Source organism: Setaria italica, chromosome VI (assembly GCF_000263155.2).
Source record: "Setaria italica strain Yugu1 chromosome VI, Setaria_italica_v2.0, whole genome shotgun sequence".
Taxonomy (NCBI): domain Eukaryota; kingdom Viridiplantae; phylum Streptophyta; class Magnoliopsida; order Poales; family Poaceae; genus Setaria; species Setaria italica.
Genome location: NC_028455.1, coordinates 12,742,510 through 12,800,830, shown reverse-complemented (window position 1 = coordinate 12,800,830; position 58,321 = coordinate 12,742,510). Strand labels below are relative to the sequence as shown.

General features: G+C 46.9%; 4 protein-coding genes, 1 long non-coding RNA gene and 1 pseudogene across 5 annotated transcripts in view; 3 read left to right on the top strand and 3 right to left on the bottom strand.

Moving 5' to 3' along the window:
• The first annotated feature begins 10,247 nt into the window (after positions 1-10,247).
• LOC101773973 (transmembrane 9 superfamily member 9) lies at positions 10,248-14,770 on the top strand. Its single transcript, XM_004973084.4, has 7 exons — positions 10,248-10,499; positions 12,115-12,279; positions 12,375-12,484; positions 12,568-12,676; positions 12,761-12,873; positions 12,954-13,107; positions 13,230-14,770. Exons 1-7 carry the CDS (start codon positions 10,389-10,391, stop codon positions 14,385-14,387), a joined length of 1,920 nt encoding a protein of 639 aa, XP_004973141.1. The 5' UTR covers positions 10,248-10,388; the 3' UTR covers positions 14,388-14,770.
• Positions 14,771-17,359: 2,589 nt separating this feature from the next.
• On the bottom strand, positions 17,360-19,676 carry LOC101775048 (annotated as a pseudogene).
• Positions 19,677-46,324: 26,648 nt separating this feature from the next.
• LOC101773841 (putative F-box/LRR-repeat protein 22) lies at positions 46,325-47,023 on the top strand. The gene has a single exon (XM_004974510.1). It carries the CDS (start codon positions 46,325-46,327, stop codon positions 47,021-47,023), a length of 699 nt encoding a protein of 232 aa, XP_004974567.1.
• A 6,431-nt stretch (positions 47,024-53,454) lies between these two features.
• On the top strand, positions 53,455-54,361 carry LOC101773562. The gene is made up of 3 exons (XM_022827337.1): positions 53,455-53,522; positions 53,622-53,732; positions 53,814-54,361. The coding sequence occupies exons 1-3, from the start codon at positions 53,502-53,504 to the stop codon at positions 54,123-54,125; spliced, it is 444 nt and encodes a 147-aa protein (XP_022683072.1). The 5' UTR covers positions 53,455-53,501; the 3' UTR covers positions 54,126-54,361.
• A 2,152-nt stretch (positions 54,362-56,513) lies between these two features.
• Positions 56,514-57,550, bottom strand: LOC105914652. Its single transcript, XR_001164330.2, has 4 exons — positions 57,512-57,550; positions 57,295-57,414; positions 56,758-57,095; positions 56,514-56,682 (listed from the first exon to the last, which is right to left on the bottom strand). It is a non-coding gene; the product is annotated as an uncharacterized LOC105914652 (long non-coding RNA).
• A 637-nt stretch (positions 57,551-58,187) lies between these two features.
• The window catches only part of LOC101773422, a 1,367-nt gene continuing 1,233 nt past the window's right edge, over positions 58,188-58,321 (bottom strand). Inside the window, exon 5 of the mRNA XM_004974509.2 lies at positions 58,188-58,243. Coding sequence (XP_004974566.1) covers positions 58,188-58,243 — 56 coding nt within the window. The remainder of the gene's footprint in view (positions 58,244-58,321) is intronic.

Here is a 58,321-nt window from a genome sequence, read left to right as displayed (position 1 = left end):
ATGGCAGTGCTACCCTATCCTTGACCCATCCTGAGTCTTTGACTCCCTGTGCCTATCCTCTCTTGGGATCCCGTTTAGAAGACCTCCCTGTTATCTGTGAGTACCCAGATGTGTTTCCAGAAGACTTGCCAGGCATGCCACCTGACAGAGAAGTGGAGTTTTCTATAGAGTTGGTTCCCGGCACAGCCCCGATATCTAAGAGACCCTATCGGATGCCACCCGCTAAGTTAGCAGAGTTGAAGACCCAGTTGCATGATCTGTTGGAAAATGGCTTCATTCGACCCAGTACATCATCTTGGGGTTGCCCCGCCCTGTTTGTGAAGAAGAAAGACGGCAGTTTACGGATGTGTGTGGATTACCGACCCCTCAATGCGGTAACAGTTAAGAATAAGTACCCACTGCCCCGCATTGATGTCTTGTTCGACCAGTTAGCCGGAGCAAAGGTGTTCTCCAAGATCGATCTTCGTTCTGGTTATCACCAAATCAAGATTCGAACTTGCGACGTACCCAAGACAGCTTTCTCTACCAGATATGGACTGTATGAGTACCTGGTCATGTCCTTTGGACTCACCAATGCACCCGCTTACTTCATGTACCTTATGAACTCGGTGTTTATGCCCGAGCTGGACAAGTTTGTAGTGGTGTTCATTGATGATATTCTAGTGTACTCAAGGGACAAGGAAGAGCATGCCAACCATCTTCATATAGTTCTTCAGCGACTGAGAGATCACCAGCTTTATGCAAAGTTCTCCAAGTGTGAGTTTTGGTTGGATAGTGTCAAGTTTTTGGGACACACTATCTCCAAGGACGGTATTGCCGTGGATCCCAGCAAGGTGCAAGAGGTCATGGAATGGAAGTCTCCTGTCTCGGTACACCAGATCCGGAGTTTCCTCGGACTGGCAGGTTACTATCGGCGTTTTATACCGGATTTCTCCAAGATAGCTAAGCCGATGACCGAGTTGTTGAAGAAAGAAGTCAAGTTTGTGTGGGACACCAAGTGCGAAGAAGCCTTCAAAACCCTGAAGCACTTGTTAACCACCGCCCCAGTTTTGGCTCAACCCGACCCCTCCAGGCCGTATGACGTGTACTGTGACGCCTCTGGCACTGGCCTCGGATGTGTTCTTATGCAAAACAGCCGAGTCATTGCCTATGCCTCACGTGCGTTGCGACCTCATGAGCTGAACTACCCGACACATGACCTTGAGTTGGCAGCAGTGATACACGCCTTGAAGATATGGAGGCACTACTTAATGGGAGCTCACTGCAACATCTATACCGACCACAAGAGCCTCAAGTACATCTTCACGCAAGCCGACCTCAACATGCGTCAGAGAAGATGGCTGGAGTTGATAAAAGATTATGACTTGGAAGTGCACTATCATCCTAGCAAGGCCAATGTGGTGGCCGACGCCCTCAGTCGCAAACCCCGTTGTAACTGCTTGTTGTCAACAGCCTTCACCAACACTTTGTGTCACGAGATGGGAAAACTAAGTCTAGAGCTTGTTCCCCATGGAACCCTTGATCACATCATCCTTGACTCAGTTTTAGAGGACCGGATTCGGTCAGCACAAGCTAAGGATGAAGAAGTAAAATGGATCATCAGTAAGGTCTTGGTAAAAGACGAGGGATATAAGCTTTTCCGGCAGGACCAAACGGGAGGTGTGTACTATGGAAACCGACTAGTAGTGCCCGCCGACCCCGAGTTGAGAAGGCAGATCCTAGATGCAGCTCATCTTTCCAAGTTCTCCATCCACCCTGGCAGCAACAAGATGTACCATGATCTCCGTCAGACCTTTTGGTGGAGTGGGATGAAACCAGAGATAGCTCGTTATGTTTCAGAATGTGACACTTGTCAACGTGTCAAGGCCAGTCACTTGAAAGTAGCAGGGACCTTGCAGCCGCTACCTATTCCCTCTTGGAAATGGGAAGACATCAACATGGACTTTATAGTTGGGTTACCCCTTACGACTCAACGGTATGATTCTATCTGGGTTATAGTGGACCGTCTGACCAAGACGGCACATTTCCTTCCTGTTCGTACCACCTATACCGTCAGGCAGTATGCAGAGTTGTATCTCAACCGCATAGTTTCCCTACATGGTATACCCAAGACTATAGTCTCAGACAGAGGAGTTCAGTTTGTGGCCCGTTTCTGGGAGCAATTACAAACATCCATGGGCACAAAGCTCATCCGAGGCTCAACATATCATCCCCAAACCGATGGACAAACCGAGAGAGTCAATCAGATCCTCGAAGACATGTTAAGAGCTTGTGTCATCCACTATGACAAAAACTGGGACAAGTGCCTGCCCTTAGCAGAGTTCTCCTACAATAACAGCTACCAGGCAAGTTTGAAGATGGCGCCGTTTGAGGCCCTGTATGGCCGAAGATGCCGAACACCCTTGAACTGGTCCCAACCAGGAGAGAGACAGGTTTATGGCCCTGACTTAGTGGCAGAAGCCGAGGAGCAAGTGAAGGTAATTCAGGCAAATCTCAAGGCTGCCCAATCTCGACAGAAGAGTTACTCCGACCAGCGGAGAAGACCCCTACAGTTCAACCTTGGTGATCATGTGTACCTTCGAGTCTCCCCAACCAAAGGAGTGCAACGGTTTGGAATAAAGGGCAAGTTAGCTCCCCGCTATGTTGGCCCTTACGAGATTGTGGAGAAATGTGGACCTGTTGCTTACCGGATCCAACTCCCAGAACAGCTATCAGCCATACATGATGTTTTCCATGTGTCTCAGCTGAAGAAGTGTGTCCGAGTTCCAGCAGAGATCCTAGAACAAGAACAGCTTCAAGTATAACCTGATCTGACCTACGCCGAGTACCCAGATCGAGTTCTTGACCAGAAGGAAAGGCACACCCGACGCCAAGTGGTAAAGATGTACAAGATCCTCTGGAGAAACCACACCGAAGATGAAGCAACATGGGAAACGGAAGAATATCTGAACAAGCATTTTCCAAGTTTTCTATCTCATCCAGGAGGTAAAAACAGCACACCCTCAATCTTGAATCTCGGGACGAGATTCTTTTTAAGAGGGGTAGGCTGTAACGACCGACCCCTAATCTTTTCCGGTTAGGTTTGATCTCAGCCCTTAACCTCAGTCAGTTGCTCTGTTGACCGCACCTAAGTGCTCAGTCTTCCGCCAGTTCCGACCCCTGAGATCCGACCTCTACCGCTTCGTTCCTTTTTCCCGACCCTGGCGAGTTCAGCCCTCCGTCGGATCCTGCAGATCTTCCTCACCCGTCCGATCTTTTCCTCCGGTGAACCCGTGAGATCCTTTTCCAGATCCCCCGCGTCAGCCGCACTCGAGTTGCATGGCCGCCTCAGAGCTTTCCTGCCGCGTGGCTCGTCTTCTCCGACGCCATCGCCCAGTTTTGTCTCTGGCGAGGAACAGAGTTGGTTCCCGCGCCCTTTTCCCCAATGGCAGCGGAAGCCCTCTGCACCCCTTTCTGCAGACCCTCGTCTCCCGCGCCCATCATCACGATACCAGATCCCGGCCCCGGAGACCGATGTCGCCCGTCTTTTCCGTCCCTTCCAGCAACAGTTGCGCCGCTCGGTCGTCGCTACACGACGATTCCCCAACCGCCAACCCCGACCGCGGCCGCGACAGTCCCTTTCCCCGCTCTGTCAGAGCCGCCCGACAATCTGTTGTTCCGCGCTCTCCCCCGCGCCGCGTCCGCTTGTTCTCCCACCTGTGCGCCCTCGATCCTAGCGTCGTTTAACCGGTCGCTTCTATCACCTCTTCCGCACGACGACGCCCGCTCTCCGCCAAATCCCAACCACCGGTCTACCCGCGCCTACGCCGCCCTGACGGAGTAGCGCAATGATCGCTGGCGTCACCCCCGGAGTTCTGCAGCACCGCCCGGTTTGCTCAATCGCCGCCACGGCAGAGCACTCCATTGCTTCTCCCCGGCCTTCGCACCGCTCCCCTTCTCTCTCTCCGCGACGTTTCCGTTCCCCTGCGCCCGCAGCTATAAAAGGAATGCCCCCCGTCGCCGGAGTTCCCTCCGCCTTTGTTGCCTCTAGCCTCCTCTAGCTCCCTGCTCAAGCTTCTAGCGCCACCCACCCAGTTCTTGAAAGGTTCATCTCCCAGTTCCTTCTCAGTTCATCCAAGTCACCATCAGCGTGCTCCCTTGTGCTGCGTAGAGCTCTCTTGTGATCCGCAAGAAGCAGCGCCGCCGCCGGAGTATCGCCAATCTTAGTCCCTGCTCGAAGCTCTAGTTCCGCGCCCAAGTCTGCCTCTTCCCGACCCCAAGCTTTCCTTTTAGGAAGAAGGTGAGTGCCGACCCCAAGTCCACCTCGCCCGACCCCTCCTATCCGCCCGACCCCAGTTCCGTCTCGTCCGACCCTGTCTGTTTGCCGACCCTTGTCCGCCTCATCCGAGGGCTTGGCTGTGATCTTTTTCTTCAACTCGAGGGTGTAAGTGTAAAATGTGGGAACCCTTCAGCGCCTACGTCTGAGGATCCCAGTTATCACATCCTCTAGTTCAAGGATCAGACCACTAGTTTCCTTCCTGCCCTTACCTCATGGTCATCATCAGCTCTCTCAAACAGCCTCAACTCCTGCTCTTTGTCGCAAGTTTCTGGGCTCAGGAGAGCCAGTGTTGCTGTTGAACTAACTGTTTAAGTTGACCCCTGCATTGCATTCGTGTAGAGCTGCATCTCGCTGACGGCTTCTACGAGCTGCACCCGGCGCCCGAAGAAGAAGTTGTAGCCGAGATCCTGCCCGCGGAAGTCGAAGCTGCCCCCGAAGTCGAGCAGTTCCAGCCCTCTTTGTTTGCAGGCAAGCCCCGGATGCATGAACGTCCTATGAGTCTTACCAGACTTGCGCATGCCTTCTGTAACTTGCTTGTGCATTTACGTATAGGAGTTGTTTGGAACCTTAGATGCATGCCTTAGTTATCCCTGTGATCTGAACACTAGCTGTTGGACCGAGTAGCTGCATCGCTTAAATAGGAAACGGTAAAAGTCGAGTGATTGCCTGTCACTCGCGAGTTATAGGAGTTGCATGTTTACTCTCCTGTTACAACTATAAGGACGGTGGACGGGGCAGGGTTGGTAACACTTTGGTGGTCGGATGGTTGCCCCGTCTGTTTATGAAAACTTGCTAAGGCCCGACAGTGGTGGTGTTCGTGATCAAGTGTTTGAAAGTACTAGCCTCATACTTAGTATGGGATGAGGAAGCCTAGTACCTGATTGAACCTAGACATGAGCGGTCGCCCCATTATTCTTGGAACGGAGTTTCCCCTGCTGGTTGTCGCACGTGGTGGCAAAGCGTGGTCACAGAACGGCAGAGACCGGGTCTGTGGAACCTTGCACCAAAGGAAATGGGTCCGACACGGGTTAGAGGATTGATGGGGAAGGCCGACACAGGAAGCGACCTCCGGGTGCGCGGATGTCGTGGGGCTAGGTTCACCATGCATGGTTAAAGAACTCGAATCGATTCGTCTGCCTCTCACAGTTTGAGATTACTTGATCGCTATGTCACCCTGAGTAAATGAGGAATCTGATGATGGCAATGTTGTTGTTTTTATCCATATACTTGATTGACTCGATGGTTGCTTAGAATAGGTTGCACAACCTAGAATGGTAAGTAAATCTAGAACCGGAGCTAAAACTTGAAAAAATAGGTTACTCAGTGCTTTTGGCAAAACAAACCCCTCAGCCAAGAAGCCTTGCATGTCTAGTTGGGAGAGTAGTTGGCTCCTCCCCGGTTAAGTCTTGTTGAGCTTAGTAGCTCAGCCTTGTTGTGGCTCCTGTCGCAGTTCCCGACCCCTCCCTTGTTGGCGCTTGGCCGCCCCAGCTCCCGCCAGGCTGGATGGTCGAGTGGGACCCCTCCTCGGACGGCGAGGAGAGGACTCAGTGATGTTCTGGCTGGCCTCGCCCGGACGTCCGACCCCGACGAAGTCTTCCGCTAGTGTTCTCTGTCGTTTTCTTTGAACTTGTAAAACTCTGATGCAAATTTTTATGGCCGAACTAATCAAGTAAGACTTGCTTAACTCAGTGGACTTGTTGTATTCTCTGTAACCGCTCACCTTCGTGTGGGTTTGCTGAACTCGATCCTGTTTAAGTGGTTAAATCGGATGTAATCCGACGGCGCTTCGTGTTGGCTTAAGTTAACCAGGGGTGTCGCATGTTAGGCGGCTAAACTCTGATTAATCGAGCTAATCCGGAGTGGTTCCGCCACAGTAGGGTATCACGCGATCTAGCGGCCCAAACCTGTCTAAATCGTGTTCCTTGCGTCACCATTGATTCCTTGATTCTCGACGACCCTTACCGCATAAAAGACCACCTAGGGTACCCCTAGGCGGGTTGCCGGTCTAAAACACCGACAGCTGGCGCGCCAGGTAGGGGACCTCGTCGAGTTTCTCAGCGAGAACTCAATGGCGAAAGTCATCATCAGGCCCGTCTTCTTCATTGAAGCCGGCGTCACCTTCGTTTTCGGATCCTGGATCTGCGTTGCCGAAGGCTCAGGATCGTTCCGACGCCAGATCGTCGACTCTCAGGAGAAGAAACCAGAAGATTTGACCAGAAAAAATCAAGATTTCAAAGTCAACGAGTTTGAGTTCGACTACGCGTTGGATCCGACTTCCCCTCGGACTACTCCGATTCCCCACTCAGGGGTCGAGCGTAGCCGACCCCAGGACTCGGGGTCGGGCGAGGCGGAGTCTCGCTCAGGGGTCAGGCTCTCCCGACCCCAGGACTCAGGGTCGGGCGAGGCGGAACTACTCCTCCAAAGGGTCAGGCACTCCCGACCCCAAGACTCGGGGTCGGGCGAGGCAGAGTTCCACCCTCAAAGGGTCGGGCGCATCCGACCCTGGGACCAAGGGTCGGGCGAGGCGAAGTTCCACCCTCAAAGGGTCGGGCGCATCCAACTCCGGAATGAACTACTCCTCACCCACGTCAAGACAACCACGATCAGCTTGTCGACCACTCCGTCAGCTATGGGAAGCTCGTCGACGACTTCAACTCATCTCGATTAAAAATTAGTCGGGGCAAACTTTGCATCATCGACTAACTAGTCAGAATCGCCTCCGACTAGTCGACTTCGTCAACAACTGTTACGGCTTCATCAACGACCGTCACGGCTTCATCAACAATCATCCACGAATCAAGCTAAGTCACTTTTCTAAATTATTTTCCGGCTTATTCTCTGTTTGCGTGCAACACGCGCTCTACTCGCCGGAAACTCTTGCGCGCAACGCGTGCTCTATTCGCCGGAGGGCAGCAAACTCTTTCGTGCTACTACACTCTCTTTTTATCGCAACAGCGAAGTTTCCTTCTTCTCTTGAGGTCACTACTCTTCTCGAGTAGTACACGCCTTAACTCGTGAAAGCCTCAGGCGCATCTGTCACGCCTAAGCCCATACGCGTATACGAGGCCGATCTCACACACGCAGCGGCAACGGCTACCCAGAGACTGAGAGCCTAAGCGTAACAGGCTAACTACTCGGGAAGAGTATGACTGAAACAAGAGCTTGACTCGCAATCGTGCAGTCTCCTTCTTGTCGCAGCAGCGACTTCTCTCACTTTTGTCTTCTCTTAAGGTCACTACTCTTCTCGAGTAGTACACGCCTTAACTCGTGAAAGCCTCAGGCGCATCTGTCACGCCTAAGCCCATACGCGTATACGAGGCCGATCTCACACACGCAGCGGCAATGGCTACCCAGAGACTAAGAGCCTAAGCGTAACAGGCTAACTACTCGGGAAGAGTATGACCGAAATAAGAGCATGACACAACTTTCATACTGATCATTGATTAAATTTCAGCAGTTTCAAAATCCTACAAATATGCTACATAATGTACGCATTTTTTCTTTCAGGTCAAGCTTTGGCGACGATGCTCGTCGCGACGCCCACTAAGCATGCCTCCAACGGCATAGGCTAGTTCCCGAACTCAGGGGCAAAGCACCAATCAGTACTCCTAATATCTCCAGTGGCTCAGCTAGCTCCCAGGCTCGGGGGCTGGACGCCGCAAAACCACTCGACGTGGCTCCAACGACTTACCTGGCGCATAAGCACGGGGGCTGGATGCCGCAAGACTACTCGAATCATGACCTAAGTGAAGATTCAAGACCCTCGGGTTGATTACTCAATCAATCCAAGGCTCGGGGGATGATAAGCTACACCCAACAATCGATTTTTTCAAGTCGAAAGAAGAAGATTCAAGATTTTGACCCTCAGCCTGATTCTACGATTCAACCTAAGGCTCGGGGGCTACTCCATATGGAGTGCGACTTTCTCCGCCCTCCATACATGAAGACTACAATACCATGTTGATCAAAACTTTGAGCACACCATAGCCTCATGGCAGCTTTGAGAAGCATTGAAAGATTCAGCCTGACAAAGTACTCGAAGAGCACCAAGACTACTCGGCGAATATCTCAAGACTACTCGAAGACTGCTGCATTCGACTATGAAGCGCTCGGGGGCTTGTCGGGGATACATCCCCAGTACCCGCAAGGAAGGAAGAACTCGGACTCCTACTAGGATTCCCTTGTAATCCGACTAGTACTAGTCCCGAGTACTCCTACTAGAACTCCTCCTTGTAATCCGACTAGTACTCTGCCCCCTGGACTATATAAAGGAGGGCAGGGGTACCTAGCTCGGCAGGTCAGACCTCAAGGTCAGATCCCCAAAATCAATACAAACCAACACATAGGACGTAGGGTATTACGCGATCTAGCGGCCCGAACCTGCCTAAATCGTGTTCCTTACGTCACCATTGATTCCTTGATTCTCGACGACCCTTACCGCATAAAAGACCACCTAGGGTACCCCCTAGGCGGGTTGCTGGTCTAAAACACCGACAGGTGCCGCTGCTCGTCGGCGTGCGCCGCGAGGGCGGCGGCGCTCCTAGCCGCGCCGGCCGGGTCTGCTCCGGTCGGACCCCGGATCCTCGGCGTCCGCCAGGATGATGAGATTTTGCTTGTGCGCACGCTGCATCTTCTATTCTTCTCCGCATGGAGGCAGGGTTGCGTCTCGGAAGAAGTGAGGAACGCGGGGTGGGAGCGCACGCACAGCGGCATCGGGTCCCTAGCGTACCGCCGCTTGAGGTCCCTGGCTAGTTGATGGAGAGAGAGGGGAGAGGAGAGAGAGGAGGGAAAGGAGGAGGAAGGAGTCATTAATAAGGGCAAATCAGTTATTGTTTGATGAGGACTAAAATTTAGCCCATGGATCCAAACACCTCAGTAAAACTAAATTTTAGAGGTTAAATTTTAGGAATTAAAGTTTAGCTCATAAACTAGTGATCCAAACACCACTTAAATCTTCGACCTTACTCCAGAACCGAAGTCAATGCATCGGGAAATGGTTGAACTGCAGCATTTTGCACTTTTAGCAGCCTGCCCTGACAGGCAGGCCTGAAACGTCCACTTACCACCTCGGTAGACGCTGCCCCCACCTGTCAGAGACGTCGTAGTAAGTTTCAATGGTTCCAGTCTTCCATAGCCCCATTCCCCACGGAGTGGGTCGTCGCCGATCGCCACCGACAGAGACCGGATCCGTGCTTACCGTGTGCTAAAAGAGAACCCTTCACACAGTACCACCGACACGCGGGCCCAGGGTGCCTGGCCCCACGTCTCAGTTGGTGGTGCTAGGTTACAGCAGTCGTTCGCGTCGGCCGGCTGCTGCTCTCGGTCGTGCCCGTACGTGCGAGTCCCCCACGGCCCACCACGGCAACACCGCAACTCCGCAAGTCCGCAACAGCGCGCACGCACCAAACTCCCCTTTTCTTTCCGTGGCGCGCACCTAACGTGCCCGCTGACGCGTGGTCCCCACAGACCCCCTCGGGGGCGTGCGCGGGCCCCACCTGCCCGAATCGTTTGGCACCAACGCAAGCAAAGCTCGTGTTGTCACGTAGGTGAGACGTTCCAGTCCCTCTCGGCGCTGTTCGCTACTACCAACCCGCAGCCGCGCAGCACGACCGCTGAGACGTGGGACCGACGTGCTGCCTCACGTCCGGGCCCACCTGTTAGCGTGAGCTTGTCCTTCGAGATTCGCTACGCGCTGAATCTCGTGCCTCACAGACAGGTGGGACCGTACCGAGTTTACCGTTACCCCAGGCGTCGAAACTCACCGAGCCGGTAAAAAGGCTTATCACGACGCGTAACTCCGAACTTGTCACTGAGCAGTGGGGTCACGAGGCTCGCGGGCCCACTTGTCGGTGGGAGGTTAGGCGGTTTAGGTCCGGCTCCAGCCGGCCCGTGCGGGTGGCCCTGCGCCCACCTCCATTAAACCATCACCACCACCTCGTCGCGCAACGCAGCGGAAAAGCGCCATCTCGTCCCTCCGTCGTCGTCCCCGTCCCCGCCTGTCTGTTGCTCCTTCTCTCTCCCCGCGCCCCGGGGGAAGCCGCGACCGCCGCGCCGATCCACTCCGGCCGCCATGGCGATGCCGGCGTGGGCCGTCGCCCTCGCCGCGCTCTGCCTCGTCGCGCTCGCGCCGCCCGCCGCGGGGTTCTACCTCCCCGGCGTCGCGCCCAACGACTTCGAGAAGGTACGGCTCGCTTCACCCGCGACCCCGGCCCTTGACTTGTCTCGCCTCCCGTTCTCTCTCTCTCTCTCTCTCTCTCTCTCTCTCTCTCTCTCTCCGGGTGCTGTGCCGTTGGCGATCGTCTGTGGTTCGGATCTGGCGTCGGCGGCGCCAGATCTGCGAGCGCGAGGGGTGGCCGCCGCGAGATCTGGCTGCGCGGGCTTGCGACGGCTCGCGCTCTCCGCGCAATGTGGCTGGCGTTGCGAATGTTTCGACCCTATCAGCCGCGCAAAACGCTATATCTTTTTATTTTCCTCCTCACGTTCATCACGTGAGATTCTGATTACGGATGAGTGCGCGTGTGAGGGTGACGGGATTACATGATGGAGATGTCTGCGGTGGGGAGAAGGAGAACTGCAAAATTATTTTACATTCGCGATTGCCTAGTGCTTGGGTGACAGCATCAGTGCATCACCAAAGGAGCATATTGGATTTAGATGTTTATTAGTGCTGGTCACTGTCGGTGGCAATTTGTTTGTTACGGCTGTTCTTTTCAGGAATGTAATTTTTATTGATTTTCTAGCATTAAACCTCAGTAGCTGTGAATGACCTAGTTTTTCACACTGGGATCACGACAGTAGTTGCAGTCCTTTTTTACCCTTTACTAAGACTATTTAAACATATTCTATGTTTTGGTATATGTTTTATTTGTTTATTTGTCAGTATGTGACCCAAGGTTCTAAATCTCCGGATAGTTTGATTTTAGCATTATGAGTTCGCTGCCGCTAATAGCTGCTATTAGCCGGAGATAGCCGCTAAATGTTCCCTCAATTAGCTGCCGCTAAAGGACTTGACGGGCCAAATTGAAGCACAGGCTCACTAAACCAACAGCCCATACAGCCCCTCCACCAGAATACCCTCTTCTGCTCATCCATTCCACACCTGCCGCTCGACTTTGGAGTTCCCGTTGAGAGCTCCTTGATTGACAGCAAGAGAGACGCAACAATGAGGCCGGCGGCCTCCCCGAGCGCCTCTGGTGGCCGTGAATCTTGCAAATCCTACCCCTTCACAACCACAAATGGAGCAGTGCTGTCACTTGCTTCAAGTTCACCCGTCACCCCAGTTTGGTAGAGGAGCAGACGTGCACCTGCACCGGTGTGGACGGGGAAGGCAGAGGGAGAGTTGCTGCTGCTTGATGTTCCTGGTTCCATTCCTACTCACCCTTTCTACACAGTATCGCTCCTTCCCTCTCTCTTTCCCTCTTAATTATTACTAAACCGCTAAATGTCTTAGCTGAAGCTATAGCCGGCTATAGCTGTTCTTAGCTTTGGCAGAACCCAACAGCTAAGAGGCTTAGCCGGAGATTTTAAACACTGATGTGGCCTAGTGTTTTCCTACTTGTTAGTATTGTTAATATATTCATGTTAGTGCCGTTTGAATTATTTAAATGGTATATTTGGCACCATTTTGCATTGCCTTGTGCTGTCTTATTCCTTTAAAGTGTTGGAGACAAGTTCCATACTTATTGAAAGGTATTCTTGCATTTCTGCTAACTGTGATTGCTTGCTTTATAGTTACAGAATGTAATTTGCTTGCTGTTCTGTTCTAATAATTATTTTTACCTGATCTATCTTTACAGAAAGATCCGCTTCCTGTGAAAGTCAACAAGCTGACTTCAATCAAGACACAACTGCCCTACTCCTACTATTCTCTCCCATTCTGCAAGCCTGACACAATTGTTGACAGTGCTGAAAACCTTGGTGAAGTTCTTCGCGGTGACCGCATTGAGAACTCTCCATATACGGTTTGTTCTGTTCTGTCACTGTGCATTGATTTCTTTAATCAGTGTTTGACACCTTAGGCTTACTGTTACTTTTTTTCCTCATGTATATTTTCCAGTTTGAGATGAGGGAGCCTCAGATGTGCCAAATAGTCTGCAAGATTTCTGTTGGAGAGAAAGAAGCAAAGCTTCTCAAGGAAAAGATTGAAGACGAGTACCGCGTCAATATGTATGTCAATAATTTAGCTTCTTGATTCTTGACTTAGTCATGTCTCTCTGGTGTTGTAATCATGATTTTCTCTAAATCAACAGGATTCTTGACAACCTACCCCTAGTTGTTCCTATTCAAAGAGTGGATCAAGAAGGTGCTTATTTCTATCAACATGGATTCCATGTTGGAGCCAAGGGAAAATACTCAGGGGTAAGTGGCTATGGTGCATTGACCAAATGCTGTATGAATTTGAAGTTTACAACATGAACTTAAACATTCCTATTTATCTGGCAGAGCAAGGATGAAAAGTACTTCATCCACAACCATTTGTCCTTTACGGTGAAATATCACAGGGACGAACAAAGGGATGTTTCTAGGATTGTGGCCTTTGAAGTGAAACCGTACAGGTAGATTCAGTTGTTGATGTTTTAAACTAACATGTTCTGAAGTATTCAGTGTTTAATGTCAAAACTTACATGTGCTGCAGTGTTAAGCATGAATATGAAGGGCAGTGGAATGATAAGAAGACCCGCCTGACAACATGTGATCCTCATGCTCAACGTGTAATTACATCATCCGATTCTCCTCAGGAGGTTGAAGTTGGCAAGGAAATCATATTTACTTACGATGTGGATTTCAAGGTCAGAATATATGTAAAAATTTCTTTTACATCTATAGTAGCTGTAGTACTACTCAGTAAACCATAAGTGAAAGATGAATATTGTGTGTTTGCTCATTTCTGAACTGCTCCGTCAATTTTCAGGAGAGTGATATCAAGTGGGCATCTCGGTGGGACAGCTATCTGCTGATGACAGATGATCAGATCCACTGGTTCTCCATTGTGAATTCTCTCATGATCGTTCTCTTCCTTTCGGGAATGGTTGCAATGATCATGCTCCGTACTCTTTATCGGGATATCTCCAAGTATAACCAGCTTGAGACTCAGGAAGAGGCCCAAGAAGAGACTGGATGGAAGCTTGTCCATGGTGATGTTTTCAGGCCTCCATCGAACTCCGACTGGCTCTGTGTCTATGTTGGCACTGGTGTCCAGTTCTTTGGCATGCTGCTTGTCACCATGGTATTTGCGGTTCTTGGCTTCCTTTCCCCATCAAACAGGGGTGGATTGATGACAGCTATGCTCCTGCTCTGGGTATTCATGGGGCTGCTTGCTGGCTACTCTTCCTCACGCCTCTACAAGTTGTTCAAGGGCTCAGAATGGAAGAACATTGCCTTGAGGACAGCATTCACTTTCCCTGGCAGTGTGTTTGCTATTTTCTTCTTCTTGAATGCTCTTATCTGGGGGCAGAAGTCCTCAGGTGCTGTTCCATTCACCACCATGTTTGCCCTTGTCCTCCTTTGGTTCGGTATCTCTGTGCCTTTGGTTTTTGTTGGAAGCTTCCTTGGCTTCAAGAAACCTACCATTGAAGATCCTGTAAAGACAAATAAGATACCAAGGCAGATCCCTGAGCAGGCCTGGTACATGAACCCAATCTTTTCTATTCTGATCGGAGGGATACTTCCATTTGGAGCTGTGTTCATTGAGCTCTTCTTCATCCTTACTTCCATCTGGCTGCACCAGTTCTACTACATCTTTGGGTTCCTCTTCCTTGTCTTCCTGATCCTTATCGTCACATGTGCTGAGATCTCGATTGTGCTCTGCTACTTCCAGCTCTGCAGTGAGGATTACTTGTGGTGGTGGAGGTCATACTTGACATCTGGTTCCTCTGCTCTCTACCTCTTCTTGTATGCGACCTTCTACTTCTTCACAAAGCTAGAGATCACCAAGTTCGTCTCTGCCGTTCTTTACTTTGGCTACATGCTCATTGCTTCATATGCCTTCTTTGCCTTGACTGGCACAATCGGATTCTATGCTTGCTTCCTGTTCACAAGGTTGATCTACTCTTCCGTCAAGATTGAGTAAGGTGAAGTGCTTTCTTGCCTAATTCTTTGTTGCCACGAAGGAAGATGGATTCTGCAGATAATGAAATCTACAGAACCCCAGAAATTAGCTGAGTGGCCCTCGGTTTTGAGTTCTCAAAGCTGGTAGTTATGATGAAGTGGCAATTTGTTATCATATAATTCAGGTATTATAGTTAGCCCAGTGATTTTTCTGTTTTCTCTTTGTTTTATATTTTTGGGCTGTGCCTTTGGACCACGAGGATATGCTTATCAAGCGCTCCTTGCAGAGCGAAGTGTATACGGATGCTGAGTAATCTATTTCTTGTTCATGTCAGAATTTATGTACTTGTTGACTTCCCGAAGATATATTACAGTTAAAATGTTGGAATAGCTATTTTTTCCGTACATGAAGGGTTTAAGGCTTGTGCGTATGGTCCGGACGTATCTTTTGGAGGCACAAATCAATCAAACATTCTCTTTTAATCTTTGTTTTTTGAGCACTCGATTATGTACAAATTATTGGGTATACAAACATACGTGCCGGCGTGTATAAATGGTGGACGTTAAAAAAATAATCTAAGGGCTTGTTTGGCAGAGCTCCACGTAGCTCCAGATCCTCAAAAACAACTCTGCTCCCAATTTTTTCAGCCAAACAGTTTTAGCTCCAGCAACTCCACCGCAGAGCTGCTCCACGAAAACGGTGGATCTACCCCCAGATCTATGGATTTGGTGGAGCACCTCAGGGGGTGCTCACGAAATCAAATTTGGTGAAGTTGGAGAAAATTACCCACCACTGCCACTCATTAGTGGAAAATGACCGGTTCGTTCTATTTTCTTTTCTTCTTCTCCGTGCGACACGCTGCTGTCCTTATCTTCTGTCATTGTCCACCCCTGCCTGCGGGAGCGCCGCCCGCCCCTACCCGCCAGAGCGTCGCCTGCCCCTGCTCGCCCCGCCCGCCATGCTTGCTCCGCCCGCCAGAGCCCCGCTCGCCTCTGCTCGCCCCGCCCGCCAAAGCCCCGCCTGCCCCTGCTCGCGCCTGCCCGCCCCTGCCACTGGAGCCCTTCTCGCTGGAGCCCTGCCCGCCCCTGCCGCCGGAGCCCGCCCCTGCCGCCGGAGCCCGCCCTGCCGTAGCCCCGCCCGCCCCTGCCGCTGGAGCCCCGCCCACCCCTGCTCACCCTTGCCGCCAGAGCGTAGGAGGGCGGCGGGTCCGTAGGCGCGGTAGGGAAGGCAGCGGAGGCGTGGGGAGGTCACACTCGCCGCGAAAAAGACGTTTTTTCTTCTTCTTTTTTTTAATTCGATGCAGGGGTCCAAATTGCCAGTGAGACAAAGATAAGAGTGGAGCTGTACCAAACGCTTTTTGAGATTTCAGATCCACGATGGAGCAGCTCTATGGTGGAGCTAACTGGATCTATGGATCTGAAGCTGTTTTTTCAGAGCTGGAGTTCTGCCACACAGGCCCTAAACATTGCAACAAACGTATGTGCCAATCAATCGCTGCTATATTTATGTCCTCTGTCTCTCGAGTGCCGCCGTCGTTGTTGCAGTATTCAGTCTGAGGCTTCAAACTGAGGATAAAGCCAGCATTTTCTACTCAACCAAGTACTGAAGTGCAAGACCTGGAGCATACATAAATCAAGAGTAGATCAGTACGTAGGGGAAAAAAAACGTAACTTACTTGCATGCACCTCAGTTTTGAATAGATCTGAGCAAAATGCGCGCCATGCGCTCGAGCTGGGCTGAGGAAAAGCCAAGTTTGTTTTGGGCCGAAAAATCCGGAAATCCTATTTAGCTTCCGGAAGTTTTTTTTTCCTTCCACAACTACCCGTGTTTGAGACTCGTGCGTGTAGCTCTTTACTGTTAGATGCGGCCTCCTTCCTCAACCCTAACTACCACGCGCCATCGCCCATGCCTGCTCCGCCCACGCTCCCGCGGCCGAGCTGACGCTACGCCTCCCGCACGTCTACACCGGGCCGCGCCAACAGGGCTAGCGCTCGCCACCGCCGGTGCTCCCACTACCACGAGGAAAGAAGAAAGCAGTTAAAATGATGGTTTGAAATGTTGAATTAGGTTTAGAAACATGTTGAATTGAATTTTTCAAAATATTAAACTAGGTCGCAAGAAATATTGAACGTGATATTTTTCTACAAAATGTTGAATCTACTCTTTGTAGGTGTTGATTTAAGTTTAAAAAATGTTAAATCTAATCTGTTAAAATGTTAAGTTAATTACCTATTATGGGTTTAATGGGCCTAAAAGTTACTATTCTTATCTGGCTTATGGAAGCCAGATACGAGCCCTGAAAAATCACACCCAGCACGCCCACAAGAGACATCAGGCCGGGCTCAAGCATCAAAATAATTGAAATAAATAATCGGAACTGTGTGCGCCCATTTTTATTTTGGGCGGGCAAAATCAGTACCATGCCTGTCACCATTAGAGCCACGGGCTGGGCTGGGCCTAGCTTCATTTGCTCATGTTAATTTTGAAGTACCACACTCCTTTTCCTTTACATGAAAAAAGAAATGATATTCAATTAAGATCTACTTGCGATAGGCTGTGCATCTTTGTTAGCTGCCGGGTGCCAACCCTTAAAAAGAACATGAAGGTTTTGATACCCATAAGAAATTTAGCAAAAGATTGCTCCTAACATATCAGGGGCGGACCTAGGGCCGAGCCGGAAAAAATCGAGGTCCTATACCAAACTTTAAAATGAGATCTACCTTCAAAAAAAATAGAATTTTAAATAAGATATATGATATATATCACAATAAGATATATCAAAAACCGTACCTATTCGACTTTTGCTTTCATAATCTTTAATTGAAGTACTTCATTCTTTTAGTATTCCTTGAAATGAAATCTTCAATGATATGCTCATAATCAATCTTCTCCAGTAATCCACTTTCAAGTGCTATTGTAGCCAAATCATTAAGTCTTTGTTGTGTCATTGTCGAACGTAAATATGACTTCAATAGTTTCAATTTTGAAAAGCTTCACTCTGCTGATGCAACGGTCACAGGAATGGTCAACAGAATTCTATATGCAATACTTGCATTGGGAAAACAGTCATGCCGCTTTAGGAGCTTTAGAATTTCAACAGGACCCATATTTTCTTTAGGAATGAAATCTTGAAGAAACTTTAACTCCACATACAAATCATTGGCATCAACATCAGATTTTCCGTCTTTTGTAAGGACAGTCCCAAGATTATCACAGAAGATTTCAAACTCGTGTCATCCAATGACTGTAATGTTTCAGAGGTAAATAGGAAACCAAAATTTTGTTGGTAACTCTGGTACTGTTCAAATCTTGTTGTGAGTGAAGAAATTGCTTGATCAACAACAGGTAAAAAATAGCTTATTCTAAATAGCTCCTCGGCAGACTGTGTAGCAGCATTTGTGTCATCTAGGTTCTCATCAAATTGTTTCTTTCTTCTAATTTCTCTTCTTTTACGAAACGTTGTACCAATATCCATCTCAAGTGCAATCCCTTTGGCAATCTCTAATGCTTCTGAGAAACCAGTTTCCCTATAACCCTTGAACAAAGAAATCAACCCTTCCACTTTCTCAATGGCAACATCAATAAGCATATCTTTTGCTTGCAAGTGTTTGCTTACTAAATTAACGGCATATAATACCTCATACCAAATGATGATTGACACTATAAATTCATATTCTCCAAGTTTATTGTTTGCCAAGCCCTTAGCCTCACTGCTTGTTTTTGGATCATTATCAACATCAGATACCTGAAATTGAAAGGAAGAAAATATGTGTTATAGTTGGAGATTGCCAAAATAAGTACATCATTATCAAATATCAGTACAACAATATTGGGTACCTGAAGTAGAGCCTCTTGAATGTCCGTGCACTGAAATCTTATAGCTTTAACACTTTCAACACGACTCTCCCAACATGTAGCTGATACTGACTTAAGAGTCAATCCTGATATGTTATCTTTCAGAATCTGCCATTTCTTGGTAGAATTAGCAAAAGTTGTATAGATGCGCTGGATGATTCCAAAGAAATCCTTAGCTTTACCACAAGTCTTAGCCATATCACAAAGTGTTAAATTAAGGCTATGGCAACCACAAGCAGAATAGAAAGCACGAGGATTTACATCCAAAAGTTTCTTTTTTACCCCTTTATGTTTCCCTTTCATATTTGACCCATTATCATAACCTTGTCCTCTCACATCATCTATATCAAGACCAAGGAGCTTTAGTTCATTCTCTAGCACATCAAAAAGTCCTTGCCCAGTTGTATCATTGACATCCAAAAATCCTATAAAGGATTCTTCTACGCGAACATCACTTGAAGATGAGTCAACATATCTTATAATTAAAGACATTTGTTCTTGGTGGCTTGTATCAAGAGTACAATCAAGTATGACAGAGAAGTACTTTGCACTCTTTATTTTCTTAATAATTTCAGACTTAATAGCAGAAGCAAGCAAATGTATCAACTCATTCTGAATCTTAAAATCAAGATAATGAGCTTGAGTTTCCTCACTTGTAATATGACGAACATGTTCTTGAATAATTGGGTCAAATTCAGCCAACATCTCTACCAATCCCAAGAAATTCCCATTGCTATCTTCATACATTTTGCTATTAGTCCCACGAAAAGCTAGATTATGCTTGGCAAGAAATTTAACAATGCAAACAATTCTGAACAAAACTTTTCTCCAATGGTCCTTTTCTTTCTCGAGTTGTCGTTGAGCACCTTTATCAATAGTTTGATCCTATTGCAATCTACTACGCAACTCATACCAAGTTGTCATACTCAAAACATGATTTGGACTTGTCTCATGCTCTTTAAGTCTAATACCAAGATGTATCCAATCATTAAACCCCTCATTTGCCAACTGACCTTTTCGATGGCCTTTTGTAAATAATTTACAACCAAAGCAAAAGACCTTGTCGAGTTCCTTAGAATAGACAAGCCAATCTCTATCACAATGCTCCCCATTTGATAAAATACTTGTATAGAATAGTGCAGAAAACCTTCTAGAATATCTATCCTTAGGACCTTTTGTAATTGATAAATCTCTTGTAGGGCCCTTTTGTGCTAAAATATCAATTTGTTTATGATCAAGGGAATCCCAATATCTAGGATCAAATATATCAGGCTGAAAGGAATCATTAACATTTGCAACAATATTGTCATCATTAACTTCCTCAACCCCAACAATATTTTCTGTCTCTATCTGACCATCTGTAGGATCATTGTCATCATTATTATCAAGTGCAGCTCCCTGTCCTTGACCAAGTGATTGATTATCGGTGGACTCTTTTCTAACAAATTTATCCATAGCACCCTTTTGAGATTGAGTTAAATCCTCTATTCTTTGTGTTGACGCCAGATTTTGTCACTAGTAAAATCGGTGCCAAGAAGAAAGGGAATCGAGAAGCACAGTGGGGAATCGGTCGAATGGTGCTATAGTATGAGATCGGCCGGTGATTTCTGTCTCGCTTCGGGTTGAACGTACCGGAGCCCCAATCGGTAGCCTTTTGCCGATAAGGAATCGGCCGATTAGGAGGATGGGTTAATTGGGCCTGTATGGGCTTGGAAAGGAATAGAAGGATGAGGTGGAGATCAGCCCACGAAGCGTGGAGTAACCAACCTAGCACGAATCGTGCTTGTAGATATTCGTTTTCTATTTGAATTAGGGGTAGAATTCTAGTCGGTTAAGAAGTTATCTGTACGGGGCTATAAATAGCTACCTTTGTAAATCTGTAATCATCAACAAATCAATACAACAACCTACTTTTTCCTCGTACTTACTTTCAAGAAGGCGACTTCGCCAATACTTTTCTCTCTTTCACGAGTTCGTGCGGGTTGGCAGGGCTGCATCAGCTTGATCTCCGGCCGATTCTGTAAGTTCCGCGTACCGAGTAATATCTAAGCTTTAACTTCAGGCGTATCGCTGTTGTTTCGTTTAGATTTATTCATTAGTTATCGATATTTACTAGAATCATAGGTTTTGCTTGTCTTTCTAGTTTTATCACCAGTTATCCAGCTAAGAATCGGTAGTTTCGGCTCTCTTTACGTTCTGCTATTAAATTCATCTATTGCTGATTAGATCTGTTCCTAGCGTTGTTATCATACCATTGTAACCGATTATTCTAGTAGTTTTCTGTCTACAAGGCTACAGTGATCGGCTGCTTTATAGCCGGTTCCTTTATTAAGGCAAATCGGCCGATTCGCTGATAAGCTCCCTCGAGATCGAAAACTTAGCCGATCGTGATTTCTGAACCTGACACGTATTCTTCCTTGCCAATCAACAGGTCAGATTGGCTGGCACGCCGCGTGAACCGCACTAGGGCAATTACCCGAACAGGAGCTAAGCAGATTCTCCCGGGTCGTGTGTCGGACGCTGGGATTCGGTTGGCCGATTTCTAGCACCAACACACTTTTGGCACGCCCGGTGGGACCAATACAACCGCCATCATGTCCGATATGATTCAACAGTCCATTTATCACACCTTCGTTGATCAATCCCCAGTACTTTCAAATATGGTGCACAACGCCGTCGTCAACTCCTTCGTTGGTGGGATACCTCAAGGATACAGGGGACCGGCATATTTCCAGCCGATTCCACCTCACCAAAACTATTCAAATTCGGTTTCACAGCCGATCCAACTTTCTGTTGGGGGTTCAGGTGCTTCCTCATCATCAGTTCCTATGGGGTATAACTCCATCCAACCGTCCTCTGCGCCGTTCCCTCCAGTTAGTCCATCACCTTGGGGGGCACCGTCAACCACGGCCGGACAGAATCAATCGGCCAATCAAGGAAACCCTCCATTCCAGGCGTCTTTCCAGGCGACCATTCGGCCGATCGTACCGCCATATAAGCCTATCGCTCCGGAGGTCAACAAGACAGCAGAGCTCATGCTATATGATGAAACGAGTGGCTCATTTAAACAGCCGACCTTTACTACGCAGCCGGCTTTCACTCAGGTGCCACCTGTTTTCAATCAGCCTCCATTTATTCCGCCTCCAGTTTACCAGCACGTGCCAATTCCTCAGCCAACAATTCACCAGTAACAGCCAGATTGGTCAGCACGTATTGCGGAGGTGATGCAAGAACAATTCGGCTTAAAGCCGAAGGTACAAGCTTACACCTACAGAACACCGTACCCGTCTACATATGACCTATTGCCGTTTCCCCATCGGTATAAAGTTCCTGACTTCACCAAGTTTTCAGGGATGGATGACACTTCGACCGTAGAGCACGTGAACAGATTTATCATCCAATGTGGAGAGGTAGCTACGCAGGACGCTCTACGAGTACGGTTGTTCTCATCATCTTTGTCTGGTTCAGCCTTTCAGTGGTTCACGACATTACCGCCAAACTCGATTATCACATGGGCCGATTTAGAAAGATAGTTCCACAAATACTTCTACGCCGGGGTGCATGAGATGAAGCTGTCCGATTTGACCAGCCTCAGGCAAAGAAGTGACGAACCGATATCCTCGTATATACAGAGGTTTCGGGAAATCAGGAACAAATGCTACTCCCTGGCTCTAAACGACGCGCAATTGGCCGATATAGCTTTTCAAGGCCTCCTGCCCCATATCAAAGAAAGATACGCCTCACAGGAGTTCGAGAGTTTGAGCCAGATTGTCCACCGATTGTCTGGACAGGAGGTTCGTTCCTTCGACCCACGGAGGAATTTCCAGAAGAAGGTGGCGTTCCTGGAAGAGTTAGAGGACGAGGAGGACGTTGAAGTCGGACTTGCGGAATGGATCAAGGGAAAGAAGCTGATTTCATGCCCATTCGGCAAAAAGGAGCCAGAGGTGTTCGGTTTTGACACGACTAAGGCCGATAAAATCTTCGACCTCCTCCTCCAAGAAGGACAGATTAAACTCTCGCCATATCATACAATACCTTCTGCCGAACAACTAAAAAAGATGAAGTACTGCAAGTGGCACAACGCCACATCCCATGATACTAATGAGTGCAAAATCTTCAGGCAGCAGATACAGTCGGCCATTGAGCAGGGCAGACTTAAATTCGAAGTGCCGACAAAATCTGCCAAGCCAATGAAGATCGACCAACACCCCTTCCCCACCAATATGGTTGATACGGGAAAGAATTCACTCCAAACAAAAGTGCTGACATCCGAATCGGCTAAAAAGAGTGGCGCCGTCGACCCCAGAAATCAAGCTACGCCTGAAGACGTCAAAGGGAAACGGCGTATGGAGGATGACGATGGCGAATCAGAAGGGCCACACATTACTTCCCAGTTTCTGCTCCAGAAGTACCAACGTCAGCATGAACGCTCAAGGTCCCGGGAAGAAGCAATGCGACGGCACGAAGATCACTGGAGGTGCCCGTTCTTCATCCACTGTTGGGAGAACAACCTCAGGCTACCTTCGGCCGATAATTGCCCAGAATGCAACGGTCCATATCGTGGCAATCGGCCGTTGAACAGGTCTCGCTCCAGAGACGGAAGGCCAGAACCGATCAGCAGGAATTGGCGCGACCAAGATGACCAGCGCCCTCCCGTGCGTGATCGGCTGGGGGGCAGAAGTGACCGATATGATCGGTCGGAAGATAGACGCCATGATAGGCAGGGGGCAGGACTGATCGGCATGACCGGTCAGAAAACAAGACCAACGTTCACAACCGGCTCGAAGAGATGGCCGATGCTCGGGTGACAGACGAAAACCCGTTAGGACGCGAACCGGAGTGGGAACGCGACAAGTCAGGGGGCAGACCAATAAACCCCAGGTGATGTCCCGATGGATTGACCAAGTCTCAAAAACGAAGAATCCAACGTCTCCGCCAATGGGAATAGCAAGAGGAGGAACAACAAAGCACGACAGACAAGAAGGAAGGAAGGCCTCGGGTGTGGCGCCCCAAAAGAAACGATAAGGGAGACGACGAATCGGCGGGTGACGAATCGGCAGCCGAGATCGGCATGGTTTTCATACTACCGATGGAGTTCATGACTCCCACCGATCAACAGGATGTATCGGCAATAGAAGAACAGACAGCACAGTTGGCTTTGGAGCCAATGATGGCCACATTCGAGAAGCCCGAAGATGACGAACGACAACACATGAAGGCGCTGTTCCTTAAAGGGCATGTTGACGGCCGCCCCCTCACTAGACTGATGGTAGACGGAGGAGCTGCAGTCAACATCATGCCGTACGCCGTACTCCGGAAGCTTGGGAAAAGCGACGACGACTTGACCAAGACAGACATGATGCTCAAAGACTTCGAGGGCAACGTGTCAAACGCTCGCGGCGCTCTCTGCATCGACCTCACCATCGGCAGTAAGACCCTTCCTACCACTTTCTTTATTATTAATGGCAAGGGGTCCTACAACATGCTACTCGGCCGAGACTGGATACACGCAAACTGCTGCATCCCGTCAACAATGCATCAATGCCTCGTGCAATGGGTCGGTGATAACATCGAGGTGGTCAACGCCGATTCCGCGTACAGCATCGCGGCAGCCGACACGCAGCAGTGGAGCTGCGAAACTGTCAGGTGCATATCCGGCAGAGTATGGGAGACCGATTTCCTGAAGGTCACCGATTTTGGCCTACAGCCGATCCGAGCAGTCGGCTCCGGAGACTCAGAGTAGATGGATCAGTTCGCCCGAGAAGATGGGAAGTTAGGACACGGGTTCACGTCGGCCGATTCATTAGAGATGATAGACTTAGGCGATGGTACCAAACCAAGGCCGACTTATATTAGTGCAAATTTAGACCCAGAATACAAGTGTAAATTGACAAATTTGTTAAAAGAATTTAAGGATTGTTTTGCTTGGGAGTATCACGAGATGCCCGGTTTGGACTGATCTATTGTTGAACATCGGCTGCCCATAAAACCAGGGTATCGACCGTACCAACAGCCCGCACGGCGCTGCAATCCTAAGATTCTGTCAGATATAAAAGCTGAAATAACTCGGCTAATCGAAGCAAAATTTATTCGGCAATGCCGTTATGCCGAGTGGATCTCCAACATTGTACCAGTATACAAGAAGAATGGAAAACTACGCGTTTGCGTTGATTTTAGGAACCTTAATCAGGCCACACCAATGGATGGTTACCCCATGCTGACGGCTGATGTACTAATCGACGCTGCCGCGGGGCACAAAATCATTAGCTTCATGGACGGAAACGCTGGATACAATCAAATACTTATGGCCGAAGAGGACATACCCAAAACGGCTTTCAGATGCCCATGCCACCTTGGCTTATTCGAGTGGGTGGTGATGACTTTTGGCTTGAAGAACGTTGGCGCTACATATCAGAGAGCCATGAATTACATATTTCACAAACTCATTGGTTTTTTGGTAGAGATCTACATCGATGACGTCGTAGTCAAGTCCAAAGGTCATGAAGAGCATCTGGCCGATTTGCGAAGAGTGCTAGAGTGCACAAAGAAACACGGTCTTAAGATGAATCCCAATAAATGTGCCTTCGGCGTATCCGTCGGACAGTTCTTAGGATTCATGGTGCACGAGCGAGGGATAGAGATCAATCGGAAAACCATAGCGGCCATCAACAAAGTTATAGCCCCGCAAAACAAGACCGAATTGCAATCTTTAATCGGCAAGGTGAATTTCATCAGAAGATTCATATCTAATCTATCTGGGCGGATTCAGGCGTTCACACCACTGTTGAAGTTGAAGCCTGACCAGGAATTCATATGGGGGGAGGAGCAGCGCAAAGCATTGGAAGATATCAAGAAATACTTGATCTCGCCACCAGTATTGGTTCCTCCTCAAACTGGTAAGCCGTTTAAACTGTACTTATCAGCCGATGAAAAAGCTATTGGGTCGGCTTTAGTCCAGGAGTTCGAAGGCAAGGAATGGGTAATTTATTATGTCAGTAGAAGACTTCTGGACACTGAAACAAGATATCCTCCGGTGGAGCGTTTGTGCTTATGTCTTTACTTTTCATGCACCAAACTCAGGCACTATCTACTGTCGGCAGAATGCGTGGTCGTATGCAAAGACGACGTAGTAAAATACATGCTATCACTGCCGATCTTGAAAGGCCGAATCGGCAAATGGATCTTGGCTTTGTCAGAGTTTGACCTACGGTATGAATCGGCAAAAGCCGTCAAAGGTCAGGTCATGGCCGATTTCGTCGCCCAGCACTGCGGACCGGAGATTGCCCTCGTAGAGCCTGCACCTTGGACATTATATTTCGACGGGTCATCGTGTGGGGTCGGATCAGGAATCGGCATCGTTCTCATATCGCCTCGGGGGGCAAGCTATGATTTTTCTCTGCCGATAGAAACCACCGCTACTAACAATCAAGCAGAATACCGAGCTATATTGAAGGGCCTACAACTATTAAGGGAAGTCAAGGCCGATTCTGTTGAAATCTTCGGAGACTCTATGCTTATTGTGGATCAACTGACCGGAAGGTCCGAATGCAAAGACGACGTATTAAGAATTTATTACGAAGATTGCTTACAGCTCTTAAAAGAATTCAGATCGGCAGTAATCGAGCACATCCCAAGGGACCGCAACGAAGATGCCAACAAACTCGCCCAGCACGCATCTGGATATCGGCCAATTCTAGGCGCTATGGCTCTAGAACTCACAGCCGATGACTGGCGTAAAGAAATTGCCGAGTACCTGAAGGATCCGTCTAAAAAGGTGGAACGACGAGTACGTTTTCATGCTACTAAATACGTACTGCTCGAAGATGACCTGTTCTACCGAATGATCGACGGAGTTCTTCTCAAATGCCTTGGGACAGAGGAGGCCAAGACTCTGATGGGAGAAATCCATGAAGGGGTATGTGGAGCACACCAATCGGCCCATAAGATGAAATGGATGATCAGGAATAATGGGTACTACTGGACAACAATCCTCGAAGACTATTTCAAATATTATAAGGGTTGTCAGGATTGTCAAAAGTTCGGAAATGTCCAACGTGCACCCGCATCGGCCATGAATCCTATCGTTAAGCCATGGCCGTTCAGGGGATGGGGAATAGACCTTATCGGCCAAATTTACCCACCATCAAGCAAAGGGCACAAATTTATTCTGGTGGCTACTGATTATTTTACCAAATGGGTAGAGGCAATTCCGTTAAGAGCCGTGACATCGGCTATCATGGCCGACTTCGTAAGGGATCACATCGTCTACCGATTCGGTATCCCTCAGACTATAACAACCGATCAGGGAACAATGTTCACATCGGGGGAATTTGAGGAATTTACAACCAATATGGGAATCAAATTGTTAAATTCTTCTCCGTACTACGCCCAAGCCAATGGTCAGGCAGAATCCTCCAACAAAGGGATAATCAAGTTGATCAAAAGAAAAATCGAGGAACAGCCAAAGAAGTGGCATCTATGTTTGACTGAGGCTCTATGGGCGTACAGGATGGCTTGTCATGGGGCTACCAAGTTATCTCCCTATCAATTGGTGTACGGTCACGATGCAGTACTACCATGGGAATCGAGGGCGGGATCGAGGCGTATTTCGCTCCAGGACCAGTTAACGGCCGATGACTACTCGTCACTGATGAAAAGGGAACTTGATGATTTGGCTGGCCAACGATTGAGAGCTTTGATAAGCATCGAAGAAAACAAAAAGAAAGTAGCCAGGTGGTACGATAAGAAGGTTAAAGTCAAACAATTCTCCCCTGGGGACTTAGTATGGAAGTTAGTATTGCCGATTGGGTCGAAAGATCCTAAATTCGGAAAATGGTCCCCTACATGGGAAGGGCTGTATAGAATCGGCAGATGTGTTCCAGGGAATGCTTACATCTTGAAAACAATAGAGGGGGAAGAATTTACTAGAGCTTTGAACGGAAGGTATTTAAAAATATATTATCCTAGTATATGGGTCGGAGCATAAGAGATTAACTGTAATGCAATCACACATAGCCGATACAAATCGGTTCGAACACGTAGTCATCCAAATCGGCCGATGTATTCATTCGGTACGGGTGATGGGTTACACGGCCGACAAAACACTAGTCGCCCTTAGAACAAAAAATACAAAAAACTAATTATTCTTCTTCTTGTGCGCCTTCCCAGTCAGATCCAACTCGTTCATGATGTGGAGGTATGCTTCTTCTATTTCTTTCATTGAAGCCTCCGCTTCAACTTGACGAGGGAGAGGATGGCTCCGATCCATGGGCGGGCGCGAAGTTCCCGCTGCCGCGTCTTCAAGGACGACTCGCGGAGGAAGTGGATGGCTCCTATTGGTGGGAGAGCGCCGGCCTCCATTACTCTCCACAAACTCCAGGACCACACGAGCCTCCGCGGTGACGTGGTCTCGAAGTTCATCACGATGAGCCCTGATCAGCTCCATGTCCTCTGACGACAATGGGTCCTCAGAGTGTATGATCTCAATGGCGCGTATGAGCTCGGGGCTAAGACGTTGGGGCTGAAACAAAGATGGGTTAAGAAGGGGCATCTTCTTCCCGAAATCTGAAAAGAGAAGGAGGAGTCAAAGCCAAGTCTTCACCTGGTTGACAGAAGAGGAAGAAGTCGACGAAGACATGATGGAAAGTCGCGCCGACGAGAGGAATAAGAGAGTAAAACCGAAAGCCGAACTGGTACTATCGGGAAGAAGTGCCTAGGCCGGTATTTATAGGAAAAAGATGCGTGGAAATTTGGTGAGGCTACGTCCCATCGGAAATAAGAAGGGCAATAAATAGAAAGGGCGTCACGAAGGACGGTCAAAATAGATAGTAAATGTTCGTACAAAACAATCAGTGTTTTACAGATTACCCAGAAGGGTATCGATAGCCGTGATTGCCCGACGCCGGATCTGATCGGCGGAGTCTAGAACCCGTTGGTCGTCGTCCGCCGATCCGGGAACTTCTGATGCGCTGCGGTGGAGTTTCAGGGCCTCGTGGGCTAGGTGCTGCCTCTCCCGCTTCAAATCGGCAATGACAGACGGGAGTTCTTGGAGCCTTTTCTCTTCGGCACTGATTGCTTTGGTCACTTGCTCCATCTCCTTGGCAAGTTCCGCCCTCCGACGCTTGAGGCGGTCTATCTCACCGATGATCCCTGGGCGGGAGTCTTCCAGAAAATGAATACGCCGATGCGCCTCTTGAGCTTGACGCTTGAACGCGTCCTCCTCTTCACGAGTCTTGGCCAGCTTGGCGCGATCGGCCATGTGACGAAGGGCTCTGAAGACCGGGATCCTCATAGACTCGATGAAGGCCGCCGGCGCCAGGGCCTCCTCCGCCTCTTCTGGTACTCGTCTGCTGACGTCACTGAAGAGCTGCCGAATCGGCGAAGCATCTTCCACTAATCGGCCGATGTCCCCTTGAAGGAGGGATCGGATACTAGCAAGTTTGGCTCGGACGTCATCAGGAATGGAACTCAAGGCAACTTGGCGGGAAGCGACTTCTTCATCGTCGGAGAGAGCAACCGCAAAAGAGAAAAGGCTGTTGTCGGGGGTGTCTTGTTCCTGGAAATAATAAAGGAAAAATAAATCGGCTGGGAGTGGAAGCAAATCAGCTGAGTAAAGCCGAAGTATAACTTACCACTTTGAAACGAATTTCTTCATGTTGCAGTTGGGTAGCCGTCACGCCTTGCTCAGGGGATTGCGCCATGGGTTCATCAGAAGAAGAAGACTCCACAACGATCGGCGCGGTGCTTGGACCAGCTCCCTGAGACAAGGCCGGTGGTTGAGGAGCGCTGGGTGTGCCGATGGCCTGTGTCAGAAGATTGAATAAGTACATTATGCAAATACCAAGGAAGATCGGTAAAATAGTGCTATACCTCAATGGATGGAAGCAGGGGCGCGCCGATGGCCGATTGGGTTGCTGCCGATTGTTGTATTTCCATAGGAGTGCTCTGTGCAGTCTAAAGATAAGAAGGGTTAATATCAGAGCAACGAACGGGAAGAATAACACTTAGGTTTACCTGAACAGCCTCTAATAACAATGACGCGGTGGCTGCCCCAGCTTGTGCGACGGCTTGGGTATCGGTATCTTGGACGGCCTGAGAGGGTGGTGCGGCCGGAGTCTCTGCCGATACAAGCACAGGAGGATCCGCCGAATCTATACGAGCTCGAACTCGGCGACTGGTCTTCTTGGTGATCCTCTTCTGGACTTGTTTCGATCGGCCGGCAATCACGTCTACGGATGGAGCATCATAGCCGATGAGAGGATAAGTGGTGTATGGATGATGATGCTCTATTAGCCGACCACTCCGGCTGTGTGTTGGGGGCGTGCGATTCTCGGCCTGAAAAATAAGTAGAACCATTAGTATTCAATCATGTTAAGAGGGATAAAAATCGGCTAAGGAGAATACCTCGGCGTTCGGGTCGATGTTGGCTGGATCCAGGAGGTTGCAGTATGCCGATGCCGAATTGCAGAAGAGAAATTGCTTCCAATCGGCCCACCAGAGTTTGAACGGCTGGACAGCAAAGGGGGCTACTAGCCAGTTGTTCAGGTTAATGGTACTGGAGTCCGGAATCCGGTCTCGTAACCGATTATAGTCCAGACCAGATGTGAGCTCATCTCTAAACTTGATTCGGCCAGCAAAATACACTTGAATCGGCAGCTGACCCATGCCGAACTGACGTGCTGCGGTGGAAGGGTTGTAGAACTCATACGTAGGGGCATCCTTCCCCGAGAAGAAGTTGGCTGGCAAGATTCCTGGCTTGATTAACTCATCATAGAGCCCTTCATCAAATCGGCCAGTGGTTGAATCAAAGCAGGTTGGGAGTTCAAAGATCGGGTCATCCCGTTGATAGGGAAACCAAATGGTTGCATCTTCGTTGAAGCCGTTATAGAAACATCGAAAGTACTCGGCTACCTTTGTAGCAGAATACGTGCAACCTGGGAAAGCTGATGCCGCTTCACCAAAGGACATGCATCGGCGACGTTCGGTAGGGTCTTCTGCCGACTCGATGTTGGGGAACATCATACGGTCCACCCGCTGCTGAGTAATCTCGCTCATGTAAAGGTTCAGCCACAAGTTGATGAACCACCAGGGTCCACCTGGATTTCCGATCGGCTCCCCCTTGGATAGTTTGATGCCGATTTGATGGAGCATGTGGTACGCCGCCCCTAGCAAATGTTTCCCAAGAGGGACATGGTTTCCTCTGGACAGTGCTTCAGCTAAAGCCTGGGTATTAGTTGACGGGCCGACGGCTCTTCCACAAAAGAAATGTTTTTCTAACCACATCATCAAGAAGGCCGTATGCTCCCTGTTTTCAACAGACCCGGTTCTTTTATTGCTTCTGATGAATCCCTTCCACCCGCCGATTCCCCTTGTGTCCAGCCGATGTGATGTTGCGGCTAAAAGGTGGAAGGGTGTGTCCGGGGAAGAAACGTCAAGGCCGGTCAACAGGACTACATCGGCCAGTGTTGGGGTCATAGGTCCGTGCCCAAATAAGAAGGCATTAAGTGCATCAGACCAAAAATAAGAAGCCGCTATTACCAACGGCTCATTTTTCTCCATCTGGGATAAGGACAGGTTGATACACTGGCCGATTTTGAGCTCTTCCCATGAGACGCTCTTTGACGCGGCTACCCGTTGGTACCATTCCCTCCAACCTGGGGTTTCATTCAGCCAGGACCTAAAAGTACCCAACCAGTGATCTAAGTCCATGTCGGACAATTTGAAAGGTATCCTGTGGGTTTCCAAATTGATAAGATCTATTGGATCTGGGTTCCCCATAGGTCCGAGACAAACAAGGCCGGGATTTCCCGTAAGATGGATGGTAATGCGATGCCTAATTGCCTAAAAAAAGGAAAGGGGAGTGTAAACAAGTAGGAAACAGATCTAAAGTAAATGCATTGCCGATAGAAAGAGGATTCGGTATTTACCTCTGGGATGAAGTTCTGAGTGATCGGTGTGGTCACCGGTGCAGATGCGGACGATGGGACCGCGATGGGGATCGCCATTGGGATCTCCGATGAAGCTCCATCTTCTGTGGATGGAGCAACGGCCGTCGCCACTACCGCCGGAGGCGCTACTTCTGGAACGTCGCGCGCTGGAGAGCTGCCGGAAGGAGCCGCCATTGGAAGAGAAGGGGAAAAGTAACAGGAGGATGGCGCTAGAAGGCTTCGGCGGCAAGGGAAAGAAGCTGACGAGAGAAGAGGGCGCGCGCGCTTGGAAAGAAAGACGTAAGCTTGAAGATGAAGTGCGGGGTGAAGCGCTATTTAAAGGATGCCTGAAGGAGGGTAAAAACGGAATTTTCACCGCGCCGGCGTTTCGAGTTTTCGGGAGTAGTGGCTGTCGTGGGCGCCCGTTTTGAAAAGATTGCAATCATCAGTTGGAAGACCGCGAAACGGAAGGATATTTTCACTGCGGCCGTTTCGGAGGGGAGGTTATAAAGAATTTCGAAGTAAAAGACTATGTTTTACTCCGAAACTGGGGGGCATGTGTTGACGCCAGATTTCGTCACTAGTAAAATCGGCGCCAAGAAGAAAGGGAATCGGAGAAGCACAGTGGGGAATCGGTCGAATGGTGCTACAGTATGAGATCGGCCGGTGATTTCTGTCTCGCTTCGGGTCGAACGTACCGGAGCCCCAATCGGTAGCCTTTTGCCGATAAGGAATCGGTCGATTAGGAGGATGGGTTAATTGGGCCTGTATGGGCTTGGAAAGGAATAGAAGGATGAGGTGGAGATCAGCCCACGAAGCGTGGAGTAACCAACCTAGCACGAATCGTGCTTGTAGATATTCGTTTTCTATTTGAATTAGGGGTAGAATTCTAGTCGGTTAAGAAGTTATCTGTATGGGGCTATAAATAGCTACCTTTGTAAATCTGTAATCATCAACAAATCAATACAACAACCTACTTTTTCCTCGTACTTACTTTCAAGTAGGCGACTTCGCCAATACTTTTCTCTCTTTCACGAGTTCGTGCGGGTTGGCAGGGCTGCATCAGCTTGATCTCCGGCCGATTCTGTAAGTTCCGCGTACCGAGTAATATCTAAGCTTTAACTTCGGGCGTATCGCTGTTGTTTCGTTTAGATTTATTCATTAGTTATCGATATTTACTAGAATCATAGGTTTTGCTTGTCTTTCTAGTTTTATCACCAGTTATCCAGCTAAGAATCGGTAGTTTCGGCTCTCTTTACGTTCTGCTATTAAATTCATCTATTGCCGATTAGATCTGTTCCTAGCGTTGTTATCATAGCATTGTAACCGATTATTCTAGTAGTTTTCTGTCTACAAGGCTACAGTGATCGGCTACTTTATAGCCGGTTCCTTTATTAAGGCAAATCGGCCGATTCGCTGATAAGCTCCCTCGAGATCGGAAACTTAGCCGATCGTGATTTCTGAACCTGACACGTATTCTTCCTTGCCAATCAACAGGTCAGATTGGCTGGCACGCCGCGTGAACCGCACCAGGGCAATTACCCGAACAGGAGCTAAGCAGATTCTCCCGGGTCGTGTGTCGGACGCTGGGATTCGGTTGGCCGATTTCTAGCACCAACACTTTGTTTTTTCTTACGCTTTTGGTAACCAGATTCATACTTTCTAGACCGATTTGCAGAAGACATGACTACAACCTCAAATTGGAACACTAGATAATTCAGAACCGGAACAAAGATAACTGAATACCTAGATGGATCAATATAATATTAATCATCACTAATTAACATTTATTAACATATTAAAAATTAACTGAACCAGGTTAGGTACTTGGACTCCTGGAGACTCGACGATCGATCCCAATTCACAAATTAATCGGCCAGTGGTGATGGCGTGACGCTGGAGCCCTGGCCAGCGGCAGCCTGGCCTGACGCCGGCTAGGAGTCCCTGCACGGCTGCTCCCTAGTCCCTAGCCTGGAGGATCACGCTGTGACGTCTGCTGCCTGTGCCTGGTCGGCGGTCGCCTGCGGCCCTGCGCCTGGCGGTAGATGGAGGCGGCGTGACGCCTGGTGTCCTGTGCCGTGCCTGTGGAAATTGGATCGACAGCCTGAAGTCCCGTGTGTCACCATGCAACATGCTAGAATTGGATTAGACTTAGCAGGCCCAAGTACTCAGACGGTTAGACCTATAGGCTATAGGGTCTGCTGCTTGGTGGGCCCCTAAAATTTGGAGGCCCTGTGCGAGCGGACCTGCTGCACCTGCCTGCGCTCGGGCCTGGGCGGACCAAGGAATTAGTTTGGACCGGAGCTGAACCACACCGAACCCTCTACTATCTGTCTATCCGACACAAAAAAAACACTACAAGAAATACCCTTATACATAACGGTTTACCTGTGACCTTCCAACAAATCATCACAGAATGTAGTCATCTGTGACGGTCCAAATCCAAGGTGATAGATATATGACGATTAGTTAAACTATTATCATGGTTGGACGTTATCGATCATTTTGGCACCTCCGTAGTCATCTATGACGGACTCATGTGGGAGGTCACAAATCCAACATCCAACGTGTCATGCTGATCAGAGACCGAGAGGCAGGCGGCTGGCGCTGGGCAGGTGGGACCCACCTGTCAGTGAGGGATGTAAACAGGGGAGGTGGGACCTACCTGTCGGTGAGGAAGCTAAATGTGCAAGGACTCATGTGGGAGGTCACAGATCCAACATCCAACGTGTCATGCTGATAAGAGACTGAGAGGCAGGCGCCTGGTGCTGGGTAGGTGGGACCTACCTATCGGTGAGGAAGCTAAATGTGCAAGGACTCGTGTGGGAGGTCACAGATCCAACATCCAACGTATTTTGCTGCTACTAGGAATCGAACCGCGAACCTCTCGGTTGAGAAAGCAGGGACCTAACCACTAGGATACTGAATTGTTTTTGCATAGTGTTGATCTGTTTTTTCTTTAGTCCTTTCTCAAACAAATTATAGTGCTTTGAGATTAAGGAGCCATTTGACCATAGACCACACTTGTCTGTGCCGGCCGCCCCTTTCCACGACCCTGTCCACGATGGCCGTCTTCCGTCCCGAGTCCCGACGCCTGGCCGGCGGCAGCCCCACCCCACCGGCCTTCCCCGCGGCCCTGCCTAGCCGGCGGCCGCCCTATGGCAGCCTCCATCCCCACCCCGCCGGCCCATCCCTTCCTGACAGGTGAAGCCGTGAGCACGAAGAGGCCTGCCACTCGCCCACTCCACCAGATCCCAGCGTGCGGTGCGCCGACGTAGGCCAGCAGCTGGTTGGGCCGGCCAGCGTAGCGGCCGTTCGCCCATCCCTGGTGTCCCCATTGGCCTCCCCTGCCCGGCGGCCCGGCCAGCTGCTGCTCCCCTACCTGGACGGCCGGGGCCATTCTCCGCCGCCTTAACCCCACCGACACCAGCCCGCTCTAGAAGTTGCTGGTCGTATTGGTCTGCGAGAACAACCACTATGAGTTCTTTTGTTACCTTGTGCCTGGTCGGCTAGTCGTGCTGTAACTGTAATAGTGTTCATCGGTGTGATTTTGAAATCGGAAGTGGAGTGACTTTGGAGTACCTAGTTTATGTTTATGCAGATGGGATGGGGACGGCAGAGTGGAGGGCCTCCAAGAGCCTGGCTTACTACAAGCGCGGGGACTATGCGCCTGGGTTAAAGGTTAAGAGTTTACTGAGGGCCAGCGGTTCCAGCAGCGGCAACGGCTCCGTCAAGGCTCCCATGCACGGGATCCATCGCCGGCCACCTGCGGATCTTGGCTCAGCTGACTTCGATTGGTATGGATTTGGATGCATAGTTTAATTCAGTGACGTCATTTGTTACTTGATGTAGTGGTTGTAATGAAGATTTATTTATTTTCTGCAATTTTTTATGTAGATGGATAGACGTTGGGTTCATGGTGCTCTGTTTACGCCTTAGTATATTTTTGGTGTCCGGTCTTTCATGAACTTTGTGAGAGAGAGGTTTACTGAGGATGAGCAAATTTTGTGCCCATGTAGTCGCTGTATGAACCATCAATCTCTACACCAAAATGAACTGGAGAGGCACCTACTGCTCAATGGCATGTCCAGCACATATAGCAGGTGGATAAATCATGGAGAGGATAGCGATGTTCATGTTTTGGAGGAACCAGCAGTACTTGAGGATGCAAATGTTGATTCTTTTGTATCTGAGGACACTAATGATTGTGGACTTGAAGGGATGTTAGGGGAACTTGTCAGGTCTGAACAAAATGGAAATGAGGCTACACTTGAAGATGGAAATGAGGACGCTGCATCACGTTTCAAACAGCTGATTGAAGAGGCTAAGCGTGAGCTATATCCTGGTTGCATCAATTTTTCAAGGTTCACATTTGTAGTCAAGATGCTCCATGTGAAGTCATACTATAGGATCACTAACTCAGCATTTTCTGCAATTTTGAAGATCTTGTCAGAAGCTTTCCCATAGTTCAATACTATTCCAAAATCATATGACGAAGCTAAGAAAATGCTACGTGAATTAGGACTTGGTTCTGTATCAATTCATGTGTGCCCCAACAATTGTGTGCTATCCAGTTTGTGAGGCATCAAGATGGAAAAATCCTGAGAGCAAGAAGGTTCCAGCAAAAGTACTGCGGCATTTTCCATTGGTCCCTAGGCTACAAAGGTTGTTTGTTTCCAAGAAAAGATCTGAGGAAGCACAGTGGCATAAGTTGAAGGGGAAATACAATGAGAAGGAAATGACTCATCCTGCAAATGGAAGGCATGGGAAGATTTTGAAAACCACTGGCTTGATTTTGCTGAAGATGCTCGAAACCTAAGACTTGAACTTGCCATAGATGGTTTCAATCCTTTTAGCAACATGAGTTCATCTTATAGCATGTGTCCTATTTTTGTGATTCCATACAACTTACCACCTTGGGCATGCATGGATGAATCTAATTTCATGATGGCTTTGTTGATTCCCGGTCCTTATTCACTAGGGAAGGCCTTTGATGTTTTCTTGCAGCCTCTTGTAGAAGAATCACTTGAGCTATGGTCTGGTGTGGATACTCTTGATGCTATCGCCGGAAAAGATTTTAAGCTTCATGCTACAGTGTTGTGGTGCATTCATGATTATCCAGCACTAAGTACCCTATTAGGGCGTACCACAAGTGGTTACTTTGCTTGTCTCCATTGTGACAAAAATCCTCTGTCGTATGCCATAAGGAGCAAGCTATGTTATATTGGGCACTACCATTTCCTTCCTAGAGGTCATCGTTTGCGCAAGGACAGTGAATTTGCATCCCTCCATGATAGCAGTGCGAAGCCAGGTACTTTCACCACAGAAGAGCTGTTAGAAGAATTAGAAAAGGTTAGAGATGTTAGAGTAGGACAAAAAAGGAAGTGTTCAGGAAAGCATGTGCCAATTTGGGGCAGAAGGATTTGTTTGTGGGACTTACCATATTGGCCATCTCTGAAGCTTAGACACAATCTTGATGTCATGCATATTGAAAAAATGCGTGTGAAAGCCTCCTTAGTACCATTCTGGATATAAAAGAGAAGTCAAAGGACATAGTTAATGCAAGGCTTGATCTGGCTGATTTGAAAATTAGAAAGGAGTTGCAATTACAGCATAGTGGAGATTCATATGACATGCCCAAAGCTCGATATACGTTTTCCAAGTCAAAGAAGATTGAATTCTGTAATTTCTTGAAGGAGGCCAAGTTTCCAGATGGATATGCTTCAAATATACAAAGATGCTTAAATGCTGACTCAATCAAGTGGCAAGGCCTGAAAACTCATGACTGCCACATTCAGTTGCAAAGGATTATACCTGCTGGGCTGAGAGGGCTGTTGGATGATGATATATATCAAACACTTTTTTAGGGAATTGTGCATCCAAAAACTAAACAAATATGTCTTGGCTCGAATGAAGACTGAAATACCTATCATATTGTGCAAGCTTGAGAAAATCTTCCCCCTGCTTTTTTTGATGTCATGGTTCACCTTGCTGTCCACTTGCCTGATGAGGTCATCCTCTGTGGACCTGTGTAGTTCGGGTGGATGTACCCAATTGAACGACGCTTGTATACTTTGAAGAGGTCTGTTAGGAACAAGGCATGCCCAGAAGGCTCAATTGCAGAGGCTTATATGGCAGATGAAGCCCTCACATTTTGCTCGAGATATATGGATGATGTAGAGACAAGGTTTAATCGACTCCCAAGAAATGTTGGATTTTCAGATCAATCAGCCTATACTATTGATGTTTTTGGGCACGGTGTCAATCTTATTGGTGCATGTGATATTTCCTACTCTGAGGAACTTGATAAGTTGGTTTGGTATGCTCTCCATAATTGCGATCAGGCTGAGAAGTACATAAAGTATGTTCTTAAATCTGTATTTTGTATATTACATCTGTTTCTTAATGATTTTCAGATTAGCAACTTACTGATTTTTTTATTTTTAGTTACAGAATGTTTGAAGATGAATTAACAGCAGCAGGGGTGGCTGCTGCAGATCTTGAAAGAAGGACAAAGTAGGGATTTGGGAGTTGGTTCAGGAATTACGTTAGTATCTTATTGTTATCCTAAATTTTTAGTTGTCTTGTAGATAATTATTCTGGCGCTAAGACATTCCCTTTTGCAGGTGTGGAGGTTGAATGCATCAAAGGAGGTAGATGATGATATATTTGCCGTAGCTTGTGGCCCTGACCTTAGAGTAAGATCATACTCCACATGTGTTGTCAATGGTGTGCGGTACTGCACCGTCGAGCGTGACAAAAACAAGAAGACACAAAACTCTGGGGTGGCCCGTGCAGGTGCATACAGAAGTGAGATGATTGATTTTTATGGTACATTGAAAGAGATTATTGAGTTACAGTACAATGCCAAGGATGATGGTAAAAAAGAACTGTTGTTGTTTTTAGATGTGACTGGTATAAATTGGATGGTAAGCATACTGCAGTAAGGGATGATGGATTTTGTAAAAGCATCAATATTGGCAGCTTGTGGTACAAGAAAGACTGTTTTATTTTGGCAACTCAAGCTACACAGGTTTTTTATTTGCCAGATATTAAGAATGGAATGAATTGGCGGATTGTCCAGACATTTAAGCATAATCATTTCTACAATGTGTCTGAAATAGATGGTGTCATATCCACTGCTTCACCCTATCAAGAGCAGACATGTGCTGTGGGCACTGGCAGAAGACCAGAAGTTTCTGAGATGTTACCTGACATGCTTTTGAACAGGGCTGATGAGGCTGGCCTTCTTGTTGATGCTGCTGAGGTTGCTCGACTTACAAAGGAAAATCAATCAAAGACTATTAGTGAAGATGAAGAGGGTGATGAGGTAGAGGATGACACACTGATGGAGTACTGGAGTGAAGAAAAAGTTGTCCCTATTGAGGTAGATAGCGACGATGAGTAGTTTCTGTACTAGTGATCTGATCATTTGTCACGTATTATTATGTAATATTTTCCTTATTTAGTAATGGAGTTAAGAACCCATATTTGGAAGCAACAAGACATTTCTATTTGGATTTATGACTATATTATGTCCAGAATTTTCCTGTTTAGTATTGCAAGCTGCCCCTGTTTGGATTGTGACCATTTCCGTGTACAAGTTATTTGGTACTAACTAGTGGCGGAGCTTGAACAAAAATTTAGGTGGGGCGCATCACAGAGATTGATGATGATCTCTCGGTGATAATAGCATCAATAGCAGCCAAGAAAGTATCAATACGTAATGATGCTCCTGAGTGATTAAATTACCATCTAGCCTTGATCGACTGACCCCATGGGCCTTTTTTCCTTCCCAGAAGGCTGAATCATTTTTACTTGTTTGGTCATTCCTTCTATCGCCTTCCTCGGTGCGTCAGACGACGGACATCGCCGCTCCTTCGCTCCCGCGTGCCGGAGGGGAGGAAGACAGAGGGGTACTAGTGGATCCACTCCGGTGGTAGCTGGGGCAGCTGGCGAACGGCAAAAGCTTGCTCGGGCGCGGCCGCGCGGAGCTCCGACCTGGCGACCTCTGACTCTGAGTGTGGCGCTGCGGGAGAACGCGAGTGTTGGACTTGGACGGCTTGGGGTAATGGGAATTAGGGGTTGGGGGCTTCCACTTGGGCTGTCTAGGCTTATTGGGCCATGGGCCTTTTTTCCTTCTCGAAAGGCTGAATCGTTTTTACTTGTTCGGTCGTTCCTGCTATCGTCTTCCTCGGTGCGTCGGATGCTGTCGCTCCTTCACTGCCACCTGCCAGAGGGGAGGAAGATAGAGGGGTACTAGTGGATCCACTCCGACGGTAGCTGGGGCAGCCGTCCCACACTGCTGCATGGGGAGCTCCGCCTATGGTACTGACAATATATATATATATATATATATATATATATATATAATCACCACCAAAACCCCGTAAGCAAGATACGTTCGAGTTGAACACTTCTCAAATCATTAACAATCACTATAGGTTATGTGGAATGTACCACAAAGTAAAATGTAGCCTTTGTAGAAATACATGCGAGAGCTTCGAAGTGATATAGATTATTGGGCTTAATATGTGCTACTAAGTACTATTAATTGTCATAAGAGGGGGCATGACCAAATTTATACAATTAATACCAAGCAAGTATATATAGTAATCCAAATTTGGTAAGGTTATTACCGTGCACTATTTTAATATCTTGATAGCTAAAAAAATATATAAGGACCATTTCAAGAAAAAAAAGAAGCACCCTGAATGTTTTGGCGGGCATTCTGAATAGTGTAGGCGTGCACCCTGAAACTTTTGCTGGCAGCGGCCTTCCCCACTCCACAATTTGGCATGCGAATTTACCAATCTGGCCCGCCCGCCTAGATAGCACTCCATCACACAAAGGAAACGATGAGGCTATTTTGGTAATATTGCAGTGCCCTATATAATTGGGCTTCGCCGTCTTGCAGGAAATGCCACCCCCAAATCCCCCCAATCCTCCAAATCTCAGCCCCAGATTCCTACGCCCCGCCATCCGTCGTCCCGCAGCCAGTGGCCCTACCGTCTGCCATCCCGCAGCCACCGCCGCTCTGCCATCCCACAGCCACCGCTTCCTCTTCTCCCGGAGTATCTGCAGAAATGCCGATGTCACCGAAGAAGAGGGGCAGAAAACCAACAAAGAGGACATGGCCGGGAAACCACTTTGTAGGTGAAGTGTCTCTCCTGCATCCTTATTTTCGGTGATCTTGCTTACACAGTATCGGGTCGCCTAGATATGCTCCTATGAACCCTATCTGAGTGATAATGGCTGCAGGCGATTAGAACCCTATCTGAGTTTCTTGGTTCAGAAAGTCTTATTGCCATGGTGGGTGTATTATTTTTAGAGCCTTTAAAACTCATTTAGTTTTACTGATACTCCTTGAGCCCATTCCTGTTGTTCACTCTGCATAGAGGTAGATTTAGTCATCTATGGTATGATACTTATTTTGGCATATACAGTGGCATTCTTCAGTGTCTTGTCTTGGCTGGACTCCTGCTTACCTTGTCCTCTGTATGTGCTCCTGAACATTTCTGATCCGTTGACAAAACCACTCCCGCAGGCTAAGCATGATGCGCATGTAAGAGCTATGGGTATTAGGTACCTTCTAGATTGACTCTAGTGCAAGTGGGAGACTGTTGGAGGTATGCCCTAGAGGCAATCATAGAGATGATGATATTCCATTTGTATCCATGATTTGTATATTGTGTTCATTGAATATCCATTAAATGCTACTTGAATTGATTTGCAATTATGTGAATTGTATGTGAAACTCTTTACTTGTATGGTTATTCTAAAGTTGTCCCTAGTCGGAGTTAATGTGAGGACACACATGAATATTAGACTAGCACATGTATTAGTTGATGACTATGTTTCACAAGTCATGGACATGGAGATGTTGAACTAATAATGTGGACACATGTGGAGACATGTGTTAGGACTGACCCAACACGAGAAGTAGTTCTCTCTTTAAACAACATATACGCTTTGTCCTTAGACCTGAGACTGTCGCATGTATTCTAGATGTGGATTGACCTACTTAGGGGCTATCAAACGCTACGCCGTAACAGGGTAGTTATAAAGGTAGCTTTCGGGTTTGTCAAGAAGCATGCTATGAGACATGGTCAATCAAGATGGGATTTGCCCCTCTCTGATTGAGAGTGATATCTCTGGGCCCCTCGAGTGATCGGATCAGAAAATGCATGGCCATGCTACGTACGGTTAAGAGTTAACCTACAAAGGGATTCCGAATCACAGGATCGAGAAAGAGCGGTCGGCTTGAAGCTAGACCAAATATCGTGAGGCAAAGGGAATAGCATGTATATTATGTTGTGATGGTTCGTCTGATATGATCTTCGTATGCGTATAGGAGTTGGCACGTCTTGCTAGAGGCCGCTACCGACTATTGGGCCGAGTAGGAGTACTCGGGCCATGTCTATACGTATCCGAACCCATAGGGTCACACACTTAAGGGGCTGGAAGCCCAATTCGGATCTGATCCGAGTTGGATTAGGTTTAGGAGTACTAATGGGCCTCGGATCCAGAGGCCCATCAGGAACCCCTATAAATAGAGGGGTGGGGGCGCCCTAGGGTTTCACACCTTTTGGCGAAACACTTCTGCCGCGCCTCCCACGCCCTCGCCTGTTGCAACTCGCGGATCTAGCAATCCGGCTTGCGACGCTTCCTCCCTGCACGTGTGGATACCTTGGAGGTGTTGCGCCTGCAGCACTTGGACGAGCCATCGACGAGCCGCCGACGAGCCACGACGAGCCGACAACGAGCCGCGGCACCGGAGGCGATCTTGCTGTGCACGTGGACGAGCTGCTGGACGTGATCGACTACGTACGACTACGTGATCGTCTTCACTGCACCGACGCATATCTACATCTTCCGCACCAGTAGTGCGTCGAGTGGTAATCCCGTGATCCTTATACGGCAGTTCTTCCTGGTTATACGCGGTAGATATTTTGATTTGCGCTAGCGTAGCCTACCTCGTATCCCAACAGTTTCCACAACAACGCAAAGATGCGGCAACTAGGACTTCCTGTACTAGCTACACTTTTTGCGAACACTAGGATTTACCCAGAAATCCAGCAACAGAAGGAAGCAGAAAACTCTGGCTCAGAGTACAATGGTGAGGATGAGCCAAACAGTGATGGCCATCTAAGTGATGATGGCCTAGAACCAGAGACAGAGTTGGGGTGTACACCTTCTAGTTTATCATAGTTTATCATATAAGGTGCTAGTTATTCCATAGTGTCAAATCTTAATATGTGGATTGCTTGCTCATTGCATTTAATGTTTATCTCCCAATCATATAAGACAACAACAAAGGTTACCAAGAGAGGTGTTCAGAAGGCGCAACCTGAGATGCAACCTGGTGTTCGCACAAGGTTATAGAAGAATTGTGCAGCTGATGTTATAGTAGTGACTAATCAAGCTGAAATCTGCAATCAGCCTACAAAGAAAGGTTAAATGACTACATTCCTGTAACAAATTGAACTCAAATTGTAGAACCAGCATTCCAAAGTACTATTACTAATTCTATATTGCATTGTAGCTGATGCAGGCGAGCAAAATGGCTGCCTGACTAGAGATAAGCATATAAAAACTGAGCTGAACCTCTCTGAAGCTGCCACAATGAATGATGTCAATGAAAATGGAGAAATAGAGGGTGCCAATGTTTTTGAAGGTGTGTCATGCTGTGTCATGCTCTTGGTATTTGTTCTTCACATGTTTTAGCTTGTCCTGATGGTTCAGCAAGTGCATAGTACCATAGAAGAACCACAAGTCGAGCTTGTCTCTGCAGCCAAATTGTGCATGCTTTGCTTCTATACATGAGCATCAATTCAAGTTACAGTTATTTTCTACTCAAGTCAACCTGGTACTGCTAGGCTCAATTGGTCAATTATATTAGGATATTTATTATGGTTGGCTGATACTCCAATGCTTAAGATAACTCATGGACAGACAATTTAGTCACCAGTGCATGACTAAAATTCTGTACTTCATACATTGTTCATAATAAAATGAAAACTAGCTCAGTCTTGAACACCAGTTTTGATATTATTGTTAAATCAACAACTTTAATTTTCATAAGTTGATAGGATAATATTTAACTAGTATCTGTTACTACTTTTGTTTCTGCATTACCGAGTGGTGAATTTCTTAAATCAGAGTTCAGAAGTTTATGCTTATCCTTTGTAGATGACCCATTTGATGAGGAGGACTGGATGAGGGGACCTAATATTGGGAGAGAACTTGATTCAATGACTCACTTGAGGAAAGGCAAACTTCCTTTGGTTATTGATCGGGGAAGAAAAGACCGAACTCAGTGATGATTGCTGCAAAATTTGCAACTGAGTGCAACATTGCAGTAAGGAACCATGTTCCAATATTTTCACATTGGAAGGAGTACAAGAAACATCCTAAGATCATCAAGGGGTACATAGACAGAGTTGGTGTAAGTGTTCAAACTTGCCTCTTTCCACTGTTTATTTCCAACACCAACATTGTGTATTCAATAGCATTTGGCAATGTTGTTTATTGTTACCAGACAAAGTTTCATATGGATGTAAAGGCAGCACCTATGAAAAAAGCATGTGTGGCTATGATGAAGAAAGCTATTCGCCAGCAGCGCTACAAGCTCAAAAAGAGGTATTTTGATGCTTTGCCACTACATCTAGTGCCCAAAACATCTCCTGTGACCTCAATGACTGATGAGCAATGGGATAAACTTGTGGAACACTGCAAAAATGAAAAAAAATGGTAAGTTCATCCAACTATTCCCCATCTCATCATGTTAATGTCATATGTGCTTAAGTTGAATACCAAGTATTATAATTTGCTTGTCAGGTCTCTTCTTCTCTGCATATTTAAGAGAGCTTTGTATGTAGCTATGCCACATAGATTAGTAATAGTTGACAAAAATATGCTACTGGTTGCTTGGTTTTCAAAATTATGTCATAACATACTAAACTTGGGGCTGTAAAATTAGCTATGGCAGTTTCACTAGAACATGCTGTAACTTTAGTTTGTTTACTGCCTTTTATCTGTGTTAGAAATACATAGAATCAGCAACAGTTTTTTAAAGTGTCCTTTTCTATTCATTTTCAGGCGAACAAGTACAAAAATGAACCATCAAATGCACTGGAACTATTTAAAGAGATGCACTACAGCAAAAAGAAAGGGTTTGCTCCTGCAGTTCAATCTCTTATTGTAAGTAAAATCATACTTAGTTCACAACCAAATGATACATTAGGTTCATATGTCATGATCATTGAGCTATCTATGTCTCCTCCACTGCTAGGTTGAAATGGAGAAGCTAAATGAACTTGTAGATGATGGTCTTGAACCAAAGGATGTGACTGATGTGGTCTATAAGGCTCTTGTTCAGAAAACTATGAAGAACATATTTCTTGTAAATGTGGGGCTCAGAAGCAAAGGTACTTGTGTCAGTGAGCGCGACCTAGAAGAGGAACTGGTGGTGGAGAAACAAACATCAAGTGATCTTAGGGAGGTTATCAAGACTCAACAACAGCAAATGGAAGAAATGATGAAGAAATTCGAGGAATTAGAAACAGCGAGGGTTAAGCAAGAAGGGGAATTGAAGAAAAAGCAAGCTGACACTGATGCACTGATCAGGCCTTTGATGTCCATGGTTCCGGGATGTCAAGCAAAATGGTAAGGTTGTCTTGGGTTATCGGCTGGCGCACTGATGCTGTTGGATGCTTCTTTTGGTGATGGATGCATTTTGGCAAGTTGTTTTCCTGCAATGTTAGTCTATGAACAAGTGGATGCATGGTCTTTTGTTTGAACTGATGCATGATCTTCACCCTTTGCAGTTATGTGAACTGATGAACTGATGTAAGGTCTGATGCATGTCCTAGCCTATGGTGTGCCAAACTTCTTATGTAACTGATAGTTACTATGTTGGCATATGTTTAGATGTATCTGCGAATCTGTGATGATGTGATATATCTATTTATATGCGATGGCATATTTATAGGAATCTGTGATGATCTATAGTGATCTGTGACTACCTGAATGGTGTGAATTTAAGTTTGAATTTACTGTCAACTTAAATTTGAATTTGGTGCAATTTAAATTTGAAGTTGGTGCAATTTAAATTTCAATGTCTGCTGATTTTTAATGGCCCACAGTGGGCCAATTCTATTGTGTAATTGGGCTAGCCCAATAGTTCCTACTAGAATATAGGCCTAACTAAAACTAAAAAACTACACAACCCATGGGCCTCATGAACAATGGGCCACAAACAGCCTACTGATGACGTGGCTGCTACACAAACAGCCTACTAATGACGTGGCAACGTAGCAGCCACGTGTAACTTAATCGTGACCATTCATTTCATCACTATTGCCTTTTGCCATTGTTGCCGACCAGTTCATCCATGATGAATAAAAAAGCCAACTTGTGACGGTCCATTTCGGTCAACAAATGTATGACGCGGGATACATGACGTTTTTCGTGATCGTCATCAATAGTTAACTGTGACGCATTTTCGCATGTCCGTGACTAAAGTAAACCGTCATGTATAAGGGGATTTTTTGTAGTGAAAAAAGAGGAACGAAATAGCCAATAGCAGCATTGGTATTTTGCTTGCGTATGGATCTCTTGCTGATTGGGTTGTTGTCTTGTTGACGCTCTCTAGCGTAAAGATCTGCTGGACACTTTTTTCCTGAGCTAACCATACATATCGAGACATGGTAGGAGCTACATGGTCTGGACTTGTGCTGGACCTGGGCCGGATCTGACCCAAAAGTCGAATTTTGACCACCTTGACGTTTTTTTACAGCAAAATACAACTAGTTAGGGCACAAGCATTGGCGGAACAAGATTGGTAGGATTCATTCCCGCCTGCTCCAAATTCTTCAGCTAAAGATCTTTATAAATTGAAAAATAACTCTTTGATTGAGTAAGAAAATGGTTTGTCATGTGTCCTCTATCGTTGAAAATTATGCGGTCTTAACAAAAACAAAAAGTTATTTTGTGAAGGCTGTGGCTGCACGAGTAACAATATAATATTTTTATTTCAATGTTTTGCCGGCATGTTCACATTCCGTTATCTTTTATTTTTTAAAAAATATGGCTATAAATGCACTCGGACCCGCCCTAATCCCACAAACATATCTTCTCCTGTCTGTGAGTCGAGTAGTAAACTCTAATCTGATCATGCCTTCCTCCGTCCGCCGCCGCAAACGCCGCCGTGTGGGTGGCCACTGGAACTCTTCCCCTTCGCCTCCAGAGTCCAGGGACTGGGCGGCGCTGCCTTCCGACGTCCTGTGGGATGTGTTCCGGAGGCTGCGGATCGCCGACATCCTCTGCGGAGCCGGCCAGGTCTGCGTGGCCTGGCGGCGCTTCTCAATCGACGAGCGCTCTCTGTGGCGGTGCATCGACCTGGCCGGCTGGAACAAGCGTCGACGGACAGCCATGGGCCGCGTGGCCCTGGAGCGCAGCGCCGGGCAGTGCGAGGCCTTCAGCGGCCACGACGCCGGCCAGTTCCTGTGCCGCATCGCCGCCAGCGCTCCGTCGCTGAGGAGCCTCCATGTCCGTCCGTTCCGGCGCTTTAGCATCCATCGTCCCAGCGCGCACCTGATCAGCAGGGTCATCGTGAAGCTCCCGCTGCTGGAGGAGCTCGTGCTGTCGCGCCTGATCCTGCCCAATCCCGACGCGTTGCTGGTGGCCCTCCTCGACTACTGCTCGCGCCTCCAGGTGCTCGATCTCGGCCGCTGCGTCACGTTCTCGCCGACGGCGACAGAGGTGCGGAAAAGATGCAGGAGGAGGACGATCAAGCACCTCACGCTGCCACGTTGTGTTCCACATGTCGATCCAGTGTACATCACAGGGGGTTTTGAGTTCTCAAAGTTATGATGAAGTGGCAATTCGTTATTATCATATAATTAGCAAAGTGATTTTTTGTCTTCTCTTTTGTTTTGTATTTTTGGGCTGTGCCTTTGGACCACGAGGATATGCTTATTAACCGCTCCTTGCAGAGCACTACATGGATGCTGAGTGATCTATTTCTTGTTCTTGTCAGAATTTATGTACTTGTTGACTTCCAAAAGATACATTACAGTTAAAAATGTTCGAACAGCTAGTGTTTCTTTCACCGAGTTCCCGTGCAGTAGCTGTTGCTACTGCAACTTAAGCAGTGGCCGGGCGTGAGGAGATCACTGTTCAGCCCTGTAGTGGTACTGTGCGGTGCTGTTCACCCAGTTACTGTGGTGTCTGTTAACTACTGTACCATCGGATCTGAGCTGTCGATCTGAGATTTGGACGGCCTACAGTGCGTGCAGTCCTTAACGTGCAGTGGCACACTGCCACTGGATCTCCGTTTCTTTAGCATTGAAGGTCCAAGGGTTTTTTATGTACAGATGGTGGGTCCATAATTTAAGTGGGTGTTTGCTTTCCGTGGACATAGACTAAACTTTAGTCCCTAAATAAGTTCCATGGACTAAAGTCCATTAATGCAGTTGAACAAAGACCCTTCTACCCCTTCTACCCACCACCTGGTACCCTGTTCTGGTCCCTCTCCGGCCTCCCCTCCCCTCCCCTCCTCCGCCCACATGGCGCTCGAGGCGCAGGCCTCCCCATCGCCGTGCCGCTCCCCGCCGCGCGCGCGGATGCGGCGGCGGATAGTATAAACCCTTCCCAAATCAACATAAGAGGAAAAAAACAAACGCAAACCCCCTCTGCTTCCTCTGTTTCTCCTCCTCCCTCGATTGCTCTCGATCTGCCAGCGTGAGACACCATGGCCGACAAGGCGTCTCTGGAGAAGAAGTCGTGGACCGACGTCAAGGAGGAGGAGGAGGTCAAGGCAAAGGCGGAGGCTGCCGCGGGGACGGCGTCCTTGTCCTCCTCCACCTCTGAGCCGACGGTGGAGGCGTAGGCCAAGCAGATCGAGGCAGCGAGGCCCGGACAGGAGGCCGGCGGCAACGGCGGCGGGGGCCAGGCGGGAGGGCGGCGGGAAGGAGGTCGGCGGCGGGAGCGGCAGAGGGAGGCCGGCGGTGACAACGGCGGGGGCCGGGCGGGAGGGAGGCCGGCGGCGACGGCGGCGGGGGCCGGGCGGGAGGCAGCGGGAGGGAGACCGACGGAGGGAGCCGGGTGGGAGGAAGGGGAATAAATGAAGGGCAGGGGTGTCCCCAGGATCTTTTAGTCCAGTTTAGTCCACCCCATATGGACTAGAGGACTAAACACTTTAGTCCACCTGTTTGGCACTTAGGGATTAAAAGTGCAAAAAATAAGTGGACTAAACTTTAGTCCTGGTAACCAAACAGGCCTAAACAAGGTGCCAAACATATGGGCCAGCGTGTATAAGTGGACATTAAAATGTAATCTAAACACTGCAACAAATATATGAGCCATTAAATCGCTGCTACCTAATGTCACAGTGCTCAGTTTGAGGCTTCAAATTGAGGAACATAAACATTTGCAGTAGCGTTTCTGAGAATGGGCAATCTACTAGTGGCATAAAACCCCTTATGTGAATTGTGCTATAGAGGTGCATGGGTCAATATATGTTGCTACTAATGCCGAAGCCTTGTTTAGGTGGAATTGATCATAGTAAGCCCACATGCTTCTGTTCTCTCTCGTTGCTGGAGGTTCAGAGTTGAGCCTGGTCCGTCATATATTCACACCCTATACTTCCTCCATCCCAAATTACTATTCGTTTAGCTTTTCTATATATATATATATAGGCCTCCGCTATTCGGTCCCGGGTACAGAATAAGCTATTCTATACCCGAGTCCCTCCACGCACCGGCCTCGCGCGCTCGACTGACCATCGGTGTATTGTCGTCCGCGTTTTTTTTTCTCTCCCGTGGCTTTCTCGTTTGCATCTGGAACTGCAGTTTCCCGGTGACGGCCGCCTGCCACCCCGCTCCATCAGCTGTTCCCGCGCGGTGTGCAGGGCCCGGAACGCCATCGCCTCCAACCCGAGCGTCGACGGCGTCCTCGCCAACCGCCCGGCCGCCGTCACCCACGGCAGCAGGTGGCTCGAGGTCGTCGATGGCCATAGCAGGCTGATTTCTTCAGTGAATTGCTTTTCAGATTGGTCTGCTGAAATCCCACTAGTACTGTTGCTATCTTTCATCTCTACCGTGTATTGTTTCCAATTCCGCCACCGTATGCCCAGGGGAGGACGACGCCCAGGGGAGCAGCGACGGCCGTGCTGTCCTCGCGAGCTACGAAGAAGACGTAGACGCCCAGCGGCTCCCGCAGATTTCGGAGGTGGGCAGCGGACGGCGTCCTCGTCAACGCTTCAACAATTGAATCAGCAGTGGTCTGTTCAACAGTAGTGATTGGATCATTGATTTCTTCAGTGAATTGCTTTTCAGATTGGTCTGCTGAAATCCCACTAGTACTGTTGGAAACAATCTCTCTACCGTGGATTGTTTGAATACACCATCATCACTGGGAGTGTTGTCCAACGGTTTCGGAGCCCCAGTATCTTCTAATTTTGTCTCCTCTGCATTCTTCAGTTCTGTCATTGCAACATATTCAAACTTCTCTTTCGTACGCTTTGGCTCGGATCTCAGTTGCCTCTTGTGTTCTAGATTCTGACTGGCTGTTTCACTTTTTGTTCGGCGATAATTTTGACTGGCTGTTTCACGCTGTGTCGTTCGACTATAACTCTGCACCTTCTTTTCCATGATGTGTTTATCTGTCAGCTGACTTTGTGGTTGCCTTCTCATTTTATCTGTCTTGGCAGTCTTTCCATTCTTTCCTTGAGCCTTGCTTTCAGGAGTGGCAAGGTTCTCCTTGTTAAACTTCTTCCTTGTCCTCCTTGGCTTCACCTCACTGTCTCTCTATTTCGAAGGGCTGCTGTGCATTCAGTTTGGTCAGACAAACAGCCACTTTCCAAACTTTGTCATTGCCATTCAGTTTAGACACTGGACTCTAGACAGTGCAACTTCCAAGCTTTGAACTCCAAACAATTTTTTTTTCAGATGGTTGTTGTGTCATTGAATATTTGTACAAACTCTGAATCGGCAAAATACAGTTCTCTAATGGATATGCAATGTGTTGTTACCTTTCAGACCACCTTGCCAGTGATGGGTTGTCGGAGGATATTGTTTGAAGAAGCAGGACCGTCCGCGCCGAGTAGGGACTCTGCGGATAGCCCTTCACCGAAAAGGCTGGAGATGAATGACATGAGAGTCGCCGTCGACGTGAGAAATACAGAAGTGCCGGAAAGGTCACCGCCACGATCTGAACCGCCCCAGCCGGGAGAACGAGACACTATTGACTCTTGCATCAAAGTTCCGGAGATGTTGGAGAGCTCCAGCACTAGATTTCGAACTCTGCCCACACAGATAGGTTGCCAGCAAGGGAGTAATGAGGATCAAACCATTACAATGGGAAGACAGGGTGTTGTGTTCTTGCCTCCGGATACTTTGAACGCAAACCAGATGATTGCTAGTGAAGAAGAAATTCCACCACAAACACACGTAAGTGATGCATGATAAATCTTTGTTTGAATTGTACAAAGCAGTTATATGCACAGTTAAAAAGCACAAATGCATGAAAGTAGTCAGTTAAAATATATGTTATGTCATATCTTTAAGGCTGTGATGATAATTGAATTTTCTACGCAAATATTGATTCATATGGCGGTGCAATAGTATATGATGTTAATTGAAATTAATGTTATTTGAAGCAGAATGAAAGCATGGATCCAAAGATGATACCCAGAGAAGGGATGTCATTCCACACGGAAGCTGAAGCAAAGGCGTTCTACATGAGATATGCACAACTGGCCGGGTTCGGCGTGAAAATGTGCAACAAGAAAAAATTCTCTAGAGTGATGAGGTGTAGCTGAAGGAAAAGGAGATTTTTATAAAGGTGATGAGGCTCTGCGAGTACGGAACAAGACAACAATGAAGACGAAGTGCAAAGCTCATCTGAAGTTTACGAGAGTGTATGACAGTGAAGGCAACGAAGTAGATATGATTATAGAAAATGCAAACCTATTTCACAACCACCTGTTGCATACCCCTTTGAAAACCAAGAAAATGAGGTCACACAAGAGCACGGAACCAGTACTTTATCAAATAATTGATGAATTGCAGGAAGCCGGTGTGAGTACGCAAAGTATAAAGAATGTATTGCAAAATATGCATGGGGGTGCAGAGCTTGTTCCGATAACATCGCGGGACATAGAGAACAGGTAAAAGAACCTCACACAGTTTGTTATTCTTGAATAGTAAGGTTCATGCCAAGCTAAAGTATATGATCATTGGTGTCGTTAATGAAATGTACTTAAAATTTAGAAGGATAAAATGTTGAGTTTTTTTAACCTGTTTTATAGGAAGGCCACTAATGTACGGGAAGAACACGCAGATGACATAAACAAGCTTATTGAATTCTTCAAGGATTGTGAGGCTCAAAACCCGCAGTTCCGATGGGAACCCAAGCTGGACTCTGAAGGTGTTATACACAGCTTATTCTGGAGTCATGCAAGCATGCAGGGCGATTATGCAGATTTTGGTGATGCAATGAGCTTTGACACAACTCATAAGACTAACATTTATGAGAAGCCACTAGCAATGTTTGTTGGATCAAACCACCATCTGCAGAATACATTGTTTGGATGTGCATTGGTAGGAGATGAAACAGCTGAAACTTTTGAATGGGTGTTCAAAGCATTCAAAAAGTGCATAGGACAAAGTAGAACAAGGTGTATCCTCACAGGTAATATGTTCATCATTGATGTTTATGATAAAAATATTTGATACATGAGCATATACAACTATTTAGAGCAATTAAAGAACTAACAATGATGAATTTGCATCTTGTGATAGACCAAGACCAGGCAATGGGAGTGGTGATTGCCAAAGAGTTCCCAGGGGTTGTTCATAAGATTTGCAGATGGCATGTGGTGAACAAGCACATGCCACATCTAACCAACCTCTTTGGGATGTATGCGAAGAAAAATTTCAAGGACAAATTTTATTCTGTGCTAAACCACCCACTCACCCCTGTGGAGTTCGAGGCCGCTTGGTAGGAACTATTGGATGAGTTCGACCTACAAAAGGATAGCACTTTAGATAGCCTTTACTGCCAGCGAGAACTGTATGTGCCGGCATATTTCAAAGACCAATATTGTGGCCAAATGGCATCGACACAGAGAAGCGAGAGCTTAAATTTTGTCATGAAGAAGTGTTTTGTTAACAAGCACACGGCTTTGCACAGGTTCGCCAAAAAAATGCTTGACTTCATGCATTCACGTAAGATGAAGGAGTCTGAAGAGTCGTACCATGGAACGGTAATGTAACCAGCGTGTCAATTCATATTTATGGAGTGCGTGTATAAACACCATTTCCCTTAACTAACTGTTGCTCTTGTACTGTGACAGAGCAAAAGGCTCACAAGAAGCAAGTGGCCATTTGAAATATAGGTTCAAGAATTTATACTAGAAATGTGTTCAAAGACTTTGAAAAGAAGATGATCGATTGCACGGCTTTCGATATAGAAGACAATCCAATAGAGGGTGAAACATGCTATCTGGTAACTCACACAAATAGGTCTTCTAAAATATCTTGGGGGCAACACCAGTTCAAAGTACGTGCAAACAAAGAAAATGGTGAGTTTCATTGCGAGTGCAAGGAGTGGCAGCATACAGGTACATGATAAAACTGTTACAATATTTATAGCATACATCCCAATTTCTTATTAACAGTACATATACTCTCTTGGTTGTTTAGGTTTGTTCTGCGTGCACTTGTTGAGAGCCTTCATGAGAATCCAGCTAAACAGTATACCACAACATTACATTCTCCGTAGATACACAAAATATGCACAGCAGGAGTTGGGATTCGACAGGAATGACAAGCTCCTAGTTGGGGCTGATGGAGTCACACAGTTGTACAGAATCAAAGATCTAACGTCCCTAGCAATGGCTGCAGTCAGGTCTGGGAGCATGTCGCGCGCTGCGCACATTAGAACGACAGAGGTGTTGGCAAAGCTTGACAAAGATAACAAACAAATACCCCCTGACATCGGGCCAAGCACAACAAACATGCACCAAGAATCACCTGGAGAGGTAAAAATTCTAAAATGTTGCATGAAGTGTATGTTGCATGGCAAGGCACTTAACCGCATACATCTGGGTTTGATTTTGCAGGAGTTATCAGATTGTAGTGAAAGTGATGATGGCTATGGTGACAACACAAATGATGAACAATTGGCGAAAAGGGTTACCCAGGTAGGCTTGTATCATGATACAGGTGTATGCGAGTTAACACACTAGGAAAAAAGATTTGCACAATAACAATGACGCAATGTGAAGCAGGAATTGGGACAAGCGAACGTGGATGGAAATGAAGCCAGAGAGAGTATAAAGGGGAAAATGGTTCTTGCAACAAATCTGGTATGATTTGTGATGGAAGTAGTTTAAATACGGGAAAGACACAAGTTAACTTGCATATCAGCAAGAAATATTAAAAGAGATGTGTTAATTGTATTACAGGATGCTTTTGGCGGAGACTTTGTGCGCAACGAGGTTGTGCTAATCAACCAAACAGACATGACAACTAAAGATGCAAGAGTGCATGAAGGATGTGCAACCCACAGTGGCGAGGTTAGAAGAATGAGTTTGGAAATAATTAATGCCATCACCATTGTTGCATTGAATTTAAAGTTTGTGCAATAATCTTTGCAGTATCATGCCAATGATGATAGACTGATCAGCCGAGTCCCACCTACGAGAGCCAAGACTAAAGGGCAGAGCATACCACCATCTGAAAAGAAGGAAATTACATTGAGAGCCAAAGGTGTGAAAAAGGACACAAGGAAATGCAGTATTTGTGGGTACTACGCAACACATAACGTGAGAACATGTCCCAAACTCCAGCATAACAAAGAGCGCTTGGAAGTATTGAAGAACAGAATGAGAGGCAGGCCACGAGGAGCACAGCATAAGGGAAGTGCCAGCCAGCATGATAGTGGAGGAGAAGAGCATAACATAGGGTGACAGCAGGACACAAAGAAGTGCCAAGAAAATAAATATATTGATTACGAGAGCAATGACGAGCAGTTTAAGGACACGGATATGGAAGGGTGAGGACCAGATACGCGTTGTACATAAATTTAAATATTTTTTGTCAACAGTGTATTCTAGTCTTTGTTGTCTACACATTTAAATAATTCAATGTTATCCGTTAGGGCATCATGACAACTACTCAGCTAGGTAATGTTTGTATGTTTGGTTCGGACAAGGTTTTGTTTTTATTTTTCGGTGTGTTTGTATGTGTGTGATGATTTATGAATGTAACCAGACTAAGGTAGAAAAAAGGAAGCTCCAACTAAATCCTTGAAAAAAAAAATATCTGTGTGTCCTTCTCAACGCCCTCGCAACCACCAAGTGCGATTGTAAACAGCTTGAATTTTTCTATGTGCAGCTGTTGTGTGTGTGAACGAGAAGCAGTCAAATAAGGATGCAAGAGGAAAACACGGACCGGCGATTTGAGGCCTCGGCCAAACTCTATGCAGCGCAGGTTAAATTGAACCTTCAAGAAACTTGCAAAAGGCTTGGTCTGTGATCACCAGTGGATGTGCACCATGCAGCACGGAGACTATGGGAAGTTTTTTTCATGCACATGCAATGGAAAGCAATCTCTAAAACCGTGCATGCATGGTGATTAAGGAAAGGCTGGAAATGGGTGGAACAAAAATCCTTGGTATGTCTCCGTGCATGCATGCCTTTATAGAAGAAGCTGTTTGTAGTGAAAAAGAGATTGTGAGGCTAGCCGCATTCATTGCATGCCTAGCATGCCTTAAACCCCGCTTATGTGTTGACCTAGATTAAATAGTTTTTGCGGGATTCGTCCAATGCTCATTGTATATAAAAGGGCATTGGATGTCTCTGTAATATATAGGGAACATTGCCAGTAGTAGTTCCTCTGAGCACGCCTCCGTGTGCAACGATGCCTAAGCGCAGAGACATATCTTTTGAAGAATACTGGGATCATTATCGGCAACGAGCGGTCTTGAAGGATGTTCCAGACATTTGTGAAAGTAGTGAAAAAACAAAAGAAGAAGGCGGCAAAGGAAAGGTAATCAAGAAGAAAGAGAATAAGGTCAGGTGTATTTACTCAGAATAATGTTTTTGTTCAGTAATTTTATTTACTAGATGTCACATATTTAATTATCAAATGTATCATTGAATGGGAAGTGGCAAAGCCCATAGAAAAACAGACTTCGTTCCAAAAGGAACACGACAAATTTATGAGCGATATAGTATTTGAGGAGATGTGCCTTGTGGAAGGGGAGCTTCCGGACAAACTAGCGAGGAATGGGACAACAGAAGGTGAGATTAGCACGGTGAGTTTTGAGTATTTGAAAAGAATATGAAGGACAATAGAAAAAGATTATTATATTGAAGAATTATCATAGTGTGGTTTAATACATTTGCAGAATGGGGAGAACACGGAGGCGGAGGTTTCCAGCAAGATTGTACGGTGAAAAACAACATCAAGGAAGCCAAGTAGCGATTAAATAATTTACTTAATAATCGAGTACAGAAACTGATTTTTGTAATAAGAGTAATATTTTAATAAGGCATTACCCTTGTCATGTGTACATTCTTGAGTACCGACCCCAGTATGCGAATTCTGATCGTGGCGATAGTCAAGGTGTGAGAATATGTAAGAATTAGTGCAACGGAGAACATCCCTATGCAGTGTTAGGTCCATGATTTCATTTGTGGTTGATTGAGAATGGATCCTGTGATGTTGCAGCGTGAGAAATTCTGCCCCCTGCGATTTTTCAACACACGCTAACAGGAGAAACTGAACATTGGGTAACACTCATATGCAATAGCAGCTTCCTTTCAATGAATTAGTTTTGTTTCTCCGAATATCTGTGCTGCTTAGAGGCGTAGAGATGTTTCTGTCCGTCCCTACCTCCCTCAATGAGCTAAGAGACAAAGTCAGTATTACCTATAATCGAGCTCTTGTTTTACTGTGGAAATCTTTGGCGTAATTTTCTATAGAGTAACAAAGCATCACACACACGGCAAGTAAAAGGCGTATATCGACAAATATGGCACTTCAGATATACGACAAAAAGGATGAAACCTTGTGCTACATTACTGGTGTCCCATTTCCATTGCCGTAGCAACATGAAACAAACGATCAGTTTATAATATACAAAAGACTAGCAATAGCGATAGGAAAGCTAGACACAACGGCCTCATAAGAGGGGCATACATGCTTAAAACAGAACAAAGAGATGCGTCGGGACTGTCGCAGTAGCATTAATACACATCAAAAATGAGGTATTCACATGTCAGTCACAAAACTAAGCATTGTTCATATATGAATCATGAGAATGTACAATATGCACAGCTACAAAAGAATAAAAAATTAAATAGTAAAGGGTTGTAATGAACAAAAAAAAAACTAATAGAAAAAAGGGTGATGATCATCTCGACGGTACTGAAGGATTTCGTCAAGCAGCGCCACAACCTTGTTCTGCTTATGAAAAGTGAGGTAATACAAGGTCTCAGCACGCAACTCTTTTGATCGTTCCTGAAATTAAAGACATATAGCCATGAAAAGTAAGAAACTGCATGCGAAAGGGTAGAGTCTTGGGAAAAGACTTACAGCAGCGATGCTAGTGTGTAGTGAGCCATGGCCATCACCATCATAGAACTCAAGAAACTTCATGGCAAAGAATGCACTGTCCGACGTGGCCTTCTGGACGGGAACCTTGACCGGGACATGTCTCCAGTTCTTGAATGATTTAAATTTGAGAGGTGCAGCAATGGAGAGAGCATCACTTAGTCGGTGCATGATTTTTTCCCAAATTCCAAATGATACTTGTCCCAATTGTTGTCAGACTCAGGGGTGTACAACATTGAGTCAAGCACATCAATCCGTGATTGGCCAAAGTTAACGCAATAAACAGACCAATGGTGCTGATGTAGAACTGGTAGAAGAATCTACACAATGTGTAAAAAGAAGAATTGACTTATTTTTGCGAAAATATAATAACAATGACTTATCTACTTAACTAAATTCACGAGTACAACATATGCAGAAGCTACTCAAACACATAATTATGAAACCAGCAAACTCATGGCCAGATTGGAGGATCAGAAAAAAATGGACAAAAGCTAACAAAAAAAATAGTAGATGTACCATCTTTGTCTTCTTCAAGTCTGTGAAAGGAAGACAACGTTGGATGGCTGTCACTGCAGCAAACTGGCTATATTTGGGTTCGGAGCTGTCCCTTTTGTGCCACTCAACATTGAGAATTGCCTTCAAGAAAAGAAATGCCATGGAATAAAAAAAAGTACGAAAGAATGGAAAAATTTTAATAAATCTAGTGTCAAAGAATGGCAAAATAAAAGCTTACTGAGAGGTCAGCATCAAAAAAAATTCTGTAACCATGGCAATTCTGTAACCATGGCACTCGGGTCTGATCCAATAATCATCATAGCTAAGACATTTGACAAATCCTGTGATAAAAGTTGAGTCTGGGATTGCACCATCGGCAAATGATTGTGCAATCATGTCACAAGTTAAAGGGGTGCTACCAAACTGGATCACCGGCATGCTGTGGATATTACAATCAGCAAATGGAGAAATAGAAAGTTTGGCTGTTATAAGATTTAGAAATGGACAAAAGCTAACCTTTTCAATGTGGAGTCATCAGCGCACATGTGTCCAAAGAGACTCATTGCTGCGTCCACATTGGGTGCAGGACGGGACATAATTCCATACTTGAAGGGTGAAGAATATTTAGCAGGCTTCCGTGTCATGCGTTTCCCTGTTCTCTGTTCTAACACATGTAAAGTGCTTGACACCATGTTATTTTGATCCTTTGGAAAGGTCAAAATAACATGTAGTTGGAAAATAATTAGCTGGAAGGATTGCAACTCGAATCGAATGGAGTGGGTGGTAATCGTGTCCAGTTAAACATACAGTTTTGGCCTGGTCTTCAAATTGGGTAGTGCGTGATGAAGGGAGAGTATGCATATGATTTGATTGCTCTTCACAATAGATGGCATCAATGAGATTGTTGATTCTATTCATATCATGGTTTCTGTCAGGCAAACTAGAAGAGGGGAAGAGGGGGGTATATGATCTGAAAAATTAATGACATGAATACAGCGTTAAGCAAGAACATAAATGACTCCTAAACAATTAAAGGCTGAGCATATGG

Bases quoted from the DNA above. Each gene is read 5' to 3' on its own strand.
- LOC101773841 (XM_004974510.1), top strand. From the start codon at position 46,325: ATGCCTTCCTCCGTCCGCCGCCGCAAACGCCGCCGTGTGGGTGGCCAC.
- LOC101773562 (XM_022827337.1), top strand. From the start codon at position 53,502: ATGGTTCTTGCAACAAATCTG. The intron at 53,523-53,621 runs GTATGATTTGTG...ATTGTATTACAG, and splicing joins TGGTTCTTGCAACAAATCTG to GATGCTTTTGGCGGAGACTT. The intron at 53,733-53,813 runs GTTAGAAGAATG...TAATCTTTGCAG, and splicing joins GTGCAACCCACAGTGGCGAG to TATCATGCCAATGATGATAG.
- LOC101773973 (XM_004973084.4), top strand. From the start codon at position 10,389: ATGGCGATGCCGGCGTGGGCCGTCGCCCTCGCCGCGCTCTGCCTCGTC. The intron at 12,677-12,760 runs GTAAGTGGCTAT...TTTATCTGGCAG, and splicing joins CCAAGGGAAAATACTCAGGG to AGCAAGGATGAAAAGTACTT. The intron at 12,874-12,953 runs GTAGATTCAGTT...CATGTGCTGCAG, and splicing joins TTTGAAGTGAAACCGTACAG to TGTTAAGCATGAATATGAAG.